The sequence below is a fragment of the Carex rostrata genome, chromosome 11 (assembly GCF_964058835.1).
Source record: "Carex rostrata chromosome 11, lpCarRost1.2, whole genome shotgun sequence".
Classification (NCBI taxonomy): domain Eukaryota; kingdom Viridiplantae; phylum Streptophyta; class Magnoliopsida; order Poales; family Cyperaceae; genus Carex; species Carex rostrata.
Genome location: NC_135928.1, coordinates 10,679,592 through 10,751,680, shown reverse-complemented (window position 1 = coordinate 10,751,680; position 72,089 = coordinate 10,679,592). Strand labels below are relative to the sequence as shown.

Below are 72,089 nucleotides of genomic sequence, written 5' to 3'. Positions count from 1 at the left end.
TGTTGATAGTGTATGAGGTGTATTCTAAGATTTAATTAAAATTAATGATTTAAACATAAGAAAAGATACCGGTATCATCTTATATTTATATATAGCAGGCTCATATCAGCAATTTCATATGTCTAAGGTAAAAATTCTAAAAAATCTGAGTATGTTAATTATTGAATATGAAATTCATGCTTCTTAATTATGTGTGTGTGAGAGAGATTATTAGTGCATGAAAATATGCAGCCGAATTTTAACACTATTTTGTGTAGTGTGCTCAAAACTATTGTTACCAGTTGCCTAGGTGGTGTTTTTCTTTTATATTGTGTTGTACCGTGTGTGAGTTTCTTCTACATCAACTGCTCAAAGAAGTGAAAGCTAGAAAACTTAATTTTTTTGAGAAAAACAACATACCGCCTATTTCATTTTATATTTTTGGGCACTTTAGAAGTTCTAGTCTCCTTTAATTTCTTATGTAAGTAATTAAAGATAGGAACCTGGCCTGTCTCTTTTTATATAAACTCCAGCTGAATAGAAGTTGAAATTGATGGCTTTTATATATAGTAACAAATGTATAAATTCCACTTGTCTTTGACATGATGATTCTATAATATGTAACTTAACCAATGCAAATATTTCATATCTTTTAAATTACAGTCTAATATTACAATGCAAAAAGAATAAAACAGCCAAGCTAGATCCTATGTACTTTCTTCTCTCTTTCCTGAGGCGACATATTTATATTTAAAAAACAAATGGTCACTTTCTAATAATAGCCTCATAAATCTCTCTTTTATGGTGCACACATAAAAGCTATCACTTGAGATTTTTGAAAAGCAAAAAGGCGAAATGGAGCATTGGGCCAAGGCCCACGTTGCATAGAGGCTTTTTGTAGAGCCGTAGGCCTTTTTTCTTAGGCAGAATCATATGAAAAGTTGAACATTATATCATTATATTGTTGAAGTGTAAAGAGGAAGCATGCTGTTTAAATTTATTAATATTTACTTGTAAATACTAGGTGTTATTTTACAAAACATATCTCAACATCTGATTCATTCCAATGCATGGTTTTTCCTTTTCCCTTCTTTTCTTCCATTTTGAAACATAGCACGCCAAAGGACAAAAAATAAAAAAATAAAAAATCATATTGTACAAAAACAAATTAAACAACGTAATATGGTTTACATGCTAATGAGAACTTTGGATTAATTAATTAGTGGGTGGATTTTGTGCCGTTGAAAGAAGCCCACCTGGCCTGTGGTCCTTGTTTTCTTTCTAAGTCTTTTACCTTAAAGGCGCCTTTGTATCATAGAATTTGAGGTTAATTTATTACAATAAATTGGGAGATTTGGGCTGCCAATTTGGGATCCAATTGTGATTAATCTATTCAAAATTAGTACCTTTAACGTGTGGGTCCATGACCATTACGCTGCCAAAGTCGACAGCTGTCTGTTTTTGTGTGGTTTAGAGGGATCTCAAAGTGTATTATATTACAAAAGATTATTTTGGTCTATGAATAGAAAGCTAGTGCATCGTATCATTGTCACATGCTCTGTGAGCTCATCCAGCAACAGGGAAGAATCACAGAATTATCGATCACAGCGCTAGCTGCAAAGCTATATCTAAGCACTTTTTCTTTTTTTTATTGAAGAAAGGTATACCGTATGCACTATGCTATATTATAACGAGAAGGAAATATATACTATATGAAACAAGTTACACTGGACACAAAAAAAATATATATATATATTGATGAGTCAAGAAAGTATATATATGCGAATTAGTAAAGCAAATGCAGTCGTGGCAGCTTTTAATGATCCCACATCATCTTAATTCATTCTAAAATAGATTCAAGTATTATATTTTATAATGAAGTTTGTATCAAGAGTCCCTATCTTTGACGTTCGATAGATCAATTGGAAAAAAAAATTATAGAGCCAAACAAAAACATTTTCTTTCTTTACAGGCTGACATATTTTTTGATATACAATCAAAAATATTTTTCTAAATCTAAAATTTCAATCAAGTGCTTTAGATAATATGCTATTTTTTCATTTAAGAATTGTCTCAACAAAATTTGTATAAGTTTTAATACTTTCAAAAAAAATTCAAAAATTTAATGCGTTTTCATGTGAGGACTATATCTAAACTATACTTTATGTATTCTCAAACAATTAAGTTTAGTCATGCAATACACTATTTCTATAACTAAGTAAACATCCTAACTAGCTTGCAATCTCAATCAATTAAGTTCAATCATGCAAACCCTATTCATGGTTAGGTAAATAAGCTTAGTTATATCCTAAAAATTGTGAAAAAAAAATTGACTCATAAAACCTAAGATACAAGGGTTCAATCCTCTCTCCTAAGCTTAAACCTTGCATTGTCCCCCATTGCAAAGGTAAAATCTTCAAAGAAGATCTCGAACCTGGGTTAGAACTTACAGTTAGAACTGACAGCACATGCCGCCGAAGGATGGACCTTCTTTTGCATTGTAACTCTTGAGGAATTCGCTCGCGTTGTCCATAAAAACTCTATGAAACTCTAAATTCTCAAGCATGCGCTTGATGATTAAGAGTTTTTTCGTGGCTGGGCACTGGTGAGATTGATTTGGTCTTGTAGAAGTACCAGGTTCAAAAATGGCGGTTGATCTTGGCAGCTGGACGGATTGGATTGGTCAAGATCTAGAGGGCCTGCGGGATAGACCGAGGTCGTATATGGCATAGGGTATGCCGTAAGGTTTCCCTCCGCCTAGTTCAGTTGTCTGTCTTCTTGTGGCATAGGGTATGTCGCGTGCGGGGTTATCAATAACGTACAAGTTGCAGGTTCCGAAACTTCACGTGCAAGTGGCTCAGTTGGCTCCCAATCTGTTATGGTTACTGAACATACCAATGTGAGCAATGTTGGTGTTGTAATTGGTACTTCGTATGGCTTGCTTTTGCTATAGATCTTATGCGACGTTCCGATCTATCATCTCTTCTTTCTAATGCGCGTGAAAATTCTGGACGCATGTAACAACTTGGTTCGCTTGTTGGTGATCCTCCTCTCATTCTTCGATAGGTTCACTCTCCAAAGTTTCAGCGTGATCATTAGAAGTGGGATGGATGGAGTCTGAACAAATCAACCCTAATAATCTATCTATAATGCGAATGTAGATTTGGATGTGCTTACTTTCTATATGGTATATGTAGTTGACTTGATTGTTGTCAACCAAGTACTTTAGATTGATGCATGGATCATCATCTATCTCTTCTCCTATTATGTTCACCTTCAAGTGTCTTGCGATAAGGGTGACATACGCGTCGACCATTATGTCAAGGTCTTTACGCTTCTCTTTGGCTACCTTCTTCATGTGGTAAAGAACCCTATGTTGGGCCGCCATTTTGATGATATCCCTTCATTTGCGAAAGAAAGATGGTGTCCCTCTCATCTATCTTAGTGTTGAATTCTCCAGTGGGGAAGATAGAGTTCGTCAAGGGAACCCACTGGGTTCTAACCCTAGTTTTTGAACCGCTGTCAACCCTCGTTAGTCGAAGTGTTAGTACTTACATGCATTATTATTCTCATACAAGGATGCCTGGCTAAACACCTATTGGTATGTGGAGGACATTGGCATATAGTAGACAAAACAATGTATGCAAGGACTTAATAAAAAGCAATTCAAAGTATAAAAGAAAACTCAAATCATAACATAAACAAAACATATTTAAGAATTCAAGTACAACCCTCACCCTGGAGATGAGAAGTTTAGCTTCTCAAAGCCATAGAAAAGTAAAGAAAATAAAATAAAGAGAATATAAAGTACAACCCTCTTAAAGATGGAAGAGCCTTCGCCTCCTTAGATGACGCCTTCTCGCTTGACTCCAATGGCTATCCTTCTCTCTCTAAGTAACTCTCTAACCTAACATAACAATGAGAATTGCTAGCCTATAATTTATGGACTTAACACAATTAACATGCACACCAAATCCTATTACAAGAGGGGTATTTATAGTCTTCCTAAGCGAGTAGATAAGGTTGTGGATAAGGTAGTGGAGATAGTGCATGTATTGGAGGTAGTGGAGATCATGGAGGACATGGGGTCCACCCATGATCTTCTAAAAATAGCATGGCCCTTCAGAAAAGCGTGTTCTTCTAGGAGGATCATCAGCAAAACGAGTTATTCTAGAAGGCTCATTAGAAAGCTCAAATTAAGACAGTCCACGGATCGTACGATATAGACAATGTCGCATATGGCATTAAGGAGGCCGCACGGTTCCTGACTTAGCAGGTTTTCTTGATATTTCGTTGCTTTTGCATGTTGTGCACTTTGTGTGAGGTGTTTCATGCTCCATGTAACATCCCATTTTGACGCTCTATTTAGAAATTGCCTAAATATGACATTTTTTTCTCTGATTTTGCCCTAAAAATGTAACTTTCTCCAAAACCTACCAAAGAAAACCAAAAAAAAAAATTTGCTCTCGTTAGGTTCGGTTCGATTCGGTTCTATTTTTCTTTAAAAACCAAAGAAAATGTTGGTTTAATTATTTTAGTTCGGTTTCAACCCAACCGACCATTTGAACACCCCTACTCACCATAGCCCATCTCTCTCTCTCTCTCTCTCTATATATATATATAGGACTTGGCTACGGTGCTATGGGTTGCATAGAGGCCTCCCGTGCTATGGTTCAATATTCGACTTTTCAAAATCCAAACTGTTCATCTTGTTCTCCATATTAATATGTGTTTGGAGATCAAATTTTACATTTTTTGGAAAAATTTTACTATTTTTTTAGATTTATTGAAAATTGTTGTTTTTCAGACAAATCTGGACCATAAAAAACAGCGATATTCAATAAATCTAAAAAAATAGTAAAAATTTTCAAAAAAATGTAAAATTTGGTCTCCAAACACATTAAAATGGAAAACAATATGAACGGTTCGGATCGACCATTAGGATTTTGAAAAGTTGAATATTGAGCCGTAGCACATGAGGCCTCTATGCAACCCATAGTATATTAGCCAAATCCTATACACACATATATATAGATAGAGGGAGAGAAGTTGGCTAATATCAAATCGATTGTTCCTCAGGTCCTGTGCAACTAAGTCATTATTCAATTTTCAAAGTCCAAAAAGTCGATCCAAACCGTTAGATGTGATCTCTATATTAAAATGTGCTTGGAGACCAAATTTTATATATTTTTGGAATTTTTTACTATTTATTAAGTCATTTTAAAAATCGCTGATCCAATGCTCCAGTCTGGTTTTATTGTTTTGTTAAGTCACCATTGAATCAGCGATTTTCAAAGTGGCTTAATAAATAGTAAAAAAATTCAAAATATACAAAATTTGGTCTCCAAGCACATTTTAATATAAAGACCACATCTAACAGTTTGAATTGACTTTTTAGACTTTAAAAATTGAAAACGACTTAGTTGCACGGAACCTCAAGAACAATCAATTTGATATTAGCCAACCTCTATCTACATATCTATCTATATATATATATATATATATAGAGAGAGAGAGAGAGAGAGTAGAACTAGGGTATTCTTAAGTTCACCAAGCCTCTTGGTGAACTTAAGTCTAAAACCCATTAAATCGGTTCTAAACGACGAATCTGAACTGTTAAAACCCGTCTATCTTACGAGTGATGCATCTACATATAGAAAAATTTAGTTTTAAAATTAATTTTGCATAAAGTCAAGTGGTCAAAAAAGATTCAAAAAATGAATGCATTAAAATTAATTTATCAACCTTCTAATTTTGACCATTTTACTTTATACTAAATTAATTCGAATGTTTAAAATTTTCATATGTAGATGCATCACTCATAAGGCAGGCGGGTTTCAACGGTTCGGATTTATTATTTGAAGCCGATTCAATTTGTTTTAGACTTGAGTTCACCAAGAGACTTGGTGAACTTAAGAACACCCTAGTTCTACTTATATATATATATAGAGGAGGGATTCGATTACACCTTTTTTTGGTGACACTGGATTACACCCTATGTTTACAAAGTCCAAATAGTCGACCCAAATCGTTCAACTTGTTGGATATATTAAAATGTGCTTGCAGATCAAATTTTACATCTTTCTGAATTTTTTTACTATTTATTAAGATGGGTACAAAAATTCAACGATCTGAATATAGCGATTTTGTTAAATACTTAATAAATAGTAAAATAATTTCAAAAAATGTAAAATTTGATCTGCAAGCACATTTTAACATATCCAACAAGTTGAACAGTTTGGATCAATTGTTTGGACTTTGTAAACTTTAAAAATGGAGAGTGTAATTCGGTGTCACCAAAAAATGGTGTAATCGGATCCCTCCTCATATATATATATATATATATATATGGCACGGCTAAATTGTTGCCGGCAGCATTTTAGCCGGAGGTGCTGTCGGGGCTTTTTTTATTTTCTAATGTCCAAACAACAAATTCAAACCGTTAGATGTTTAATCTATATTATAATCTACTTGGAGACCAAATTTTACATTTTTTGGAATTTTTTTACTATTTATTAAGCTAGTTTGAAAACCGCTGATTTCAATGCTGCAAAAATTTACTGAAATCAGCGGTTTTCAAACCAGCTTAATAAATAGTAAAAAAAAATCCAAAAAATGTAAAATTTGGTCTCCAAGTAGATTATAATATAGATTAAATATCTAACGGTTTGGATTTGTTGTTTGGACATCAGAAATTATGATATTGCCCCAGTAGCACCTCTGCTGAAATGCTGCCGACAGCAATTTATATATATATATATATATATATAGAGAGAGAGAGAGAGAGAGAGAGAGAGAGATGGGCTATAGTGCATTGCAATGCATGAACCCCCTTATGCATTGCACTATAATCACGGATTTAAAGTCCAAACGACCGATCCGAACCGTTAGATGTTTAATCCATATTGAAATGTGCTTGGAGACCAAATTTTACATTTTTTGGAATTTTTTTACTATTTATTAAGCATTTTTGAAAATTGCTGTTTTGCTGTGAACAGTAAAAACAGTAAAATTTTCTGGACCATCAGATCAGCGACTTTCAAAATTGCTTAATAAATAGTAAAAAAATTCCAAAAAATGTAAAATTTGGTCCCCAAGCACATATTAATATGAAGAACAAGATGAACGGTTCGGATTGGTCGTTTGGACTTTAAATCCATGATTTATAGTGCAATGCATAAGAGGGTTCATGCATTGCAATGCACCATAGCCCATCTCTCTCTCTCTCTCTCTCTATATATATATATATATATGAGTAAGGTGCGAAGTAAAACACGTTTTTACTTCACGCAATATCTTCATTTTCAAAGTTCAAATAGCCGATCCAAACCGTTAGATGTTTAATCTATATTAAAATATGCTTGGAAACTAAATTTTACATTTTTTGGAATTTTTTTACTATTTATTAAGCCACTTCGAAAATCTGAAAATCTAGTTGAACAGTAAAAACAGTAAAAAATTCTGGACCGCTGGATCGGCGATTTTCAAAGTGGCTTAATAAATAGTAAAAAAATTGCAAAAAATGTAAAATTTGGTCTCCAAGCACATTTCAATATGGAGATCATGTTGAGCGTTCGGATCAACATTTTGAACTTTAAAATCACAAAATATGAGCGTGAAGTAAAATAGTCGCTTTACTTCGCAACTCACCGTAGCCCAACTCATATATATATATATATATATATATATATATATATAACACAATGTATTTTAAACCAATCATTGAGAGCTTAATTACAAGGTTGTTTGAGGGAGCTCACAAATAAAGGTATGCATTGGGGATCTTAATCAAAGAAAGTACTGAGCAAATATACAAATATACAGTAGCTTCTAGAAACAACATGATCATTCCATTCGTTCCTATCTTAAGGAAGTATTAATTTTTTGCAACTTAATGAATCCTTTTTTGCTTTTCTTAGTATTATTAGATTGTCATACTTGATTGTATATGAGTTGCTATCCAGCAACTTCACCTACTCAAATATGAACAAATCTCATCTTCACTAATGCACCTCATCTAAAAGAGTGTGTGTGTATGTATTAATACAATTTTATCTTAATTTCATATTTAGCTGCTGTTGACAACATTTTGTATATCTAAAAATATATCAGTAAGTAAAAAATAAAATGTTCTTGTTAATATGGCTCTATAATTGAGAATCAGTCTTTAATCTACTGATAAAGACAATACTCTCTATGTGAGAGGTTGCATTTTTGAAATCCGGATGATGAAATTTCTTGTAAATATTAAATAGTTAGGTGACTTGACTTCTAACTTTTACTAAAAAATAATATGGCCTTATAATTTCAAACATTAATTTGCAAAGAAATTAATAAAAAGAGGAGGTTTTGCAAAATGACCGCCTATATATTTTCACTTAATTGTGAATCTATATATCGAACCCCAAAGATAGGGACTCTTGGTACAAATCTTCATTATAAAAAAATATACCTTAATCTATTTTAGAATTAATTAGGATGATGTGGGATCATTGAAAGCTGCCACGACTGCATTTGCTTTGCATAGCATTTATATCCTTTTGACTCATCAAATCTTATTTTGTCCAGTGTAACTTGTTTCATATAGTATATATTTCCCTTTTCTTTAATATATATAGGATAGTGCATACCTTCTTCAAATAAAAAATAAAAAAAACTGTGCTTAGATATAACTTTGCAGAGCTGTGTTAATTCTGTGATTCTTCCCTGTTGCTGGATGAGCTCATAGAGCATGTGACAATGATACGATGCACTAAACTTTCTATTCATAGACCAAAATAATCTTTTGCAATATAATACATTTTGAGATCCCTCTAACCACACAAAACAGACAGGTGTCGACTTTGTCAGCGTAATGGTCATGGACCCACACGTTAAAGGTAATAATTTTGAATAGATTAATCACAATTGGATCCCAAATTGGCAACCCAAATCCCCAATTTATTGTAATAAATTAACCTCAAATTCTATGATACAAAGGCGCCTTTAAGGTAAAAGACTTAGAAAGAAAACAAGGACCACAGGCCAGGTGGGCTTCTTTCAACGGCACAAAATCCACCTATTAATTAATTAATCCAAAGTTATCATTAGTGTGTAAAACATATTACGTTGTTTAATTTGTTTTTGTACAACACTGCTGCATATATGAAATGTTTTTTTTTTGTCCTTTGGCATGCTACGTTTCAAAATGAAAGAAAAGAAGGGAAAAGGAAAAACCATGGAAGATGTTGTGAGATTTGTCTTGTGAAATAGCACCTAGTATTTACAAGTAAATATATATTAATAAATTTAAACAACATGCTTCATCTTTACACTTCAACAATGTAATGTTCTACTTCTTATATGATTTTGGAGTCCAGCTAGTATAACATTGGTGTCATATGACATTAATTTCAAAATTGATTGAATAGACTTCAAACGACTAATTCAAACCGTTCAAACCGATTTACTTTATGAGTGATGCATTTACATGCAAATATTTTATATTTTCGAGTTATTTTAGTATCATATTAAATGGTAAAAAAAGTTGAAAAATGAATTTATTAAAATTAACTTTAAAATCCACACATTTGACCACTTGACTTAATATTAAAGAAATTCGAAAAATTATAAATTTTGCTTGAAACGCACAACTAATGAAGCATATCAGTTTGAACAGTTTAGATTCACCGTTTAAAGTCGATTCGATAGATTTTGAAGTTGGTGTTATATAGACTGAAATGACACTGGTGTTATCTAGCCACACTCATGATTCCGGCCGCCTAAGAAAAAAACGGGCTACGGCTCTACAAAAACCTCTATGCAACGTGGACCTTGGCCTAATGCTCCATATATACTGCCTTTTTGTTTTTCAAGATCTCAAGTGATAGCTTTTATGTGCACCATAAAAGAGAGATTTAAGAGACAAGTTAGATCCAAGGCTATTGTTAGTTAGTGTCCATTTGTTTTTGAAATATATATACACGTCGCCTCAGGAAAGAGAGATGAAGAAAGCACATAGGTTCTAGCTTGGCTGTTTTTATTCTTTTTTGCATTATGGTAATCTAAAGATGTAATTTATAAGATATTAAATATTTGCATATTGGTTAAATTATATATTTTAGGATCATGTCTAAGAAAGTGGAATTATATTCAAATTCTATTCATCAGCTGGAGTTTATTTAAGTTATATATCTTTATTTCAAAAAGAAGAAAAAAGTTTAGAACTTCTAAAAGTCCACATAAATTAATAGACCGTATGTTGTTTTTCCAAAAAAAAATATATATAAAATAAAATTCAAGTTCCCTAGTTTTCACTTCTTTTGAGTTGTTGATGTTGATGAAGCTCACACACACTACAACACAAAATAGAAAGAAAAGTACCACTTAGGCAACTGGTATCAATAGTTTTTATGCAGCAATAATAATCACACGCATATAAGACGCATGCATTCCATATTCAATAATAGACTCAGAATTTTAAAGAAATTACCTTTTGAGACATATTAAATTGCTGATATGAGTCTACTAATTATTAATTAATACATATAAGATTATACCAGTATCTTATTATATTTTCTTATTTTTGACTAAATTTTTTTCTATTTTTTTATTTAATTCGTAAATTTTAAAATCTCATAATACACATCCTCATACGCCATCTACATATCTTACCGCATATCGCATCTGCCATTTGTGCGCCATGCAGTAGTGAGCCGCAAAGACTACATTTTAAAACATTGCCTTCAATACTTTCTCAAAAATTGTGTAAGCATTAGATGCTGTAATTTTTGAAAGACACAACCTCAATGATTTTTTTTATCAAAAGCAATTGCTGCTAATTATAAATAAAGTGCATTAAGTCATTAATGGGATATACATAAGAGTTGACGCCCAATCAAGTCAAGGCTGCAAACATGAGTTGAGTTAGGCTCCTTTGTTTTAACCCCCTTAATCGCATCCCTAGCTAGGCTACGCATTAATTTATTGTCAAAGGCGGTTCAAAAATCATAAATCATGCTTTTATCTTTTGAAGGATGTTGACACATAGCTAACAAAAAGGATAATTAAGCCGTGTTTTGCTGGACCAAAAAGAGGAATCGCTATTATTGATAATTTGGATGATATCGGATGAAAGATACTACTTTGTTTTGTAGTAATTGTTTATATATTTTAAGGATTGAAGATTGATCACAGCATATCTGTTCCTCTTTGTTGATAAGCACCACTAAGATTTTATGTTGTCATTTGATCTTAAAATTTTATGTTGCTAAACGATACCTTATCAGGAATTAAGCTTAAGCTGTTCTGAGGATAGAAGATTAGAATGCCTTAATTAACATGCATGCATGACCAGGATATATTCAGTACTACAAGAGGTAAATGCAATTAATTAATTCTCATGTCTACATGGTTTTAATAAAAGTTTTTGGTCTCATCTTGAGAAAATATCTTCTCCAACTGGAACACTCTAGGCCTTGATAAAACATATGACATCACTATCTTTAGAATAATGAACACGCTTAAGGTAAAAAAATTAAGCAGCTAGTGACTAACTAGCTAGGCTTCTGAAGCGTTTCCCTTCCACCACCCAAATAAATTATGTTGTTTTTTTTTTTTGTTAACTATCTGCACTAGGTCTCCACTAAACATCTCCAACTTGAACAATTGTTAGAGCATGCTTCAGAACGCCTTGATTGAAGGAAAGTAAAAGAAGATGAGAAAATACTTGCTGATTGTGAAGTAGATCCTTAAAAGGGAATAAACTCCTGATCAAGAGAGGGAAGGTCATTAAGGTCATTCTAAATATTTCCTACAAAATAAATAAATTAAAATCGCAAGGCTCTTAATGCTGACAAAAAAAAAAATCGGTAAACCCAATTAAACATATACCCAAGTTTAGCAGCCTGATTATGATCATCATCTGGCATGTGGAAGTGAATATCATAGATTTACTTTCTTGATCATTATCATCATCATCAATCATCATATACTGTACGTAGAATCGTAGATATATATCAATTATCATATCATCTTTTGTTGTTTTCAAACTGTTCCTGAAAATAGGCAAAATTAGCTATTCATTGTTGGACTAAATTCCTTGAGCTTATTAAAGTGAATCCAATACATTTGAAATAGAAAAAAAAAATTATATTTATTTTGTTTTTCTGTACGCAAGATCTAATTATTTGTTCCAGTCATTACATTCAGATCAGATAGTTCCCCGGGCCGCATATGTTTTGAAATTCAGTATTATATATATATGCTGATGAATTTAATAATTCTAAATCTTTATCTCATGCTAAAAAATAATAATTAGAATACGGCTACAACCTCAACTATATCGCTATATATTTAATGTTGCCATAGACGAGCTCCAATCTGTGCTCAAGTTATGGAGGAATGTACAAAATGTAAAAGAACTCTTCAGTAAAAAAACTGGAATGATTTGTAGGGCAAAATATAATAAAGAGAAGGAAACAACTCATGACGTTAAAAGAACTGACTAGTGAGTCAAGCAGTTAAGTGAAAATAAACATTTGCCATCTTAAGGAAAGGGAAAAAGATCATTCAAGCAACAAAGATGCAGAGACACGTGCTAGCTTGAGAAAGAGTCAAAAAAGGTCACCTAAGCGGTGAATTTTTAGTCACTAGCTAGCTTGAGAAAAAGTTGGCAAAAAGGTTTTAAACGCATGTCCGTCTCTACAAGCGCAACTTGTGGGGGGATTGTTGAAGATTATGAAAGACTTGGAGACAATAGCTAGAGACCTATGTTGCATGGATGTACGGGTATCGTATCGGAAACAATACGGAATACGGCGATACAGCTATTTTCAACACGATATGGGTATCGGGCGATACGATACGGGTATTGATATACGACAATAAGATACGTATTGGATATGGGTACGGGGCCATATATAAAGTATCGGGGTAACATAGCTAGAGACACTTAGAAGCATATGCTACATGCAATTTATCAAGATTATAATATCAATCACATTAATATCCAATCAATTAGGATCAATCTGTTGGATTAGATTTTGTGTAATAGGAAAGCCTAACATCTTGTAAAATAATTAGAAAATACTATATTAGTTAATTAGCCTATATAAACCCTTTGTAAGTAATGAATGACTAATTAATCAATCAAATCATCTCTCTTTCAGGTCAATCTTAATTTTCTACAATATGTGTAGTAGAAGGTACTGCAACAGTCTACAAAATTTCTTTGCATCCTTGTGTTCAAAAGATAACAATATACTAACAAACCATAGTACTTCAAATTTATTTTTAGTACAAGAAAATTTTATGGAAAGAGGATGAAGTACACAAATTATCAAACCAAACCAGCCCAGATGCTATTCTGACAGTAGATTCTATGCGCCCCTGTAGTTTAATAGTACTATATGCCTCCATTATTTTCTCAAAACGCTTTCTCATGATTACTTGTTAAACTTAATTAACACAGCAAAGGTGAGGAGGTTTTGAATCCCCAATAGCATCAAGCCACATAGGGGTGGAACACACGGTAAGCACAAGCCATTATTTTTCTTTAAAGTTTCACAAAAAGGGTTGGTTGGTGAATAAGTAACAAATATTACAATGCAAATCTGGCAACATGACAATGGCAATTCGGTGATTTTGAGTTGCAAAGGTAGTGGAATTGGCAATGCTTTGAAAGGGACATGTTGTTCATGATGGAAAAGTGTAAGATATATAGTAAAATGTAGGTATATATATAGAGAGAGTGAGATGAAACACACGGACAGCACACATCACTACCAATACATTTCCTGACTTAGGAGACAAGCCTAGTTTAAAACTCAAAGGCTTCTCTCTTTTTGGGAGTTGGTTTCTCTTTGGCATAAAACATGGAGGAGGTGGCATGGAGAAAGGGTCCATGGACTGCTCAAGAAGACAAGCTCCTAGTAGATTATGTGAACCAGCATGGGGAAGGCAGATGGAATTCTGTTGCTAAAATTACAGGTTACTTTTCCCTCTCTCCCTACACACACTCACTCACTCTTTTTGTGAGTGTGTTTAGCAGCGAATTATGCAAATTTCTTGCTTTAATTTTGTTTTTTTAATATTAACTTTAGCAGCTTAATTATAGGATTTTAAAGTTATGTTAGTCTTTCTTAAAAAAAAATAAATAAATAAATTGTGTTATGTTAGTCTTGAATTTAGCAACAATTTGAATTATATGATAGTAAACAGAGTTCTTTCAAGCTCAAAAATAAAATTCCACTTGTATTTTAAATGACTGACTTAAAATTTGAGTTAATTAATTACTATCACACAAAGAGATCTATCTTACCAATATGACACTGTATCTAGAAAGAATTAAAGAATTTAAGTACTTAACTTTGATATTGTACAAATTTTTATAGGCCTGAGGAGAAGTGGAAAGAGCTGCAGGCTGAGATGGGTGAATTATCTAAGACCAGACCTCAAAAGAGGCAAAATAACCCCACAAGAAGAGAGCATCATCATTGAATTACACTCATTGTTTGGCAACAGGTATGTAATAGTATCTCACACATGCTACAATTGACCAAAATCGGAGACTCAAAGTCTTCTTGTACCCACAAAGCAAATCTAGCAAGTTGCCAACTAAAGGTGCGCTTTTTAATCTATCAGGTGGTCAACCATTGCAAGAAGTCTTCCAGGGAGAACAGACAACGAGATAAAGAACTACTGGCGGACACACTTCAAGAAAAGTAAGCCCTCGAAAAGCATTGAACGGGCCCGCGCACAGTTCCTAAGACAACGTGAAGAGAGACTCTACAACCAAGAACTACACTTACATCATCAATTACAACTACAACAGCAGCAGCAGCAGCAACAACAACAGCAGCCGCAACAACAAATGGAAAAGGTCGATGTGAAAGATGTCATGTTGCTGGCAGAGGAGACCACATCGGCTTATAACATTCCAGATATGGAGTTGATGTATTCCTACTTGCCATATGTGCTTCAAGGCAGTGCCAGCTATTCTGCCAATGATGGATTTGTGGAAGAAGACGGAGCGTGGGGCACATTGTGGAACCTCGATGATTGCGACATGGCGTGTCATAGCACCCCTGCAATGCAAGCAACAGAATTTGCTTTATACTAGTACGAAGGGGAATGTAAATCAGTACATGTAATATAGGGGTGGCCTACTGGCCTTGAATGTTTTGTGTTGGTGGATAGACACATATTCTACTTTCCAAAGGGCCTATTAGATATATGTATCTCTTTAAGGGCAGCCATAACAATTGTTCGGCAGTTGGCGCCACAAGCATCTGACATGGTAGATGTAATACTTTGGAGATGGGAACCAAGAGGCTACTAAACAGCGAAATCAATTTATGAGACTTTCATGGGGTCAGGGAAGATAAAGGAAGAGATGCAAATATATGGAACTATAAAATACCAGAGACAGTGAAGATCTTTGCTTTTCTGATGTTAAAAATGTAAAATTCCACAAGATGTTTTACAGGCATAATGTTGGATGCACAATTGGATGTGTTATGTGTCAGACCCTTATTCTGGAGACCAATATACATCTATTATTTGAATGCACATATGTGGTACAATGTATGGCAGGCTATCACAAGAAGAGTAAAGCATCTCCTCATATCGCCGGGACAATGCATGCAGGAAATATGGCACAAATCCCTGGAGTTACAAGCAAATCGGAACTGGAAGCGACTCAGACAGGTACCAATAATCTGTGGATGTTGGTTGATATGGAAGCAGCAGAATGAAACTATATTCAGAGACAAAAGACTGCCGCGCCACTAGTGTTAGTGGATTGGATCTTGCAAGAGTTTCAGATGTGGCGTAAATACTGTTAGCAAACTGTAAAAGTGTTTACCAGTAAATTTTTAAGTATAGCAATAGGCTAGGATAGCTAGTTGGAAATTTTTCTTTTTTCAACAAGTGTAACTTTGGCAGCCTCTGCCGAATTTTCCAAAAATCTTGTCAATTGACAAATCGGTTACTCAAATATAGAAATGTAAAATAACAAATGTTCTAAGCACATGTTCTAAACACAATTCGATCGCAAGCGCACGACCTTACTATGTGATACTACGGTATGTCAAACCACGATAAGGTAGTAGAAATACTGACTTACAAGTTACAAATTGTCAGTAATCTAGATCAATTGAAATGAGTGAATTCTAGAATGGAAATTAAATCTTAGAGAAGAATGTTGAATTATGAGAGTGCAGATTCAATTATGTAAATGCAGCATGAATCTCTAAATACAAGTTGGAAGTTTTAGAATTCATGTTAAATCCTAGTGTGCGACCCTAGTGGATAATGAAATCTAATGAGATAAATATCTAGGATTACCGGTTTATTGTAATATTTTATTATGCTTATGTAGTAATTTTGCTTATATTTGAGTTGTGATAATTGAGTTTTATTATTTAAGGTAAATACTTATAAATTTTCATGGCATCATATTGTATTCAAGTTACAGACAGTTTGATGTCCGGTCGGATTGTTCAATCGGCGTCGAAATTCACACGTTCGGTTTAGATTTATGAATGATCTATTTCTTTTCTTGGACCCTTCAAATTCTTCCTAAAATTTGAATTGTCATTAGTTGTCGTTTAATAAATTCCTTTTTACACAAATTTCTTGCAATTTTATTCTCTGCAATGAATAAACAAGGTAGTAAATAAAAATAACACAAAACATAGAAATTGGAGATGATTTTAGACCTCACCGTACATAAAAAATAATAGAAAATTGACACTTATCAAACTTCTCCGAACTTAAACTTTACTTGTTCGCAATCAAATCAACATACCATGGCCGGTGTCTACATTATCCATTTACCATATATTTCTTGAGAAAAATGTAGAAACATAAAATCTAGAAATTAATTTTGCATAAAGATGAATGTTTTGACAAAAAAAAAAAAATCAAAGGATGTTAAAGATGTATTACGGGTAGTTCTTGTTCATACCATTACATACACAACACTTTTATCCTCGTGGATACTATTATATTCTTATAGCTTTCATCGATCATGATTATATACCGCATTCAAAATGATAAAAATTCAGTTTTATTGACGCTCAACGGTTGACCAAACCATTAACAAATTGCATCAAATATATATTTGATGTGTAATTAACCTAGATTATAGAGAATATATATAGTACCCCACTTTCTTCCAAAAATAGCATATATAGAGAAATTTTTTTAATATTTTTAATTATAATAATCGTGTTATCAATTGTTATAATCGTTCAAATGAATTCTGATGTCAATTTATTTCATCCCTTATAGAGCTTAGTTCCTTTTGTAGAGTTTGTTTTCCTCCGAAGTTGCATCAAACAGTATCACATTCCAAATTATTGCGATATTCTCCGTTTAATGAAGACTTTTAAGTATGATAATTGAGAAAACTAACCAATTTAATTCACTTGTACATACACACAAATGAAAGTCTAGTTAAAGATCTAGCATAGTTAATTTCAATTACTTGGACTTTTTCAATTATTAAAAAATTGGCCTTTGATTCTATGTAAAATGTATTATAAACCAATTAGTATGAGAGCTTAATTACATATATTTGAAGCAAATTCTAATTGAAGGTTTGAAATGGGGATGTTAATAAAAGAAAGTACTAAGCAAATATACAAATAGACAATATCTTCTAGAAACAACATGATTATTCCATTCGTTTCTATCATTGTTTGCAACTTAATGAAATTCCTTCTAGGTTGAGTAGGCAATCTAGAATCTTGTAAGTAATTAGTAGTTTTTGCTGCAACACCTAGAAGTTCTTAATATTGGGTAGGCACAAACTGATGGAATGTTGAAATCTTCTTATTGTTATTATTTAAAAACATATCCACTGATCATGTCGCTGCAACATGTGCTGATGTGCATTTATTAGAATGAAAGATCCGGATAACTAATCTATGTACTGACACAAAACAACGCAAAGTCTAGGCATTGGAAACCATTCCTCAAAGGGAGAAAACTGAGACACCATATTGAATCAAATCATGTAAAACAATCTGTGTTTTGATGTACAACTTCGTAACGGTATCCCCTTATTTCATGCACGCATTAATTTAAGGTACCACAAATTCAGACAAAAGCAGTCATGAGAAAAAAAAAATGGTTTTAGCCCAAAGGCCCATATTAACTCCAATTTCCATCCAATATGGCTTGGTCCAAAATTACTACGTAGCCTGCTAGCGATAAAACCTCTATATATTTAGCTTTAATCAAGAAGAGAACTTCAACATGTTTTTTAAGTAAATGTTAAGGTCAAGTCATTCAACTTATTTAATATCCATAAAAGATTGTCTTTTTTCCGATTTCAAACGCGTAACTTTTCTCAGCGTAACTTTTCTCACAGAGCATTGTTTTGTCACTAGATGAAAGGATAGTTCTCAACTTCAACATGTCTGGAGCTCGTCCCCTGATTTGTTAAAATCTTAGCGGATATTTTGATCAATTGTAGACAGTAAAATAAATGATAGGTAGCGCTTGTATGCTGGCAAAAACAATTACATGCCAAGGAATATGTATTAGAACAGCAAAAACAGCACCTCAGTAAAACCTGGAATCACTGAGACACAGACTGCTTGTTGGTTTCACTACCAAACAAAACGAATAAACTAACTTGCAAGACACAATAACCAACGAAGTAAAATCCAAAGGAAGCATACACAAAAACATGAAATCCAAAACTTGCTAAGTGACATTTGGAATCCAAGAAAATCCAGCACCCAAAATTTTTTCAACCTTAAAAATTACCATCTTCATTGGCAAAGCAATCCATATATACATCACCAAAATCGAAAATTACATAGAAGTAAAAGAACAGCACACTTTGTCCCTTGCAAGTCATATACCATTTACCCCTTACCATCTCAATTCATTTATACCATTTACCCCCCTACCTTCCCATCTATTATTCATCTACCTTACATGAGTATACCCCCACCATCCAAAGTATGCCCTTTCCCTTCCCAGTATACCTTCCAAACCCAAAATCACATAAATTACTACTAACAACAGAAAAAATTAATACTAAGAAAACTACCAAATCTAACTTAAATATATAAATATATCCCCCACCACCACCAACCAATCCCTCAAAAAAGAAAAACCCACAATCCAAAACCAGCTCATTTGCGTTGAGGTCGTTCACTGGCACACCTCACAGGCCTAACAGGTGGGCGCAGGGGACCCAGTGCCGGAGTCTGTGACCGATGTAACATGTCCACCATGGAAGGTGTCTGGTACGACTGAACCAGACTATCGCTGTCAGTGGAATCACCACGTGCAGTTGCTCGCTGCCACGAATGCGAGCTCAATCCGGACAAAACATAAGCTCGACCTGACATCTCATACTGCTTCCTGCTGGCCATTCTTTCCTGCATCTCCTTCAACTCTGCATCCAGACTCAGACAAAGCCGATCCCCGATCTGGCCTGATACTGACTTGGCAAGCCTCAATCTCTCGTCCTCTAGAGTTGTAACTGCCTCAACAAGCGTGCCTTTTTCAGCTGCGGCTCGTGCAAGCGCCATCGCTTCAGCTGCACGGACACGATTTCTCTGACGGTCCACCTCAATTGAGACCGTCTCCAATACAGCATTGTGAGGTCTTTGGATTGATACCTTTGTGGGATCCAGATTTAGGGTTTCCTTGCTTACTGGGTCTTTGTACGAACACCCGACTTGTACCAGCACCATCTCTTCATTGGATGTACGTGGGACTTTTACTGAGATGAGAAAGTCCCTCTCCTCATCCGCATACAAGTCACCTGCCTCAATTGACCCGCTCCGGCCATCACCTGCCAACAAGTTAGCATAACTTCCTGATTTGACTGAGCAGAGAGATACACCAGCATGCACACACTCCACACTAACCCGCATTCGTTGCACCACCACACTAAGGAGCCCACCAATACATTGAGCAAAGGCATCTTGAATTACACCTTCATCTTCAATAAAAGAAAAGGTACCCCCAGAAGCTTCGGCAATAGAATGCAGTGCAGCGGAATCATGGTCCCCACCAAACCCAAATGCATGTACCGGCAAGTACCGGGTAGGTAGGAGCGTTTTGTAGTCAATTCCAACCCGTTTTGTATTTGGTGAAACATTGTATGTATCTTGACCATCAGAGAGAAGTATAATACTGGATACAGGGTTTTTGTACTTCCTATCTTCTATTACCTTTGAACCCATTTTAAGCCCCTCAACGATGTTGGTACCACCACCAGCCGTCAGTGAGTTCACAGCTGTAAGCGCCAGCTGGCGGCCAGAGTCTGACATGCGGCGGAGATGGAAAAGCCGACGAGCTGTGGATGAAAAAGCAATAACTGAGAGACGGTCCAATGGGCCAAGATTTTGTATCACAAAACCCATGGCCCGTTTCAACAGAGCTAGCTTTGTACCGGCCATGCTGCCGCTTATATCAAGTATGGTAACTAAATCAACTGGTGCACGTGGATTTGAGCTGGCACGCGGAGCCCTTATATGCACCAAAATTGAAAAATCATCCAGAGAAGCATATTGAGGGAGTGCGGTGAATTCTGTATACGTTTTTATTTCAACTGATTTTCGTTCTGAAGTAAATTGCAGCTCTTTAGTAGTAGCCAGTAGGTGCTTTTCTACAGCATCATCATCATTGAACAGTCCAGGCTCAGTGGAGGGGCTTCGGCAGGGCCGGATGTTCAGAGAATCTACACGACGTACCATGGTCACGAGGTCATCTGGGTGGGGGCCACGTACAGTAGATTTTGGTGGGTTGAAGTGGAGAGAAGGGATGGTTTTGTGCAAGGGGATTTCTTTCCAGTTTGACCGGCAAATGGGGCAAATGTAGTTACCGTGTTTGACATTGGACGATATGCACTGGAAGTGGAATTCATGTGAGCACTCGGCTGTGAATAGTGCTTGGCCTCGGCCAGGCTTCATTGGACCTAAGCAAATTGTACATGTTCTCTGCAATTAAAAAATAATAATGGTAAGGAACTGTAAGCAGATTAATCTGTATAAACAAGATTCAGGTGTTACCACAAGGATACATGGGTTATGATTACTACTAAAGCTAATTTATTTTCAAATTCTGCTTTGCTTAATCGGCAAATTCAATAGAGTAGGATAAGACAAGTGGGTTTAATGGCAAGCAAAGAATAAGTTCCTAGTCAAGTGCGCATGATAAAAGCATATTATTATCCACATAGTATTTCACAATAAGTTACCACATTTACATGATTCCCCAAAGAACAATACATATTGAAAGGTATAGTGAATGTATACAATATATTAATGATAGTATGAAATTTGCATGCAATGAAAAAGAAAAAGAAAAAGAAAAAAACAGCATTGATTAAAACATGCTTTGACTAATGATAAGGTCTACTCCAGCTAAACTGTACAAAGTACTACTTTATATTTTGACTAATTTACTAGTTAAGGAAGGAAACATTATTACATTAACATCGATAAATTAAAAGATTCCTTTGAGATTTTTCCTTGGAATGATTGCCCGAAATGGTCAAAAGACTGCGAATTTTTATAATAAAATGAAAAAGTAACGAAAACGAAATCACTTCACATGATGCAGAGGTCTGTTGCTGACCTGAGAAGCAACTTTCCCTTTCAATCCCAAACAAAGAATCGGAAATTGTAAAAAAGGGAAAATTGGTCAGAAACGAAAGCAAAAAATAGACACAATGTACTTGAAAATAAAACCAAAAACCAAAAAAATAAAAAAGCAAAATGTCATTAAAAGAGGGGCTATGAAAACGAAAGCATCCCATCTCCTTGTATTCTTCAACTAAAAAGCAGGACCACAGCAATTAGTATTACAGCAACAAAGAAACACTATTTATTATCTGACAAATAGAAATTCGTGGTTTACATACCAACTTTTAAGTTTTAAGGCTAACCAAGTAAAAACTAAAGCCAAGTAGCAATATTTTCTTGCAATCTTCAGCAAAAATTTTACAAAGATGTCAACTTTAACAAATAGAGGCATCCAAAAATACAAATGAATAACAATAGTGAACAGCATTTGACCTTGAAAGATCGAGCTTTGGATTTAGAAATCCGCAGTCCCGACGAAGTAGGAGTTGGAGTGGTGGGGATCAGCGCCCGGTAACCCGAATCCGACGAAGCAGCGGAGAGAGAGGCGTCTGACAGTCTGACGTCAGAAAAACTGTCACCGAAGTCATCGAAGGTGCTCCTGTGAGGGGGATGCGCGCAAAAGCTCAGACCCAGCACCCTCTTGGCTCGCTTCCAAGCGCTCTCCATTACAGCCATTTTTATTGGTTTCTCTCTGTTTTTCAAGTAGACGTTTTGAATTTAGAGGGAGGAGGCAGGAGAGTAGAGCGCCATGAGGGACGAGAGAGAAAGATTTGACTTTTGGGTGTTGAGTTGAGAGTTGAGAGGAGGAGGTGGGAGTGGAGGGGAAATGGGAGGAGAGAGAACGGGGTGGGGGGATGAATAAATGAGGGAAGAGAAATTTTGTTTTGACTTCCGAATATGCCCCTCGGTGCTTTTTCAGATGGAGAGTGGGCCCGTGGGACAAATCTTAGACTAGTGGGCCACCATCCAGTTGGCAGATTTTCCGTGATTTCTTTAAACATTGCATTTAATATACACAAAAAAGTAGGATTCACTTGCACTATTTGCATTTAATATACACAAATCATTAGATGTGATCTTTATATTAACATCTGATTGGAGACCAAATTTTACATTTTATGAATTTGTTTACTATTTATTAAATCACTTTGAAAACCATTGATTCAATGGTGGCTTAATAAAATAGTAAAACCAGAAGTTATCGTTGGATCAGCGATTTTCAAAGTGGCTTGATAAATAGTAAACATATTCAGAAAAATATAAAATTTGGTCTCCAAACATATTTTAATATAAAGATCACATCTAACAGTTTGGAGCGACTTTTTGGACTTTGAAAATTGAAAAACGACTTAGTTGTACAAGATCTCAAAAACAATCGATTTGATATTAGCCAACCTATATATATAGAGGAGGGTTCAAATGCCTCCATTTTTTGTGCCTCCACCATGCCTCCATTTTTTAAAACTCTAATAATTCAAAACTTAAAAATCAAAATAAAACCGTTGGATGTGATCTACATCATTTTATCTATGCACATGTAAAAAATTATGACATTTCAATTTTGTTTTGATTGTCATCAAGAGCTTGTAAAAAATGCACTAATTTGAATGATTTCTAGACGTTGATTTTTGAACTTATTGATTCACATAAAAATAAAATTGAAATGCGATAATTTTTTATGAGCACATAGAGAAAATAACATAGATCACATCTAACGGTTATATTTTGACGTTTAAGTTTTAAATCTTGAGTTATTAAAGTTTTAAAAAATGGAGGCATGATGGAGGCACAAAAAATGGAGGCATTTGAACCCTCCTCATATATATATATATATGTTGTGGCTAATTTGCTGCCGCCTTTTTTTTATTTTGTGATGTCCAAACAACAAATTCCAACCGTTAGATGTTTAATCTATATTATAATCTACTTGGAGACCAAATTTTACATTTTTTGGAATTTTTTTACTATTTATTAAGCTGGTTTGAAAACCGCTGATTTCAATGCTGCAGAAATTTACTGAAAACAACGGTTTTCAAACTAGTTTAATAAATAGTAAAAAAATTCCAAAAAATGTAAAATTTGGTCTCCAAGTAGATTATAATATAGATTAAACATCTAACGGTTTGGATTTGTTGTTTGGATATCACAAAATAAAAATAAAAAGGCGGCAGCACCTCCGGCTAAAATGCTGCCAGCAGCAAATTAGCCAAACCCTTTGACAATAATAAATGAAAATTTAAAATTATTAAAAGTTATTGCAACAGGAGAGGGCTTATCATAACTATACCTCATTATTAAATTTCAATAAAACAAAAAAAAACTATAAGTGGAATAAACAAATTAAATCAAGAGGCGTGAACGGAACCGGTAATGCAAGATTTAGAGGCATGATTTTGTAATTTTTGGCAGGGGAAGTTGGAAGCCAATCTGCTCCTTTTCTTGAGAAAAGGAGGACCCTCCTATTCTCCAATCCGAACCGTTGAAAATCGATCAAACGGCTTCAATTAAAATTTTCTTTTATATCAATATAATCTATTAAAACAAATCAAATGTAATTGAATCCGTTTTATCGATTTTCAACGGTTCGGATTGGAGAATAGGAGGATCCTCCATTTCTCAAGAAAAGGAGTAGAGTTCATTCCGGGGGAAGTTATATCCTAGAAGCAAAACCTGCTTAGAATAAAGAAGATTAGACAGTTGATAAAGAAGTAATTATATTTTTCAAAGTAATTTTCTAGTATTGAGGGTATTTTAGTAATATGAAGAAAAGAGAGGGATTGAAAGGGGGAGTAGGGGACTCGTCCAATCACATTAGCAAGTGCCAACTGCCAAGTGCGCTGAGTGGAGTGAACAGTGGAAGAAAATAGATTATAGATATCTGAAATAGCATTCCTTCATGTCCCCTTTTTGCACCCCCAAAGAGAGCTATTTCAGATGTGTTGTATGGCCGAAATTTTTATTTAAACCCTAATCACAAAAAAAAAAAAAAAAATTCACTCCAGATTCTGAAGAATTCAAAAAATGTCCAGGCTGCCAAGACGTTCTGCAGCCTCAAAGACTTGGGGCTGCCATATGACCCTGCGACTCCATTTTTTTTTTTTTAATTGGCACGCAATGTTCAGCCAGAAGTGGCATAAATATCAAGATTTTTTTCAAGTATGTGCCGCATAATCACTTTGGATGAGAATTGAAATTATTTTAGAAAACAAACAAATGGAGCCGCAGAACTATTTGGAGGCCTCTAGACTGGGGCCCCATAATTATTGGGCGGCCCTCAGTCTTTGAGGCCGCAGAGACATTTGACAAGTTGGATATTTCTCAAATTTCCCAAAATCTGTCATGATTTGGTTTAACTTCTTTATTTTAAGATATAAATAAAATTTTCGGCCTGTATGGGAACTTTTTAGAGTGCGTATCCCCTGAGAAATCTCATATTTTGCGTGACCGACATGCCCGGTGCCTATTCGGGGGTGACGTAGGGGACCAGTACTATTTGAGCTTTGAGATTCGCGCAAAACATATAGCATTGCAATGGTTGAGATTTTCCAAAAAGTCACGCAAAATATGAGAAATCTCAGAGATGCGAATTCAACTTTTTATGGGTTCTTATGACAAATTAGAAGCTGTGTTATAAGTTATAACAGTGTTATTTGAATAGTAAAAATAAATAGTAGTTGAATAGTATTATAAAGGTGTGTTTTATTCCATTTCTGTTGAATAGTATCATCGAACTAGAAGTGTTAGAATAGTATTCTTTTTTTGTAACATTTGAAAAGGTGAAAATGTGTTTGGTAGAAAGTCAACGGGAACAGATAAATAGATTCTGTTCGGCGGATGGAGGGAAAAGAGAATGAAAATGAGATTATAAAATTTTTGAATTGATTTTTACTGTTTATGTAAGAAAATAAAAAAAATTTCTGAGTGAATTTTTTTTCTCACATGAATAATAAAATTTTTATTGTAGCCGAACAAGACATTAGTGGATTATATAACAATAATAATAATGAGGATATATCCTTTTTATTAATCCATTTGTTCAAAAAATAACTATTTAAGGACCTGTTCGACAGACGTATAGGAATGGGTATAGGAACGAGATTGAAAATTTTCTGAACTGATTTTTATTGTTCAAGCGGGAAAAAAAAATTCAGTCTGAGGTCTTGTTCGGCTGCGTTACTCAACTGAATTTTTTTTTCCCACAGGGAACAGTACTTTTCAGTTCAATTCCTGTGCCCATGCCAATTCCTAATTAGAGGCCAAACAGGGTGAATTTTTTTCCCCACATGAACAGTAAAATCCGAACCAGCCCTAACTTTGTTGTTACTATGAAACCTTTGATTCGTATTTGGCAACCGTTTTAAGCTAGAATATTACGCTATTTTACTATTTTGCTGATTTGGCAATTGCCAAAGGTCTTTATTCTCTAAAATTTATGTTCTTGTTTTGTATTTGACTATTTGTTTGAAAAATTATTCTGCAAGAGGTGTCTTTCATATGATATTTAATTTTAAAAGTACGTTCCAAAAATATTTAATTTATTAAAAAAAAAATGTAAGGGGCGAAGAGCAGACAACAATTTCACTTTCTCTACACTCTAAACCAGAGGCGACGGAATCAGTAAAATTTTATCACATCTCTCATTCTCTCCTGTATGTTTACCTCTGATTTTTTTTTTTTTTTTTGTTTTGAAGTAAATCCACGACTCTGATAAGATTGGACTAGAACTAAATTTCATTCCTATTCTTTGCGTACCTCATTCTGAAGCATGTCTTAAATTTTACTGTTCGTGACTCATCCTTTTCGTCACTTGTATAGAATTATGAGTCCGAATCTGCTGTAATCCCGGAAGGGATTACAGGGCTCTAAAATTTCAATATCAACCGTTCAAATATTTTTTGTACAGATCTCGAAAAAAAGTAAGTTTTCATACACAAATTTCAAGAAAGACCAATGGTTCGAATTGGGATTACAGGTCCTGTAATTCCCAAAGAATTACAGCAGATTTATTTTCTGAGAATTACAGCAGATTTATTTTCTGAGAATTACAGCAGATTTATTTTCATAGAATTATACGTAAGATTTTGAACTTCTGATTCGATTCTTAAGAGATAATTGATCCTCTGTTTAATTTTGAAGAATCGTCTGATTATGTGTTGAGTTGGATCGGATTAGGTTGGATTTTGAGTTGTTTAACTTTAAATCGTCTTCAGATATCGAATTAGGTTTGATTCCAATTTGAAATTTTAATATAATCAAAACTAAGTTGAATCGGGTTAGATTTTAAAATCGGATAGCATTTTTATAAAAGTGGGCACCATATGAGATTAGATAGTATTTTTATAGATGAAGCTGATAACAGTACCCGTGCTATAGTATCTGCACTGTATCCGCAGGGGACCACTGAAAATTAAATGTGGAAAAATAATTTTTTGTGGGGATCACAAAAATTTCACAATTCGAATTTTTTTCCTAAAGTATTAATATCTGTATAGAAATATTTATACCTATGTATGAAAGTATTTATAGCTATGAGGTGAACAATTATTTATTGTGCGGGTACTGTAGCGCGAAAATAATAGTACCCGCAGCACTGTATCCGCACTGTACCCGCGGGGGGACCACCGAAAATTAAATGCAGAAAGATAACTTTCTGCAGGGACTACAAAATCTCCACAATTTTAATTTTTTTCATATTATTAATATCTACGCAATTTTTTCTTTCAAATGATATCCATGATAACATACTTTCAAACTCGTCGTTGCACAAGTATTTATACCTATACTTGCAAGTATTTTTACATATAACACTGAAAGTATTAATATCTAAGTATTGAAAGTATTTATACTTATACACTGAAGTATTTATACGTATGAGGTCAATTATTTTTGTTAGAGGAAGGCTAACGCGGGAATGATTGATAAACTCGAAAAGGGATAATCATAACAAGTTATGCATCAAAGTATTAATATTTTATTAAGTGTTAATATCTTATCTTCTCAAATATTTATAACTACGAATGTATACATATCTAAGTATTTTTTACATATGACACTGAAAGTATTAATATCTAAGCATTAAAAGTATTAATATCTAAGTATTAAAAGTATTTATTCCTACGAAGTCAACTATTTTTGTTAGAAAAATGTTGATGCGAGAACGAGTGCAGGGATTGTACAAGGAAAACTATATAATTAGTGGGATACATATCTAAGTATTTTTTACATATGACACTGAAAGTATTAATATCTAAGCATTAAAAGTATTAATATCTAAGTATTAAAAGTATTTATTCCTACGAAGTCAACTATTTTTGTTAGAAAAATGTTGATGCGAGAACGAGTGCAGGGATTGTACAAGGAAAACTATATAATTAGTGGGATACATATCTAAGTATTTTTTACATATGACACTGAAAGTATTAATATCTAAGTACTTAAAATATTTATATCTATGCATTGAAGTATTTATTCCTATGAAGTCAACTATTTTTGTTAGAGAAAGGTTGACGCGAGAACGAGTGCGGGAATTGTAAAAGGAAAACTATATAATTAGTGGGGACCATTGAGAAATGATACTGCTGGGATTTAAGAATCATAATTAGTTAAGACCATAAAATTAGTGGGAACTATAATACATTATTTCTCTAAGTGCGGGTACTGTACAGCGGGTACTAAAATAATTATTCTTTTATAAAAGCTATTATGATCAATATTATTAAAATCGGATCGAACTGAAGGGTCAAACCCGAATAAAAAAATCCAATTGATTTTTCTAAAAATAAAAATTGAACTAGTCCCCAAAAATCCAACTGCATGCTATTTTTGTCTCCGAGTTTTTATGAAAAATTTAAATAACATTTATCGCATCATAGCAGAACGGTTAAAATAATGACGCTATTGTCATATTGCGCCACTATAGTACTAATAGTGTCATAGCTTTTATGGTCCGAAAACGCTATAGCGCTATTTATAACTCTGGTTTTTATTGCCTCGTGTTATTCTAAATAAATATATTAAAATAGACAGGTCATTAAGAGAAAAAAATAGTAGACAAAATATCATGCATTAAATATATTCTTTAATTTCATAATTTAAAAACATTGACCATTAAAATCATCTATAATTTTAAAAGAAGAATATTTTGTTCGCTATTTTTTATAAAAAAAAAAGATCTAATAAAAAGGGAAACAAAAATAGATAATGTCAGCGCAGCATTTAACGAGGATTAGTTGCTGGAAACAGCTGTGCCTTTAAATAAGTCGTAGGCCTACGACTAATGTTGTGTCCAACCCTACTTTTCAAAATCAGCTTAGCATGCCCGGTCTAAGAAATATAATCAGAAGACTATCCCTACTTTGCGCAGCCTATGTGATTCCATGTAGCCACAGTTGTGTAACAGACTAGCAGGTATGCATCTGAAACCGAGCTGATCATTGTCTAACATGGAACCAGATCATCTGCCTTCTGTGCGCAGAAAATTCATGCTCCTAAAATCACTGACACGTAAATTCAGAGTGAATTTTGATATTTAAATATTGAATACAGTTCTGTCTCAAAATTTATTCCGGACTCATGTGTTAGTGACTTTAGAGGTAAGAGATTTGGTTTCGTCTAACATACCTTGTAAACATGAGACCGAATCTGCTGTTCACATGGGGCCAGGAATTTCCTACCCCATGTGTCCCTGACAAGTGAGATCCAACGAGTTTAAGCATTTAAATATTGGAATATAATTTTGATTACAAGTAGATTGATATTTTAAGGGTGCTAAGATTTGTTGCCCACATGGAGCAGGAATTTCCTACCCCATGTGTCACTGATACTCGGACCCGGAACAAAATTATATTACAATATTTAAATGCTTAAACCTATCGGATCTCACTTGTGAGTTGTGAGTGATACATGGGGCATGAAATTTATGCCTCCATGTGGGCAACTAGTCTTAACACCCTTAAAATATTAATATACTTGTAATCAAAATTTTAGACTCAAAATGTTCGTTATCATAAGGAATATATGAATTCAAATTCAGTTAACAAAATAAAAGTATACGGATCAAAATTCTGAAACGGAAAGCATTTGGGACATATTTGATTGTGACGGGATTGTATGGGATGAAATTTTATAGATACATAAATTCACAAATTAATATATAAGAATCAATACTCATGATTATGTACGAAAATGCATTAAAATAAATGTTCTGTTGTATCGTGATAATAGTTTATAAGAAACTGTATATTTTTTTTAAATTGTTATAAATATTAACCTTTTCATTTATAGTATTACTTATTTTCTGATAAATTACTGAGTCTAATAATTAACATGTAATAAAATTAGGAAAATAGAAAATAAAATCGTAAGAAGTAAAAATTGGCAGGTGATGGTGAAAAAATAAGTTATAATTCAATACAATAAAAAGTAAAACAAAATTTGCTTGTCAAAAATAATTTATAGGTAAAACGACATAAAAAAAAATCAAACAAATGCATTAACCTGAAGATGATTTTTTTTTAATAAAATGCAAATGAAGAACGAATAAGAGATGCCATGCGAGAAAAAAATTAAATTCAATCTCAGATTATTTAACCGTACAAATATGTACAAATTTAATTTTTCTTATATTTTTCCTTAATGTTTTTTTTTATCTATCAAATATAAAGAAAAATATTTGTCATATAACTTCCATCCATTTGAATTCTCACAAGTTTCATTATTTATTGGTCATCCGAACAAATTTAGAATATGAATCCTGATACACAGTAATATAAATAGAATAGTCATCATAGGAATAGCTGTTCTGTGCTCTGAAGCTACGTCTATCTGTCTGTCTACGTGCTTCTTTGTTTCTAATTAATGTTACATTAATTAGCACAGGAGCAGATATACAGCTACTACTATTGTACTATACTACTCAGCCCTATGACTGCAATGAAAAGCTGCATATGATATGATGAGGGATGAGATGACCTTGCAAATAATCAAAGAAAATCTAGAAAATTTTGAAACAAAATAAATTTCAGATATAATTAAGAACTCGTTGATGGGTGGGTGCTAGCTATTTAAATCGCTACACCCGAGGTAGTGCTGTAAACTTATTTGAATTGTTTTAGACTTTTAGTTCATTTAAAGTATCGAAATTTTTATTAATACCATTAAACAAAAATCACTAGAATTAGAGAATTTGAAAAATACCAGGGTATCTAATTCAATATGGGTCTCCATTATTTGGGGGGGGGGGGGGGGGGGGGAATCCGTATCCTCTCAGGTATTGCACAGATATTGCAGAGGATCACTTACTTTACGGTTTGAGATTAAATCTCAATCAGCTTGTGTAGGGGCTGTATTTTTGGGCTTTGAGATTCGTGCCAAGTTAAAAAGTACGGTTCAGATCTAGTAATTGTAAAAGATTCCCTTATCAGGTATTGGAGAGGATGTGAATTCGGGGGGGGGGGGGGGGGGGGGGGGCAGATTGAACTAGAGACTCCCAAAAAACCTAAATATCAGTTTCATGAATCATAATCATGATTAAACTATTATAATCATAATTATTAAATAGTTTCATGCATATTGAACTGGGGTGCATATTAAATAGTTTCATGAATCATAATCATGATTAAACTTACAAAACTAACTTTTTACTTTCTTCTGTTTAATTTTACTTTTTTTTGCAACATTTTACTAATTTTTTTGGGACAAAATTAATCATTGAACCTTTGATTTATTTGAAGAAAAATTATTTGATGCGGTAGCATCCCTGTGAATTTATATTTTTAAATGAAATTAATTATTTAATGTTCGAGATTTTTAGTGATGACTATAATTTTTGTTTCTTGCGTTTGAATATTAAAACCTTAGTCTTGAATCGAGGATTTCTAATTCTGTTTTTGGTGGGATTTTTGTTCAAATGGTTTTAGACAAAGTCTCATCTAAAGTCATACTTAAACCGTCCGATTTGTATTAAAATTTGTACAAACATTTAGATTAAAAGAGTTATTTAAATTTATTTATGTCAGACTATCTCAATGCAAATTAAACGTGAGTTTGGCTAGTATAACATCAGTGTCATTTCAACCTATATAACACCAACTCTAAAACCTATTAAATCGACTTCAAACAGTGAATCCAAACCGTTCAAACCGATCTACTTCATTAATTGTGCGTTTACATGCAAAATTTATAACTTTTCGAATTTATTTAGTATTAAGTCAAGCGGTCAAATATGTGAGTTTTAAGTTAATTTTAATACATTCAATTTTTCAATATTTTTACCGCTTGATTTGATAATAAAATAACTCGAAAATATAAAAATTTTGTATGTAAATGCATCACTCATAATGTAAATCAGTTTGAACGGTTTGGATTAATCGTTCGAAGTCGATTTGATAGGTTTTAGAATTGGTGTTATATAGGCTAAAATGACAATGATGTTATATTAGCCAAATTCATTAAACATTTAAACTTAGCTTTGAAAGACACTTTTTCAAAAGCTCTTTAGATAAAATCCAATCCCTTATGTATTCTGAAATAGTACGTCTTTTTTTTCAGTGTCATCCAACTGGCTCCTTACTAAAAGTAACATTAGACACAATCATTAGCAAAGTTAGACACAACAACTGATAAAATATACATATTTAATACCTCCTTAATTACCCGTACGTTTGGGGCTTCGTAACATTTCCTTAGTTGCGATTTCTTTTATAAAATATTTATTTTTCTATGATGCGTTTCACAGCGGCGGGACGAGGGGTTTTTTTCATAAACCATAATTAATAAAATGAATTTTACGGAACTAACATGATTGGTTTTTTTTTTTCAAAAACCATAAAGACCGTGGGAACCCCACGGTCTCAAAATTTTTTTTTTTTTTTTTTTTTTTAAAAACAGCATTTTTTTTCCAGACCGTGGGTTCCCACGGTCTCCATTTTTTTTTTTTTTTTTTATAAAACAGAATTTTTTTAAATTTTTTATTTTTTTATTAAAATATTAGAAATATTAAATATATTTCTTTGAAAATAGATGAAATACAATATAATTTGATTTATTAGAGAGACTGCAATAAATAACCCGGATCAATATTTTTCAGATCGGATTTTTCGCGGCTGTAAGAAAAATTAATATATTTCTTTATGTGTTATTAGAAAAAAATAAAAATGCTTCGATTCTGAGTTATTGATTCCGGTTCAAAAGTCACTTCTAGGTAATCCAGAAAATATTGTGATCCTTCTAGTACATTTAATTTATGAAAAGTTGTATCTATTTTTGAAAAAAATAAAAACTTTTAAGTTATTTAATGATTGTTATTCAAAAAGAATTCTCAAAATAGATATAACTTTTTATAAATTAAATGTCCTAGAAGGATCACAATATTTTCTGGATTACCTAGAAGTGACTTTTGAACCGGGATCAATAACTCAGAATCGAAGCATTTTTATTTTTTTTCTAATAACACATAAAAAAATATATTAATTTTTCTTACAGCCGTGAAAAATCCGATCTGAAAAATATTGATCCGGGTTATTTATTGCAGTCTTTCTAATAAATCAAATTATATTGTATTTCATCTATTTTCAAAGAAATATATTTAACATTTCTAATATTTTAATAAAAAAATAAAAAATTTAAAAAAATTCTGTTTTATAAAAAAAAAAAAAAATTGAGACCGTGAGAATCCCACGGTCTTTATGGTTTTTGAAAAAAAAAAACCAATCATGTTGGTTCCGTAAAATTCCTTTTATTAATTATGGTTTATGAAAAAAATCCCGGGACGAGTACGTAACCTCTGAGATATCTCAACTTTTGCGTGCCCGACGTGTCCGGTGCCTATTCGGAGGTGATGTAGGGGGTTCGTATTACGTGTGCTTTGAGATTCGTGCAGAACGTATTTAAACGGTCGTAATTTTCCATAAAGTCACGCAAAGTTTGAGATATCTCAGAGCATACGAATTCCAGTTTTTGACCTTGAAAGGAAACACACGTGATTGTATTAAAAAGAAGAGAAGAACTCCAGTTTGAGTAACAAGGTTCACTTTTGAACGGTAGCGCCGTAGCCACCAGCCACCAACCCACCACTAAGGGCTGCAAACAAATCAAACCAAATCAAATTTATCCTTAATTTGAATTTGATTTCAACCAAACTAGTTTAATTTGTTTCATAACGAACTTCAATCAAACGTGTTAATTGTAAAAAAAGAAGCTAAAATTGAATTACGAACTACGAGTATTTTTAGTAGCCCTACCCACCAGCATCATTTTCCGTTTATATTTATTTTGGAGTTGGACCAAAATCCTTTTATCTACCATTTAAATTTTTTGAAATCCTCGGCAGTCATGTATTTTTTATTATTTCAAACATAAATAATCTGTTTGATGAAATTTAATTTGACAATAATCAAATCCAAAAAATTAAATGTCAATATTTCAAAAAAAAAAAATCTATGTCAAAGCAGCCGCAAATGCGTATCCTCTACATTAACTCAAAAGGGAATCTTTTGAGTTAATGAATCTCAACTGTGTAAATTTAAACAGAGTCAATCAGTTTCTATCCATAACATAGGGAGCCTTTTAATATTAGTGTAGATCTAATTTGCTAGAATCTTAAAACAGATCGAATGGTCGAGAACTCGAGATACATTAACTCAAAAGATTTCCTTTGGAGTTAATGCATAGGATGCGAATTCTACAGCCGCCACCCGAAATTTTTATTAATACCATTATCTCAAAAAAAAAAAGCCCCACGTATTATAGGGAATTCGGAAAATATCAGAACATCTACTTCAATCTGCAGCTCCATTATTGGAAGGTCGCAGATTAAATTGGAGGCTCCCCAAAACTAAAAAATGCACTGTAATATGGTGATATTTAGGTTTTTAGAGGGTCTTCTATTCAATCTGAGGCTCCAAGAATGGAGCCTCAGATTGAATAGAAAGCCTTGATATTTTTCGAATTTTCCAATTTCAGTTTTTTTTTTTTTTGAAATGGTATTAATAAAAATTTCGTCCTGCGCACTAACCACGGTTGACACACATACAATGCCTGTGCACCAGGTCAAATGATAGAAATCGTGCTCGCAATATATAATTGTATATTGTACCTGCTCAGCTATTATTCACTATGATATGATTATATTCTTATTCGTATTTATTAAATGAAACTGAGTATTGATGTAGATGTTAAGCGTATCTGCGGGCGTAGATACATAGGCAAATTTAATATATGTCAAAATTCAAGGTTATATTCGTATACTGTTGTAAATAATGATACGAGCCAAATATTTTTCATATTTGTTAAAAAATCTCTAGAAACAAATACCTCGCCAATTTCTGCTGAACTATATACGGATCATCCCATCCAACAATTTAAATTTGAGAATTATTTTGATTTTAAGTGAAATTAAAACGATCTCATAACTATTTTCATAACTGTTTTACACAAGAAAATCGATAAGGATCCATCCAGTGTATTTTTATTTCTTTTCCTTCCATTACAATGATAAATTTCTTTTTGAAAAACAATCATTAAATAAATTAAAGTTTTTATTTTTTTTGAAAAATAGATACAACTTTTCATAAATTAAATGTCCTAGAAATATCACAATATTTTCTAGATTACCTAGAAGTGACTTTTGAACCGGGATCAATAACTCAGAATCTAAACATTTTTATTTTTTTTCCAATAACACATAAAGAAATATATTAATTTTTCTTACAGCCGCGAAAAATCCGGCCTGAAAAATATTGATCCGGGTTATTTGTTGCAATCTTTCTAATAAATCAAATTATATTGTATTCCATGTATTTTCAAAGAAATATATTCAACATTTCTAATATTTTAATACAAAAAATAAAAAAAATTAGAAATTTATGTTTTTTTAAAAAAAAAAAAAAATTCCGGTTAGTGATTAACCGGTTAAAAAAAAAAAAAAAAAAAACTAACTTTCCGGTTAGTGGTTAACCGGTTTTATTTCTTGAGTTCGGTGAACCACTAACTGGACATTTATCCCAAATCCGGTTATTGGATAACCGGTTTGGGTAAATTTCGAATTTCACTCACAATTGGGTTATTTTTTTTAATTTTATTTATTTTTTGGATATAAATAAAAAAATCGGAAGAGTAGAACTAGGGTGTTCTTAAGCTCCCCAATTATTTGGCGAGCTTAACTTCAAATTCTATCGAAATAGTACAAATAATAAATTTAAACCGTTAAAATCAATCTACTTTACGAGAATTAAGTTTACATGTCAAATCGATAAATTTTCAAATTAATTTAGCATAAAATCAAACTATCAAAAAAAAAATTCATAAGTTAATTTAATACTTTCATTTCTCATATTTTTTTTATCAATTAATTTTGTACTAAATTATTTTTAAAATAAATTACAGCATTTAGAATTTTTATTGCGTGACTATCATATGCTGTATAAATTTGACATGTAAACACAACCTACGGATTAGATTAGTTTTCACAAATTATATTTGTCTTTTAAGTTAATCTGAATTCTCATCCTCTAAGATATCTCACCGCACGAATGACTTTTTGGAAAATCCCAACCACTGAAATACGTACTGCACGAATCTCAAAACACAAACAATACTGGCCCCTGCGCTAACCCTGAATAGGCACTGTACACATCAATCGTGCAAAAGTTGAGATATCTCAAATGATACGCTCTCGTTAATCTGATAGACTTTGTAGTTAAACTCACCAACATATTTAGTAAGCTCAAGAAGGGAAATAAATCTGCAACCGTTCAAACTTTTCTATATGCAAATATCAAGGAAATAAGTTTTTCATGTACGAATTTCAATGAAAATTAATAGTTGGGATCAGAATAAATGTGATTTTCGATACAAAATCTAATAAAATCAGAATAAATGTGAGTCCTGCTAGTATAGCATCCCTATCATATGACAGTATGACACTAATTTTAAAATTGATTAAATAAACTTCAAATGACTAATTCAAACCGTTCAAACTGATTTACTTTATGAGTGATGCATTTACACTAAATTTTTTTTATTTTCGAGTTATTTTAGTATTAAATCAAGTAGTAAAAATGTTGAAAAATTAATGTATTAAAATTAATTTTAAAACTCATACATTTGACCACTTAACTTGATACTACATAACTTTGAAAAATTATAAATTTTGCATGTAAACGCACAACTAATGGAGTAAATCAATTTGAACGGTTTAAATTAATCATTTAAAGTCGATTCGATAGATTTCAAAGTTAGTGTTATATAAGCTATACTAGCCAAACTCCAGAATTACAACATATTTATTTCCCTCAAGAAAACCTAGTTCTACAAAGCAAAGAATTTAAAATGCATCATGTTAAATCTGTCCATTCATACTTTTATACAATACGTGATGCACGTAGTACGTACACATGACATGATACTGCAATTGTGTTGTGTACCAAACAAAACATGGCACAAAAATGACGATGCAAGTCAGAAGTCAGAACCTTGCCCACTACTTCCAAAAGTACCAACCAATTAATTTAATTCTACATGATGCCCGGGCCCATCTTGTCAGTAGCTTGCCTTGCCATCGTCAATTCACATCTCTCACTCAGATCATCTCTCCCAGTAAATGTAATGCGTTTTAATTGCTGCTCTCAGCTCTGAGATCTCTGAGTCCGTGTTCCCCCAGCTACCTGATGTGCAATTGAGAAAACATGGACGCTCCAGATTCATTCCACCAAGGTCAAACTTAATCTGATAGCTGTTGAGGTTGTAGGGGGTCTGCTTTGGGATTTGTGTCAAGTGAAATGAACAGTTCAGATTCACCACTTGCACCTCAAGTACCTGGGGTGATACAGATTCCTCAGCTCTGCTTCTGCCTCTGTCCGGCTTCAATTAATTCCTACCCTCCACAATGCTAAAGTGGATCGGTATGAATTGAATGAGCAGAGCTAGACTTTCAAACTATGGTGGTCAAATGTAAATAGAGGTCAATTATATATAATTTTCATCCTAAGAATAATGATCAATTTTACGTATTTGTGACATTTTACTATAAATAATATGGAAAGTTATATATAAATACAATTCTTTTTTGAAAAAATGGGGGTCAATTATATGGAAAATCATATGTAAATACAATATTTTTTTGAAAAAATGATGGTCAATTATATAAATTTTACGTATTTGTGATATTTTACTATAAATTATATGAAAAATATATATAAATACAATTTGTTTTTTTTTTGAAAAAATGGGAGTCAATTGACTCTCATTCATTAAACCTACATCCGCCTCTGAATCGAATGAATAATATATATATAATTCTGAGAATGATCGGATGAACTGAGAATAGTTACAATAACAAAATAGTTGGAATTAGCATTATTCTCAGTTTGTTATTAACTTATTATATGTTTGATTATGCTATTTTAATTTTGAATAGCTAGAATAGCATGTAAAAAAGTAATTTTTTTTTTTACAAAAAGTAAAACTTGATTATTTTAATAAGACAAACGGTGAACTAACTATTCTCAAATTAATTGCATCCAAACATTAGAATTTCAAACTTATATCTCTATTGGAATTTCAATGTACACTGAGGATCTCTATTGGAATTTCAAACTTATGTCTCTTTGGTTGAGCATGTTATATCTCGCCATTAGATTTAAAGGTTAGTTTTTTCGAATAAATAACATTTATACTAGTAATTATATTTTCTCAAGATTTGTACCATTAAAATTTCTCTCTAAAAAGAATCGAAAGCAGTTTGATGGGCATTGAACATGTGCTACTATTTTTCGTCAAAAGGTAAATGAAATATTGATGGTTTGAAGACAATTGACGGTCCATCCCGTTTTACCTTTGTCATCGGCTAGAAGACAAGACCGATGCCTTTAATATTTTTGTCAATGGTAACAAGTGCAAACCGATGGTGCTTAATGTTTTTTCTCATCGGCAACAAAATCAAACGATGCTATTTGACTTTGATTGCTATCGGTAGAAGGGTATAAACCGATAGTAATCTGACTTTCAATTTAAGCTGCTGCCGTAGCTTTTGGAGATTAAACTGTGGTATTTTGTTTTTGCTATCGGAGAAAATATCAAGCCGATAATGTTGTCTTGTTTGATTAAAAAGCATCAGCCGCAATTTTTGTAGGTGAGCCATTTCGTGATTTTTGAGAAGCTGCTGTCTGTTGCCTCTTTATTAAGTCGTGTATAGTTTGTTGTCTTTTTTCTTTTTTTTTGAAAATTACAAGAGAGTGTGTGATAGAGTGTCATTGAGAATTTTAATTTTTTGAACTTGTAAGACTCTTTAATTTAGTTAATTTGTGTCGTGTACTTCTGTGATTTTTTTTTTCCGAAAGAGTTTTCACGTAAAATCTTGTGTATTATCTAATTTCTTGTGCTTGCTTACTTATTGTCTTGATTTCTTGTGTGATCCTTTATTTTTCTTCATCTTTTAATTTTACCCAACAAACATAATCTAAATTTTTATTAATATCATTTTAAAAAAAATCACTGAAATTATAGAATTCGAAAAATTCCAGGGTTTTCAATTCAATTTGCGGCCTCATTCTTGAGGAGCTTCAGATTGAATTGGTGATCTCCCAAAAATCTAAATATTAGTATATTACAGTGCAATTTTAGATTTTTTGAATGCCTCTCCAATTCAATCTGCACATTCAAGAATGACGCCGCAGATTGAATTGAAGGCCCTGGTATTTTTTGAATTTCTCATAATTTGTGGGTTTTTTTTAACAGTAGTATTAATAAAAATTTCGAGAAAGATAAGATGGAGCATTACAGGGCCTTAAAGTTGTTGCATTTTATCTGTATATTAGATGATAACGGTGGTGATTTTTGACCTTATGAATAAAAAAAAAAATGTGTGGCTCTAAGGGGCTAATTCAAAGTTCAGTAGTCAAATACAAATTTGTGACGAAGTTGGGGGATCATTGAACAAGAATCTATCATGTTTGAAATGTGAAGATTTGAAGTCAAATTAGAGATTTACTTTGACGATTAAAATTTAAAATTTAATTAGGAACATCTAAAAGTCTGCATTTGGTTCTGTAAAATCTGTTCTTTAACTTTTTTTTTTTTCCATACAATGGTAAAGTCAAAGGAGCAGAGATATATTTTTATTTATTTTGAGGTCCATATCATAAAATTTCAAATTATATACATTCTCACAGTTTGAATTTGGCATCTTTACAGTATGATAATAAAAATTGAAGACACTTAAATATACGAATTTATAAATTATTATTGAACATTTTTTTTTCAAAAATTAACGTTATTAATTAGAATATATGCTAAGACGAGATATATATTAAAATTTAAATGTACATTAAAATTATCTTAATAACAAAATCTTAAATAGGCTTTCCGCTTCCAAAAAAAAAAAAATACATTGGAAAATTAAAAGCCGTTATAAAATTTAGCGGGTTGCGTTCAATACTTTAATTGTGGAACAGTTTGAATATATATTAATTTAATAATTTGAACATGTCCACCCGACCAATAAAAATTTTTGAACTTGAGCAGATAGATGATGAAGTATGGTGGCGAATGGTGATGCGCATGCATGTAAGCATGTGGGGCAGATCCTTTTCTTGATTACGTTTGATGCACGTGCGACCGAGCTCAGGAAATTCACCGAGTTGAAGAATTGGAGAGAGAAAAAGAGAGAGATAGAGTCAAACACCGCTGGTCATGATCACAACCATTATTTTGTTGGCCAGAGCATGTCTAAAAGAGTTATCAATTGGGGGAAAAAAGTTAATGAAATCACAACCGTACAATTAGTGGTAAAAATATATATATATATATATGGAGGGAATCAAATCTCCCCGAAATTTTTAAATATACCATATCTAAAAAAAAAAAAAAAACAAATAACAACGTTTTCTGAAAAATTTGAATTTTGATACGGTCGCATCCCCTAGATGCGAACCCCTTTTCTGGGGCCGCATTTAGAGGATGTGGACCATTAATGAGAGCCACATCCTCTAGTTGCGGCCTAACTTTTTTTTTTTCTTCTCCTTCAACTGCGGCAACACTTCAATTCAAACCAAAAAAACTTCCAAATTTTTTGACTATATATACCCATGTTTAACTTTCAGTAACAGAGAGAAGGAAAAGGCAAAAGAAAAAGATAAAAAAAAAGAGAGGCCGCATCTAGGAGATGCAGATTCCATTTATGGTCTGCATCTCCTAGACACGCAGTCCCCATAAAAGGGGTCTGCATTTAGAGGATGCGACCACGATATTTTTCGAATTTTCAGGATTTCATAGTTATTTAGTTTTTTTTTTTTTTGGATTATGATACTTTTAAAAATTTCGGCAAATCTCCTACCTACATACAAGGTCAATCCATCTATTCATTCATGATCTGACGGTCACAATTAAAGTATGGTTGTATCTAGGGGTGGCAACGAATCGAACCGAACCAAACTTACCCTAGGTTTGAGTTTGGTTTGAATTAATTTCGAACCGAACCTGGTTTGGTTCGTTTCAATTCAAACTCATTTCGAATTGAATTAAACTCGAATCAAACCCGAATCGAAGCATGAACTACGAATTTTTTTGCCAGCCCTAGTTGTATCTCTTTAAAATCCAATACTTTTCATATTTTAATTGCGACCGTTAAAATTATGGATGGATGGACAAACTATATTGATAGGATTTTCATGCTCAAGAGATTTAGTTCTAATATAGAGACCAATAAAAACTCTTTTGATTGAATAGTAGCTAATTCAACATTTTCTTGAATTAGTAAAATAGTCCTGATAAATTTCATAAAAGACAAACAAATAATAGTCTATATTTGCTAATTCAAACACACCCAAACGGAGAATAGTAATTCGGAATAGTGCTAACTCGGAGTAGTGACTATTCTTCACCCATTCAAACGCATCCTACAATCTCTTTATAAGAGGTCATGGGTTCGAAACCTAAATAATAATAATAATTTGTTGTAATAACTAAACTATTAAATAGTTTGATGGTTTTTCTCTAATCTTTATTCAAAAAAATAATATAAAAAAAAATGATAACCGTGCCTTCAGTTTGGATTAAAAAGGCAAACAATAAACAACTAAAAAGGACGTAAAGTAGCACAAAGATTGATAACTTTAAAATGATATTCCATTACCCATAAATCTTGCAGACCTTTTGATGCCTCCATACTTTTATCAATCCCTCATGTGTAATTCTAATTAATTTATAAAAGAGAAAACATGCAACTTCCAAGCTATTTCACTAATGTACTGTTGCCTCCATAATGTGCTCAGTAGTAATTAACATAAAAGAAATGCTGTTCCCCTTCCAAGACATGGCTTAATTATATTCAGCATGTATCAAGTATTATCTAATCACATGTTCACATTTAAATGTAAAATTCAAGCTAGCTGACTCAAGTAATCAACCAATCAAACAAAATATTGTGGATCATTAAAATTCCTGATAAGAAAAACGGAAAATATATATATATATATATATATATATTTGGTTATTTGCTTCTCATGAAATCAATGTAATAGAATGTGGTCTATGCAGCCGCATATGCGTATTCGTTTGTAATCCGCATAAAAATATGTATGTGGTAAATATATGTGGTTACGCATATGTAGCCGCATATTTGGTCGTGTATTACTACCGCATATATTCGGCTGCATATTATTATCGCATATTTAGCCGCATATTACCGCATATTTGTTTGTATGATACCGAATAGGCGAATATTACCGCATATTGCTGCATATTACTGCATATTTGTTTATATATATATATGAAGGGTCCGGCTAATTTGCTGCCGGCAGCATTTTAGCCGGAGGTGCTGCCACTGTTTTTTCTATTTTTTGATGTTCAAACAACAAATTTAAACCGTTAGATGTTTAATCTATATTATAATCTACTTGGAGACCAAATTTTATGTTTTTTGGAATTTTTTTACTATTTATTAAGCTGGTTTGAAAACCGTTGATTTCAGTAAATTTCTGCAGCATTGAAATCAGCGGTTTTCAAAACAGCTTAATAAATAATACAAAAATTCCAAAAAATGTAAAATTTGGTCTCCAAGTAGATTATAATATAGATTAAACATCTAACGGTTTAGATTTGTTGTTTGAACATCAAAAAATAAAAAAAAACAGTGGCAGCACCTCCGGCTAAAATGCTGCTGGCAGCAAATTAGCCGGACCCATATATGAATTCTCATTTTAAAATCTGCATATATAAGTCCACATAGAAATTCGTATATGTGGTCGCATACTGCATATGCATAGAAGTTGCATTTAATAACGAGTTAGGCTAATATGACACTAGTGTTATATCAAACTAAATAACACCACATCTTAAACCCTTAGATCTGCTTTAAGATTCGTACTATCCGCTTTTACTGTTCAAGCACTTCATTTTGTACGAATCTTAAAGCAGATCTAAGGATTTAAGATGTGGTGTTATTTAGTTTGATATAACACTAGTGTCATATTAGCCTAACTCTTTAATAACATTGCATGAGATTAAGATTGGCTCAGCCTTGTCTGCATTACAGCACAGTTCTTTAGTTTGAACATGTCCGTAATGGCAAAAGCAACTCAGAGCATTGCATAAAATTTATCTAGCCTGGCCAAGTCACTAGCATATAATTGCTCCTCCAGACAAATTAAATTAGTTTTCTACAGTACCAAGAAGTCAAAGAGTGCAAATGTCAGTGACCCGCCACACCGAAAGCAACTCATTTCCTCCGCAGAAGATCAGAACTCCAGAGAGGAGGTGTGATTGATTCAAAAGCTGAGCAATGTAGCAATGATAGAAGCCGATAGCCGTGGGCCAAAGTTTGCCGAGCCTTATGCAGCCCCCTTATGGAGAGGAATCTGTGTAAAGTTATCTTTGTATAAAGCTCCCAACACCTTTTTATGTAAATCCTGATCTCCTATTCTCCTTTCTATGGTGCTATCTGTATGGCAGATCATTGTGGAAGGTTTTGTTTGTGTCGTATGTAACTCACTATACGGATTGTAGTGGGAAGAGCGTGACAAGAGATGAGGTCTGAGATTGTTGTTGACTTCATCTATAAAGCCTGACAAGCTCTCAATCAGTGGAGGGGCTTTAGAATGGGCGTTCTTCCAACATTGCCAAGGAAATTTACCGGAAATTTTGAAATAAGCAACTTTTATGAGTTTGACGCATCCAGCTTGTTCCAATTTCGAGATGCTAAAGGTTACTGGTAGATAATATTTGTTGAATTTTTTTTTTTTTTTTTAAAATCTGCCTGGGGAAGAATCGTCCTTTCAAAAGAAAAATAAATGGTATGGTCTCCATGATCTGTAATGATCATGAATTCAACTTGGATGTTTATGTTCGTGTCAATTATTGGCAAGGTTTTAAATAACACACTATAATGTTCTCGGACCATAAAAGCTATGGCGCTATCGATGCTATAGCGGCGCTATTTGGACATAGCATTGTTTTTTTAGCTGGTCTGCTATGACGTGATAAACGCTATTTAAACCTTTGATTATCAGTATAACAGTAACGAGCTTCTCATGATATTGGTGTTAATTACTAGCACAGCATGAACATAGATTCTACGACTAAAGATTAGATATTATATGCTTAGATGGACTATTATATGAAGATGCTTGTTATATCTTAGTAAACTATAATGCTAACATCAGCATCTCAACATTGGAACGAATTATCTATGGCAAGATTGAACTAAAGAAAGCCTAAAAAAAGGGTGTAAGCTGAGAATCACAACATGTTCTCTGTTTGGAACTAGTGATTGCATTGCGATTGTTAACCAGAGAAATTAAGCTCTCACTAGCATGATATGATGGTAGGGAACAAGGCATCTTGGTAGCAATGCGCTCTTCAAGAAAAGGGGATTGTGGTGTTAGTGATAAAAAAGACGATACTGTCCTTGGATCCTTATCCCATGCTCCCCCTCGTGGAGAAGGGAATATCGCTTTCTTCCTCCCAATAAAAAGGTTTTGCAACTTTTTTGCCTTTAAAAAGGAGTGTCTTTATGGGAATCTCATTTTTATAATTAGCATTATTAGTACTACACTGAACTAAAATACGCAGGTTAACCTATTCCCAATTAATTTAATGCTCGCACAGGCATGCATGTCATAAAAAATGCATGACATACAAACAAAACTTTTCTTTAGGTTGCTTTTCCAATTCACTTGTAAACTCAAGTTGCAACTAGTGTATGGAGCTTATTATATGGTTTTTACTAATGATTGGTTTGGGTTGGGTCCAGTCCAGATAAGGTGTGCATTGGGCTTGTCTTAGCTCTGTTAAAAAATTCGGTAAGGCCATGCTTAATGAGAGGAAACATCACAAAATAAACAGCACACTAGACTAATGACAACAAGTATACAACACAAGTTGCAACAAACTATGAATAGGGGAGGAAAATTTAAAATTATACCTAACAAAATTTACTTCCTCTTAATGTCACAATAGGATAATAAAACCTTAACAGTATCTGCTATAATTATCAAAATTGCAAAAATTGCACAGCCCCTAAATACAACTAACAAAACAAATTACAAAAAGGGACACAAACACTCCCAAGTTATTACACAGCAGAGATGCGCTGGCTCTCGCAACCAGGGCAATTGTGCAAGCTCTCATGAATATAAATATCACAATCGAGGCAAAAATGTTGGTTGCATTTTGGACAGGACACACGTAGAATCGGCTGAACCCCTACAGAAAAGAAATCATTTTTATTTATGTTCCATCAAAGAATTAAAATGGATCAAGCTTATATGATCTTTCTGGAAAATGGAAGGTATAGAGGAGATAAATGATATTACTATCCTCAAAGATTGAGAAAATATGTTCACATACCATCTCATAACAGTACATGCTAGTTCGATATTAAGCCCGTAATTTAACTGATATGATGCATGCAGACTCAATGACCAATACTAGATATAGTTATCTACTAACCTCAGGTCACCTAAAAAAAAAAATATGCAACCAAAAGAAAATAGAATTGGACCAGTCAACTAGTAATGCATAAAAAACAGAGATGGCAATACTGAAGATCAAAGGGAAATGGCTTCTAATTCAAGCTGAAAACAGAAGTCGTTATAAAAGCGACACATTATAAATTTAATAGTAAAGAAAAAAAGCTCTACCTTGGCCAATAAGGCTAAGCTGACACCCGAAGCAAGCAGTAGGCAACCTCTGACCTGGCCTGCCTTGAGGTGGCACCTCATCAAATGGTGCAACAGGGAAGAGGTGATGGTATGACCGTGCCAGATGAGGTGAAGAGACAAGAGTCAACCCGCATGTGCGGCATTCAGTGGGAAGCTCACACACACGTACTTTACATCTTGGACATGTGTAACCACCACCGACTTTGGCTTCTTTATGGCAGGAGCAGATAGACACCACCCCTTCTGCACCTCTCTGTGGGAAACCCATTTTTATCAAATTCGAAGCTGCATATTCTGCTATCGCTGGGGGTGGCGGTGCATGCTCAAGTAACAATTCTTTAAAATGAGACTACAGTAAAATATATTTAATAAGATGAAATTGGTATTAACATATATGGTTGCAAAAATGTACATAATAAGTAAACAAAAACTTGAATACATTTGAATCTATAAATGATGCTTCAAACAACACTTTGTATTATCACCTCACTTTATTTCTTGTCATTCAGCTATAAAAAAATTATAAGCAAAACATGATCATGCTGGTATTGGTGGAAAGTACCGGTCTACACCTCAATTTTAATCACCCTATACGAGACTGGAATTCTTCTATATGAAGCATTGTGGCAATGCCACTGGCACTAAAAACTATCCCCTGCAAGCACGTTAATTGTTGGCATTCTTAGTATATTGCACGTATAGTAGCTAAAGTAAAGTAAAAAGGCATGTGCAGTTAATATAACCAAGGGATGATCAGCTGGTTATAAGTTGCATACAGCAAACCTTATTCAATGCCACAGTATACGTACAGCAAACCTCAGGATTATCTTAAGCAATAAAAGAACAGTAAAAAAACAAGACGTACCTCATTCAATGCCACAGTATACGTGCCACCTGTTTCTTCACACAAGTGCTTACAAATAAAAACCTCAGCCGAAAGGCCAATAACCGAGCACCTAATCTTCGCCTTTTTACACCTCTGAACAGTCTCCATAATATCTCCTGGGTCACATGTGTTAAGGGCTGAGTACAAGATCAGCACCTCTCTGTGCCCATAAGATGGTACCTGGCTCAGGTATCCATGTACGAGTTCAAGTGCATTTTGTAAAGACGCCTCACCAGAGCATTCGAGCTTTCCCATCAGGGCCTTTATTTGGGCCTCTGGGCTGCCGCCTATGTCTGTCAGCCGATGGGCCAGACCGTCTTTTATACTTATTAAGCCAACATGGCTTAAGGGGTTCTGGTCAAAGAATTCCCGGATAAAGGCCTCGGCCTGTTTTGCAACCACTGCCATGCGGCTGGGCCTATAGTCTTGCTCTGATGCTGCCTACAGTTGTTTTCAAACAATTATGGATTAATATTGTATTAAGGCAAGTGGACAGTAATGTAATTGTAGTTCTGGCATGGTTTTTTATAAACCTACTATGTCTATCAAAATCAAACTTCGTTCTGTAAAGTTCATACTTAAACCGTACTTCTGGTACTTACAAATTCGATTAGCTTGTCAATTGGTTTGGGCATTTGTTAAACTTAACAAACTGCAAGTGTGAAATACAATCTTTGATCTTTCTCAAGTTAACTGACGAATGTAAAAACATCTTTCTCAAGTTAAACTGGCCATATGCCACATTACCATTGATTTTCACTTAACCGGGACAGAGAAACAGCAATCAACAGAACTATTTGTAATATAATAAAAAAAAAACATTAGCTTGGGAACAAACCCGAGAGAGATCAATCACAACGTAAAGATATCTGATAAGCCCCTTTTGAATCCGCGAAACGACGGAGCCACCAGCAGATGATCGGAGAAGCAGGCGCTTTCTGTACTGAGCGTGAACGAGAGTTTTAGTGTCGATTGGTCGGAGAAGACCAGACTCATCCTCTTGCAAATCTTCCCACGATCGCTCGTCTGCGTAGGCGCGCTCCCAAGCGTCAGCCCCCTTCGCCTCATTGTCCTCCTCTTCTTCGTCATCTTCATCGTGCCTTTTCTTCTCCTTGGAGGACTTTCCGGCGCTGGAGGAGGCGCCGCTTGGTTGGAAACCTACTCCAACGCCGTACATGAGAAAAGTGAGAGAGAATGCGAGGGGAGGAGGGGAGACTGACTCCAGTCAAATCTAACGGGGCCGAGCCGAAGCCTGATGTGTCCCGTTCGGTTTGGACCCAAAGGGGGCAACGAGCTGAATAGCTCGTGGTTCACCAAACAGAGCCGAGTTGGTTCTCTTAGAGCTCGTGAGGGCGTTGGGCGAGACACCGGGTGTGAGGCCGTGACTGGGGCAAGGCGCGCTACACGGAGACAGCGGGTCAGATGCGGGGGAGATGGGGGCGGGGAGCGTGCGCGCGCGAGAGGAAGGGGGTGGGGAGACTGGGACTCGGGACGGGCTTTTTCTAAATCCTAAACCTCTGAACGGATGCAGGCCTAGGCCCAATTCGTTAATTGACCTATTTGACTGGGCCGAGCTAGGCCCAGCTTGAAGTTATAAAATATTCTATTCGACCCGACCCCTTCCTCCGAATTTGGATCTCCTAAAGTAACTCAATTTTTTAGTTAAGATCATGACTGTCAGATTCGAATCAAACCGTTAGATTAAAGGGGCTCCGTGCGCTCCACCTCGGACCGGATTGGCACAGATTCGAATCGGACGGTCCTGATCTAAACTACAAATATTGCCTTACTTTAGGGAATCGACTTCCGACTGATGCCGCCCAAAACCTAAATGCTACAAAAATCCTTTCAAAAAATTTCGGGTTTACATTCCACACTCCTTTTGCCCCGCTTGACCCGTTCCAAACGGAAGCACCGCAGGCGGCAGCACGATGCAAACGGAGGAACTGGAGGAGAGAAGGCACCGCGAGCAAATGGAGGCAGAGAGAACCAGCGAGGTCGAGGCGGTTTTCGGATCGATCGGGCTCAACCCCAGGCTCTTTCTAAACGATGTTCTGAACAGCGTCGATGACCTCACTGACAGCGCCTTCGAATGCTTCCTCCAGTTCGTTCCTCCTCTTCTCCTCTGTGTTTATACAAATTTCAATTTGGTTCTTACTGGCTAATTTCAGCAGAAATGTAGTTCCGTCTTGGAATTGAGAAGATACGCATTGTTTCTTACCCTTAATTTTTACTCAGGAAAGCACCGGAGTTGATTAGTATTGTAGGAGATGAGAAGGCTCAAGCATTATACAAGGTAAGAGCTTTCTGAAAGTTTCACCATGGCCTGCTCTTTTCCATCTTTTTCTTTGGGAAATGAATCGTTACACTATAAATTTTTTTTTTCATCTTTCAATCTTTCCTCCAGGGTACTAAGTCAATTCAAAACTTGATAAATGCTGCTAAGGCTAAGGGATTTGGATGTTGGGAGAGGCTATGCCTCAAGCAAGTGTTTGCAGTTCCTGAAGGAATGTCATTATCTGAAAATGTGAGTAGCGGATCCTTAAATCAAATTCTTTGACTTGTCAAAGGAACCTGGTGCCAACTGGCTATGTTTTGTGTCGATCAATTGGTTATTAGGTTAATACAATGCTTACAGATTGAATTTACTTTTCCTTATTTGTTTTCCAGAATGATTCCTCTAAAAATTTGGCTATTGAAGTAGAACTATCTGATATGGAGCTTGACAGTGAGTTAGAGTCATTGAGAAAAGAGCTTGTGGCTGTAAGTCACCTAATTTTAATCTAAACTGTTTTTCTTTCTCTTGGATTTCCTTTAACAAGTTAAGTTCAACAAAACAGAAAATGCCATAACATAAAGGGTATTTACAAATACTGCTGTGATATACATGAAAAATTGCAGAAGGACTCGACATTATAGGAAATTGTTAAAGAATTCCCTGTTCTTAGTGAAAACTTTCGCTTAACTGAGCTAACTGTAATTAAATTCATCAACAAGATCATGATGAATTAATGTCCAATCTGCACCAATACTATTCCTTGCCTTCAAGCTTCAGATTCGGATTTATTATTTTGTATATATTAGTGCATAAATTGCTTAATTTCTTATCATAATTAATACAATGTTATTTTTAATAAAAAAGAACAAAGGGATTCTTTTCTAAATTTAGTAATGGTGTAGCTTTTGGATTGAATCATAACTGAGCTTGTGGTAGTTACGTGATGATCCAGTATGGTCTGCATGCAAACTTCCATTTTTACCTTTTATTGTCTTTTTTCATGGCCAGGCTCAAAAGGAACATGAACAACTCCATAGTGAGATCACTTTATTGGAGAAAGGCTCTAATTTTCGCACTAAATTTGACACTTCGGTTGCTGAGACACTGGGTGTATATGAAGATAATTCTGTACAGGAATCCTTTCGAGGTAACCATGGAATTCAATTGGAACATGATTACCTCAACCAGTAAAGTCATGTGATTTAGAGGTATGTACTGTCTCAACATGTAACTCTGATATACAATTTTTTCATCTGTAGATATTCTCGAAGCAATACCAGAACTTCATAAGAAATTGTCAGACATGAGAAGTAAGAGCCTTACAAGTGTGCACCATCCACTATTTTCTGGCTCCTATGTCAATACAGTTCCAGCTTCTAATGACGGTAATATTCTCACCCTTTATTGGCTGATTTGCAGCATTTTTTAAGAGCAGAGACTAGCATGCATTTTTATTTGTACATGCTCCAGAAAAAACCTCATTAGAGTGCACATAAAGAAGAATATCTGTACGATATTGCATCTTAGTGCCGACTGGTATCTTTTAGGCGATGTTTTTTAGGACATAGTTTCTTTTTTGTCTGGTTTATGTTGGTGTTCCCTTGGAAACAGCACATGGCTTCATTGGGTTGTTAAAATACAGTACCATATATTGTCAGAAACATTTCTGTATTTGGTCTTGGCTTGTAATGCAACAAGCACGCAATCACATAATATTGTCTAAGCGCAAAATTGTGTGATTTAGTTGATCAGAAAATCTTTTGGTTTGCTATTTCTAGATTTCTCAGGTAGGCTTGAGGATGTCAGAGATGTTATTAATATTCTGAGGGCAAAAAAAGCCTACTGATTGCTGCATTACATAGATAAATTCTGTTGTTGATTTGAAATCTCGCTTATTAGTGTCAATTTAGAGTCTTTAACAGAATTGTAGTAGATTATGTATTATATTTAGGTGTTCTGATTGTTGGTCATGTTTAATTTTCTTTTCATTCCTGTTTCAATACTGATGTTTATTTACTTATAAAGCTATTGTTCTTGCAAAGAACATCCTCTGAAAACAATGTTTGCTCTATTCTATTTGTTTTTCCAAAGAGGAAGAATTGGTTTTTAGGATTGTTAATGTTTAGGAGCTCAGACTAAGAGGAAACAAATAGAAAACATAGTTGAGTTTTGAATTGTTCCTGTCAAATGTTAACTACAGATGTGAAGTTATTGGATCAGTTGGCGTGTATCAGACACCAAAATGGTCTAAATCAGTCTAATGCTCATTGGAACCACTGTTCCTGATTGAGATGGTGAGGCTTTTTTTCATCACAGATTGTACATGAGCAATTCAGATTTCTCAGGTAGGCTTGAGGGTCCTGTTGGTGTTTACTCTTTGAGCTCTTTTGGACTTAGCCATTCTGACTGTCCTGAGTTTCAGTACCTTACTGTTAAAATATTATTATTTGGCATTCTTTACCTCAAGTTTATGCATATTCCTGCATCTATATGAATATATATGCTAAATCACTCCAAATAACCCTACCAGTTAGATAAAGATTTATATTGTAAAAGATATTTGGTGTTTCTTTTAATAAAAGGAACAGGCGGTAAGGTGGTATATCTTTTTTGTCAAAGAAAAAATGTTCCGGATATATACTATTCTAAATTTTCTTTTGAACTTACAAATTAAACAACTAATTTAGAGAAAAATTTGATTCAATCTTACTTCTAGTTGCTGATGGTTATGGAACTGTCTTCCTTAGTTGCTAGTTGTTGCATTTCTTTGTGATACATGTTCATTTGTCATGGAATTACAAAGAATAAGATTTGATGGGATAGAAACTCATTCAAAAGTTTGGAATGAAGTGAATCCGGTAAATATTGAATACGTTTTATCCGGTGGGAATATCCACTTTTGTAAAAACAAAAAAAGACTTGTTAAGTTTGGAATGAAGCAAATTAACGAAGCAAATTAACAAAGCAAATGGCAGTGCCAGATCTTTCAACAGATACTAGGATTTCATTCTACCCATTCTGCTTGTATATTTACAATATGAAAACAACTCCAGGTTATAAAAACACAAGGTAATTATTTACTTCTTATATTTTACCTTCAATGTTTTCAAGCTCGCGCTTTTTAAACACTGAAAACCTATTGTTAACTATTTTGTATGAATAAACAAATAAATAAAAACAAAATACATCAATGGAATTAAACCAAACTCACTATAAAATGTTCCGAGACTTTTCTCAACTGTTCTTATCACAATGCACAAAATTAAAGCAATCAGAACAAAGGAAAACACTAAATCATTTAATTTAACCGTCATTCCATTTTTTTCAAATCTCAAAATGTAGGTTTCCATCCTGTTCACCAGATTTCTATAAAGATATGTTACAAATTTCGTGTAATTAGCCAATTGAACAATTCAGCCAAGATAAATAATTTAAAACCAGTACTATTTTAATCATAAATGCTATCCTGCTTGTCTCAAAAATCAAATAAACAAACACGACGAAGAACATACATCAACATAGTTCTATGTTCTAACATGTTCATATGAAATAGAAATGGGAGAGAAAAAAAACCCAGCAAATCTCCAACTAACTAGAAAGATAATACTCAAAAGTCATATTATAACGGTAGAGACTAGAGAGTCATTCCACAGTTCTCAAAATACATTTTCAAGCTAGTTCAGTGTAGGCATAAACCAACCAGCCTGTCTTTCCCATATGTTGCCGAGCCAGCGCGGTGCTAAAATCTTTTCAGTTTTGTTTAATCCTATGTCAAACCTGCCTATCACATGTTCGCTAATGCATTTAGGCTTTTTACCAGTTTTGATGAAATAGATGCAGTTACCTTTAAATCCACCAAATTCACTGGCCTTCAAGCTGAACCCACTTTTCTGGTCCACAAACAACATCAGGTCCCCAATTCCACTCAATTTGGTCCAATGTGGATTCTGGGGATAATTCTCGAGCCGGTACACCTGAAACGCACACTTCGTCACATCAATCAGAAGAAAGGGAAAAATAAGTGTTGTGGAGGGTTCCACAAGCAGCAAACCATCATCAGTTGCAATGAGGTATCCTCTATAAAAATGTTTGATAGGACACGGTAAGTGAGATAACACAACTTTACTGGCTTCATCAATAACCATAATCCTTGTCCTGCCGACTCGACCACTAAGCTCGGCGACGAAGAACTTGTGATCGTAGAATGCAACTGTCCTTTGAAAGGGAAATCTTATCTCAGTCCAATTGTTCTTCTCAGAGTGCCAGGAGCACAAAATATAATGTCGATCCTGTAAATAAACCACAGCAGGTTCATCATTTCGTGCTAAGTTACGCTCCAGACAAATGGGTTCCACATTGTCCACGGGAACATCCAACGGAAGGAACTGTTCTTCCCAGGAAAGAGGGTTCAGAAATGACAGACACTTTTGGGAACTTCGATTACGTTCATAAATCAACACGTGGCCATCTGATGGTCCTTTGATTTGAGCACCCGGGACCTCAAAGCTGTGAGTTTTACGAGTGTTAATGGAATAAAATCTGAAAGTGAAGTCCAACGTGCCTTTACCATAGGGCCAATCAATAAGCCATGGGAATTGCACAGGAGGGTCAGAGAGACGGGTGGCTGAGCGCCACCTCTTGCAAACGGCACGAAAGCAAATGAAGCTGGAGATGTCACACAGCCTTTTGGAGATGATGCGGAGCATATCAGGATTTAACTCTGACCAATTCACCGGGGAACTCTTCTTGTTGGGAATCATTACGAAAATAGACCTAATTCACTCAGTTGAATGTCTGAACAAAAACAATTACATAAACAATTATTAAAAATCAAATGACTTCAGAGTCCATTACAGAAAATGAATTTGGTTTATTTTCTTGTACACAACAGCTATTATTGTAATTTAAGCAATTTGCTTTCTTCGGTGAACATATATTTTTTTCATTTCTTGATGGTGATTAGTGCTTGGGGATTATGTATGAAGTGATTAGGACTCGAACAACACTTAGTATATCTTAATTTGTGAAGGGGGTTAAAAAGTAGGGGGAATTACATGTATACCACTCAAAAACTATGAATTTTGTATTCTCCCCTCTAAATTCTGTAATTACATATTTGCCATTATAAATTGAAAGAACTCACATATTTACCCAATTAAAAAAAAACCGAGACTAATTGTGTCTAATATTATATAAAATATAATTAATAACTTAATTACTTCTCTTTGCTCTCTAGAGTTTCATGTGTGTTGTTCTTCTATCTCTAGAGATGTGCATGAGTGCTCACTATTATAGGTTCAGCTTTTGCTTGTAATTAACTGATGGAAGAATGTTTCTCTGGTTTGTAATATACGCCTAAGGGCTATTTCTCAAGAAAAAAACAAAAAAACAAATTGATATATGTACCAGTATGGTGTGAATCATAGTAATTGGATAGTTATTTAACAAAAATCAATACAAGAGAATGCATAGGAGATTGGTACAGTGGAATCATACCAATCTGAATGTTCAATAAAAGTCTTTATTAATCTATTCTTTGATTCAAACAGGTGCATAAGCTATTGAAAGCCTGAATCAGATTCGGTGTACAGGAGAACGAGTCTAACGAGAGAGAGAGAGAGAGAGAGAGAGGGAGTGCTAAGTTAATCCTTGATTAATTATAGTTTTTAGAATATAAAATATAACTAATCTGAGTTTTGGATATATTTTATATAAATTAAAATTATATTGGATAAATATGTGAGTTATTTGAATTTGGAATGGTAAATACGTAATTAATACATAATTTCATAGTTTTTGGATGATATACATGTAATTCCCCCAAAATAAGTGGTTTCTAGCCAAATATATATACCAGCTTAAATTTGTGAAGACCAGTAAATACTCTAATTTAAAAGGGTATAAAAGAATAAAGTAGGAAAGGAGTTGAACATTCAACACCAAATCAGGTCGGAGAAGGTTATATCATATGCACAACATAAAAGCATAAATGGTGCAAGCAAAAATAAATCGAAAGAACCACTAACCAACGCCAGCACACTACAACTTATTCGTGGAAGCAACTCCATTTCGCTTCATACCAGTTTGCTTTTAGCATTGTTTTGGTCTCCCGCGTTGTTAGGGTTTTTCACAAGAACGAGAAAGCGCGCGCCTTTGGTATTGCGTCTTCTGTTGGGGAGGGGAGCGAACCGGTTTAAATGGATGAGAATCCGCCATTATCCCGGTTTAATAGCTAGTGACGGAAATAAATCTGCTGGGATTCCAAAGAATCGCAGGACCCTGCGATTCGACATCCACCTCTTTATTTGTTTTGAGATTCGTGAAGAGAAAACAACTATCTTGAGATTCGTGTATTCCAAAAAATAATTGATAAGATCTGAAATCACAGGACTGATTCTTTGGAATCGCAGCAGATTTATTTCCGCTAGTGATGGGCTGAATCTAAAGATTTTTTATTTATAGAAATAATATATACTATAAGGTAATGATCCGGTTTTTTTATTTTTATCCAAAAATATTATTATTTTAATTAAAATATCCAACTTTTCGCCGGAATTTTAAAAATACCCAACCCGTGGAATTTTTCCACGGGTTGAAATTTGAATTCCCACCGTGGAAAAATTCCACGGGCCAGACCCAATTTTTTTTTTTTTTTTTTTTTTAAACAGAAATTTGTATTTATTTTTTATTTTTTGTATTGAAATATTAGAAATATTGGATATATTTCTTTGAAAATAGATGGAATACAATATAATTTGATTTATTAGAAAGACTGCAACAAATAACCCGGATCAATATTTTTCAGATCAGATTTTTCGCGGCTGTAAGAAAAATTAATATATTTCTTTATGTGTTATTGGAAAAAAATAAAAATGCTTAGATTCCGAGTTATTGATCCCGGTTCAAAAGTCACTTCTATGTAATTTAGAAAATATTATGATCTTTCTAGTACATTTAATTTATTAAAAGTTTTATCTATTTTGAGAATTATTTTTGAATAATAATCATTAAATAAATTAAAGTTTTTGTTTTTTTTTCAAAATAGATATAACTTTTAATAAATTAAATGTACTAGAAAGATCATAATATTTTCTAGATTACATAGAAGTGACTTTTGAACCGAGATCAATAACTCGGAATCTAAGCATTTTTATTTTTTTCCAATAACACATAAAGAAATATATTAATTTTTCTTACAGCCGCGAAAAATCCGATCTGAAAAATATTGATCCGGGTTATTTGTTGCAGTCTTTCTAATAAATCAAATTATATTGTATTCCATCTATTTTCAAAGAAATATATCCAATATTTCTAATATTTCAATACAAAAAATAAAAAATAAATACAAATTTCTGTTTTTAAAAAAAAAAAAAAAAAAAAGTCTGGCCCGTAGATATAACTTTTGAATAATAATAATTAAATAAATTAAAGTTTTTGTTTTTTTTTTTAAAATAGATATAATTTTTAATAAATTAAATGTACTAGAAAGATCATAATATTTTCTAGATTACATAGAAGTGACTTTTGAACCGGGATCAATAACTCGGAATCTAAGCATTTTTATTTTTTTCCAATAACACATAAAGAAATATATTAATTTTTCTTACAGCCGCGAAAAATCTGATCTGAAAAATATTGATCCGGGTTATTTGTTGCAGTCTTTCTAATAAATCAAATTATATTGTATTCCATCTATTTTCAAAAAAATATATCCAATATTTCTAATATTTCAATACAAAAAATAAAAAATAAATACAAATTTCTGTTTTAAAAAAAAAAAAAAAAAAAAAAAATGGGTCTGGCCCGTGGAATTTTTCCACGGTGGGAATTCAAATTTCAACCCGTGGAAAAATTCCACGGGTTGGGTATTTTTAAAATTCCGGCGAAAAGCTGGGTATTTTAATTAAAATAATAATATTTTTGGGTAAAAATAAAAAAATCGGGGTAATGATGGGTGAATTATATGGAAATTTAGAAATTTTATTCCGATTTCTTTAGGAATTATACCCATATCATATTAAAATTCCACTATAAATTTTATTCCTAAAGTAAAATCTTTAAAATTGTCTAAAAATAATGAAAAAAAATCAATTCTATTTATAAAATCAAAATATTAAGTGACTTCATTTATTATCCTATATTATTTTTAAAATATTTTTAATAAATAATTGTTATGCACTTCTGCTGAATTCATATGATCATATCTTCGGGGGCTGATTCAATTTTTTCGTCAGGGGAGGCAAGAAAATTTTGAATCGGATTTAAATAGCTAATTGAATTTAAATCTATCAACTAATTGGATACTCGATAAAAAACAATGTTGTGACTTATACTTTTCAATGCTCTGACTTGTTATTTATGATGCTTTAACTTATAATTCTAATTACCAATCATAATTAAAGAAATTTTATTTTAATTTTAACTTGAATTTCAAATCAAATATCCAGAGGGAAGCAAAAATATTTCGATCGAAACTGATAGATCTCTACTAAAACTCAAAATCCAGGGGGTGTGCCTCCCCTGAGGCCATGTGGATCCGCCCCTGCATATCCTATGAGAAGGTTTAGATCCGGATTGGCAGTGTGAGTGAAATGAATTAAGGAAATGCCTTTATTCATGTAGATTTTGATCAGACGGTCCAAATTTAAACAAAATTTTCTTTTACATGAATTTTTTTTCATGTAATTTAAGAGCAACAGTGTAAACTTTTTGATTAGATATATAATTAAGAGCAACAGTGCAAAAATTGTTGTTGTGTTAATTTTGTACACTCGTGCCTATAAATACTAATTTTGAAAGTTAATTGGTTGTATAAATAATTATTCATGCATAAAATTAAGGTGAAATAATTACTTAAAATTTCAAATGGAATTATAGAAACAAATTGTAAAATTGTATTTGGGATGAAATTCATAACCAAATTGATTTCTTTTGTACGTCCGTTCATTTTCTATCCGGAGTTAATAGACTATTTTTATTAGAAAGTGAAATGGTGAAATATTATTCTTCCATAAAATCGATTAAGCTAATTAATTTCACTACGTATTATACTTTCTTTTAATACGATTGTAATACTTCTCAATTAAAACCTAACTTTTAGTTTTCCTCTTTTCTATTATTTTATTATTTGCCGAGTAAGTTCATAGTTAATGAATAAACGGTGGTGCACAATATAGCATTTTCTATATTTAATATCAACACAAAAAAATTTATATGTTTCTTTGCGAAGGTAATATTTCCGATTTTTTTGTCGCAGTATTTGTAGTAAATTCAATTTTATAATATTTCATCTATTTTACACGATTTTAAAACATACGTTTTGTCATTTTCTTATGAATGTTAAATTTAGATGTAGTGCTTTAAAATGTGGCTGCATGAACCATATACGCTTGTCATATAGCGCTGCATGTATATATAAGATCGAGCATGCATCTCATATTCAATAATATTTTATTAATAAAAAAATTAATAGTTTAATCGAATTGATGATATATCTAAGATTATATTAATATATGCTTTTGTATTTTTTTTTTTTATCTAAAGAATTATATTATTTTTGTTAGTTTTGAATTTTTTTTTTTTAATAAATGCACATCCGCATACACCAACATTTTCATGTGCATTAATATTAGGATGCAAGTCCCAATTATTTTAAATTGGAAATTAACCCCATTCATGAGCTCATTATGCATGAGCTGATCATAGGATAAGGACACAAGCTTCAAAAACCTCTGATTATATAACAAAGGCATGTCTACAACAATTGATGATGTAATGAGACTTCTCAGCTTCTCCCAAATGGAAAACAAAAGGCCATGTTACCATGCAAAAGCTAAAACAGACACTATATAGCATAGAAACTGATACAAGATTAGTACCAAAAGATTATGAAAACAACAAGTCATTACACGTCGCTATCATCGCCACCAAAACCAAAAAAAAAAGGATCCAACAAGAAAAGAAAAGCAAAAGCCCTAACAAACAAATTCCACAACTTCCTTCAGTCTACTTGTTAACACAATATTACATTAGCACAAACTAGGCACAATCCAGTCACCACATGGCCTAGTACAGGCCACCACTTCAGTTCTATTTTTGCCCAAGTCACATCTCCCGACATAAGACCTACTATGATGGCCAATCTTATTGTTTGATCTCAGGAAATAGATGCAGTTCCCTTTGAATCCATCAAAGTCAGAAGCAGACAGACAGAAGCCATTATCAGAGCCAATGAAGATCATTAAATCGCAGATGTCGCTCAACTCAATCCAATGGGGCTTTTCATCTTCATCTTCATCTTCAAGCCGATAAACCTTAAAACAACATTTCTCCACACGCTTCCCACCATATAATGAAAAGAGGTGATTAACTCCCAGCAGTCAACCTGGTGTCACAATCAGGTCGTCAAAATACACACCAGCTGGAGATAATATATCTGATAATACAGCTCCGGTGGAAATATCGACTATGTGTGTCTTATGATCATAGAGGTATAGCCTTTCCTTGTAGTATGCCCTGGCCCTACCAAAGGGCACCTCAACTGCGTTCCATTTTTTCTTCTCAGAATCCCAGTAACCAACATTAGGTTTGACTTCTAGCCCCCCATATAGATGATTGCATCACCAACTTTCAAAAAAAAAAAATTACTCTTTCAAAAACGATAAATTCAAATTATTAAAAACAGTATATATATACTTGATGTATTTACATATTATATATATAAATTTTTAAATTACTTTAGTATAAATTATATTAATTAAATTTATTCGAAAATTTATATGTTTAATATATAACGCATAACTCGTGAAGATGTTCGATTTCAATAAATTAAATACATTTTAAAGTCAATTAAATAAATTTTAAAATTAAATTCATCAAAAAACTTGATGAGCTTCAAAATCCTTCTCATACTAAGCTATAGTCTTGTTTGATCGAATATATTTGTACTAGCCAGTGGGATTGGTAGAAATGACCACTTTTTTTTTCTTTTAAAAATGCCTCATTTATATGCACATTTTTTTTTCTAGATGTCTCTCGTAGGAACTACGATACATCTGCAATTTTTTACTTTTTAACCTTGTACGAAACATATTTCAATTTTTCGATTATATATATAAATGCATTATTTTAGAAATAAAAATAAAATTAGCAATTCACATTTCTTGTTTGGAATTTAAATTGTTAATGAAAAAAAAAAATATATATATAGTATGGCAATTGAATCTCTATTTTTTTTCTATTTAAGAATCCTGGTACAATCAAGTACTTTTTAGATGCTATTCTCGATAATTGAATATGTGTCTCTCCGAAAAGAGATGATGGCTCGTGTCACTAAGCCTACGATTTTAATTGAATTTCTACTTTCATGTAACTTTTGTGATATTGTACAACTGAAATATTTTTATTTACATAATAACACAAGTTGTATTCCGGGTGGCATGATCCTCAGGTATGTATTTGGAAAAGTTTTATTTAATTTCTACTTACAGGGACGGCCCTACAGCTAATCATAGAGATGTTTTAGTCATTCTTATAATTTTAAAATTTTAATTATGTATATTAAAATTTGAATTGAATTTTATTTTTTAAACATTTTTATAAGATTCAGTCTTTCACATAAAATACTAACGGTGGTTAGAATTTCGCTATGTAATCTATCATTATGATTAACTTGAATTCAAATTTCATCTACTGGACATTGTGCATTTTAAGTTCTAGATTTAAGGTTTCCGACTCCGTCCGTCTTGTGAAAAGAAAACTGATACCAATAGACTATATTTGGCATCGATCAATTGGTTAATAGGTTAATACAATACGAGTCTGCATCGTCTGCATTAACTCAAAAGAGCATCTTTTGAGTTAACGCATCTCGGGCGTCTGATTTTAAACAAAGTCAATCCGACCACAACCTATAATTCAGGGGCTCTTTAATATTAGTGTGGATCTAGTCCGCATGGATATTAAAGCAAATTGGATGATCCAGATGCATTAACTAAATTTTTTTTTTTTTTAGTTAATGCAGAGGATACAAATTCGATACAATGTTTATAGATTGAATTTACTTTTCCTTATTTGTTTCCCAGAACGATTTCTCTACAAATTTAGCTATTGAAAATTTGAAATAGAATATCTGACATAAGGATCACAGTGAGTCCTTGAGAAAAGATCTTGCGGCTGTAAGTCATCTACTTTTAATCTAAATTATTATTTTTGCTTTTGAATTTCAATTAACAAGTCAAGTTGAACATAACACAAAATGTTGTAAGATCTTTTGAAATTTACATATAGTCCTATGATATACATGAAAAATCGCAAAAAAGGACTTTACATTGTATGAACTTGTTAAACTTTTCCTTGTTCTTAGTGAGAGTTTCGCTTAACTGAGCTAACTGTAATTAATTAAATTCATCAACAAGATAATGATAATACTTATGCACTATGTAATGGTCAACCGTAGGCATATTAAAAATCAGATTTCAAATTTTGAGTCTTGGCACATTACTGTGCAGGGGCAGACTCAAGAGTTTTGTCAGGGGAGCAAAAAAAATATCAAATCAAGTTTAAATAGCTAATTGGATTTAAATCCATCAACTAATTAGGTACTCGATAAAAAATAATACTTTAACTTATACTTTCCAATACTTTGATTTATAATTTATGATTTTGTAATCTATAATTCTAATTACCAATCATAATTAAAAAAAAATATTTTCATTTTAACCCTAAATTTAATCCGAATTATAAATTAAACATTTAGAGGGGGACAAAAAAAATTTCAGGGAAAACAAAGTCGATAGGAACATATAAACTTGAGAACGGTCTACTTCATTATAATGTGTATGGGAAGGATTTTAAAGCTTCAAAATTTATTAGATTGATTTTAAACAATGAATGTAATCTATTGAAATTGATTTGTTTCACGAGTTATGCGTTTATATATTAAACATATAAACTTTCAAATAAATTTAGTATATTAATTCGAAAATTTATATAAAAAATAGAACACATTATAATGAAGTAAATTATTTTCAATAATTTAAATTTATCATTTAAAATCAATTCAATAAATTTTAAAATTAAACTATCTAAGAAACTTGGCGAGCTCAATAACACCTAGTTATCCTCACTATGTAGATCCGATCTTGGCAATTACCCAAACCCGGTCTACGTGGTCCATGTCCACAACCCAAATTCTTGTACCGCGGTAAAATAAAACCCCTAATCCCCTTCCCGCGAAAAGGCCATAAAACCCTAGTAACCAAAATTGAGGTATGTTTTGCTGATCTCTCGTATATTTTGTTCATCATGCTTCGTACTTGGAATTTGCACAGGTAAACCACACACTAAAGGAAAAAAAATTGTGTTTTGATGAATCTTCCTGGCCTTCTGGTTTTGGGTCGTTTATGCATCATAAAATAAGTGAAGTTCACAATTTCTATGCTATTGAGTTCGATTCTGCTTCCTTAGTGAAACATTTGGATATGGTCTTGAATTCCTTTATGGGATTATGTACTATATCCATCTTGCTACCATCGATCGGTTCATTCTTTACTTTCTTTTTTTATAATAACCATCTGTTTTTCAGCATCAGGGCTGTAAATGAATCAAACCGAATCGAACTTAACCTTGTTCAAGTTCGAGTTCGAACCAATTTCGAACCAAACTTGTTCGAAAATTGGTTCGAACCAAACTGGTTCGAAAATGAAGGTTTCGAATTGAAGAAAAGAGTTTGAGTTTGATTTGGTGCAATTCGAATCAGTTTCGAACCAAACTGGTTTGAAATTGAAGCAGGATTTATAACTAAAAAGAAGAGTTTCGAATCAAGTCAGACTCAGTTTGAGTTCGATTCGTTTCAGAACTGGGTTTGATTCGTTTCAGAACCGAGCTGGTTTGATTCGTTTCAAACCGATTTTTTTTCCGAATCGAACTCAATCGAATCACAAGCTACGAGCTTTTTTGTACACCCCTATTCAGCATAGTCATCTGTATGTTAAAAAATGTCTATTTTGTGTATGCATATCTGACCAGTCACCATAGCTTACTGAAGTATACTGGAAAATCCTAGTCGGGTGCATAGTGTTTTGGGATCATTATTTGTTAACATTTCTCGTGGATTCATTAAACAATATAGAGATGTTAATAAACAAGATGTGCTTCTATTCATTGACAATATCTTCCGTTTCATCCAACCAGTTTGTGTGCCACATTATGACATTTTTTCCTTACTAATTCATATTTCAAAATTTTATAACAAATCTGATGAATTGTTGATTCTTCTATGTTACTAGCAATGCTTTTGTTTTGAAAATTAGGAAATTTAGATTTTGTTGGGCACAAGGTCAAGAGATGAAGATATTAACACAAGGAATGAATGACAACAAGATTTTTTATTGTTCGACAACTTGATTTTATACAAAATAACTCTAATTTTACAATTTTAACAAATGCATTTCTCTTGACATATTGACAAGTAAAAAGTAAGAAGTCAGTGGTTCAAGATATCTAATCTAGAATTTAATAAAAGGTGCATCATGATGTGGCACAATAAAAATATTGTGATTTAATGCCCTCCTGTTTTTCATTCTGAACTCAAAGTTAAGCATCCTGGCATGAACCTGTATATCATGGAATAAAATTCACCCCCAAAGTATATCAGAACCAGAACAATACCAGAATGCTGACATAACGGTTTTGCTTCTTAGTCTATATGATGGTGGGACTAACCCAGTAAGCAGTATACAATCCACATCTTATTCTCTTTTTGATTTGCGCTAACATTGCAAGTGTTTCTCTTTGTGATATTGTTACCAGGAATTCGTTCTAGGCCCCAAACATTAGCAGCAATAATTTATATAAAATCGAAGTCACAATGAATCCTTGCAAGAAAAAATCACTGGTTAACTGGGCAGAGCTGGACACCAATATACTCCGCTTCATCTGTATAAAGCTTGCGCTAATCTTTGATTTCATCCGTTTCCGTGCTGTGTGCAAGCAGTGGCGATCAGCCATCACTCCATCAGACCTCCCCCTTCAATTCCCTCTTCTCATTGAAAACCACGGGGGCAGGCGTGACTCTGAGCTATATGTGTTCTCCCTACAAACCCACAAAATTTATACCCTCGATGTCCCTCAAGTCCGTGGTAAGTACTTAACTGGACCATCACATGGTTACCTATTGGCATGTAGATCTGGCAAAACCCCATCTCCTTCTCTCTTGAATCCATTCACTGGTTCTCAGTTACACCTCCGTTTCACAAAATTTAATTTCTTCAGTCCTATTTATCTTGGCCCCAACCCGACCAAAAAAGTTGGTGACGCAATCATCTATATGGGGGGACCAGAAGTCAAACCTAACGGTGATGGCAGCCATTATGTTGGTTACTGGGATTCTGAGAAGAAGAAATGGACCGCAGTTGAGGTGCCTTATTGTAGGGCCAGGGCATACTACAAGGGAAGGTTATACCTCTATCATCATAAGACACACGTAATCGATATTTCCACCGGAGCTGTATTATCAGATATACTATCCCCAGCTGGTGTGTATTTTGCCGACTTTATTGTGACACCTGGTGGACTGCTGGGAGTTGATCACCTCTTTCCCTTATATGGAGGTGGGGAGCGTGTGGAGAAATGTTGTTTTAAGGTTTATCGGCTTGAAGATGAAGATGAAGATGAAAAGCCCCATTGGATTGAGTTGAGCGACATCGGTGATTTAATGATCTTCATCGGCTCTAATAATGGCTTCTGTCTGTCTGCTTCTGACTTTGATGGATTCAAAGGGAACTGCATCTATTTCGTGAGATCAAACAATAAGACTGACCGTCATAGTAGGTCTTATGTCGTGAGATATGACTTGGGCGAAAACAGATCTGAAGTGGTGGCTTGTACTGGGTCAGGTAATGTATGGATTGTGCCTAGTTTGTGCTAATGTAATATTGCGTTAACAAGTAGACTGAAGGAAGTTGTGGAATTTGTTAGTTTGGGCTTTTGTTTTTCATTTCTTGTTAGATCCTTTTTTGTTTGGTTTTGGTGGCAATGTCAGTGACACGGAATGACTTGCTGTTTTAGCTTGTATCAGTTGCTATGCTATATAGTGTCTGTTTTAGCTTTTGCATGATAACATGGCCTTTTGTTTTCCATTTGGGAGAAGCTGAGAAGCCCCATTGCATCATCAACTGTTGTAGACATGCCTTTGTTATATAATCAGAGGTGTTTGAAACTTGTGTCCTTATCCTATGATCAGCTCATGCATAATGAGTTAATTGAGGTTCCAAATTTAAATAAACTGAAAGTTTTTTATTATGTCAGAACAGGGTTTTTGATAATTGGGACTTGCATCCTTGTATTAATGCACATAAAAATGTTGGTGTATGTGTTTTTCATCCTCTCGTTAGCATTTGAGCCTTGGAATGTTCTGTTAATCTTTAGATACAGTAGGTGGCGGTTTTATATTTTTTATATTAAAAATATGTAAACGCATAACTCGTGAAACAAATCGATTCAAAAGATTAAATTTGTTGTTTAAAATCAATCTAATAAATTTTGAAGCTTCAAAATCCTTCTCACACTAAGCTATTTTATATTGTTAATATTTTAATATTTTTTCTAAAGAAAGAAAGATAGAGGAGCTGCTGTAAAAATCGATTTTAACATAGAATATTTTTATTTGATTTTTTATATGTTTAATAATGTAAACACAACTCGTGAAACAAATCAATTTCAATATATTAAATTCATTATTTAAAATTAATCTAATAAATTTTGAAGCTTCAAAATTCTTCTCATACTAAGCTATTTTAATATTTTTCTAAAGAAAGAAAGAAAGAGGAGCTAGCTGCTATACAAATCTATTTTAACATTTTAATATTTTTATTCGATTGTATATGTTTAATATGTAAATACATAACTCGTGAAATAAATCGATTTCAATAGATTAAATTCATTGTTTAATAGGTTAATACAATGTGTACAGATTGAATTTACTTTTCCTTATTTGTTTCCAGAACGATTTCTCTACAAATTTAGCTATTGAAATAGAATATCTGACACGAGGTTCACAGTGAGTCCTTGAGAAAAAATCTTGCCGCAGTAAGTCACCTACTTTTATTCTAAATTATTATTTTTGCTTTTGGATTTCAATTAACAAGTCAAGTTGAACATAACAGAAAATGCTGTAAGATATTTTGGAATTTACATATAGTCCTATGAGATACATGAAAAATCGCAAAAAAGGACTTTACATTGTATGAACTTGTTAAAAATTTTCCTTGTTCTTAGTGAGAGTTTCGCTTAACTGAGCTAACTGTAATTAATTAAAATCATCAACAAGATAATGATGAATGTCCAATATGGTCGACATGCCTTATGAATGTCGAATCTGTACCAATCCTTTTCCTTGCATTCAAGCCTCAGATTCAATAGAATGAAGGTCTTTGGGTGGTTGATGAAATTGAATACAATACTCATGCTAGATAATTTAATCAAGAGAGGTTGGATTATGCCCAATAGGTGTGTTATATGTAAAAGGCAAGCCGAGACGGTACATCACATGTTTAATCAATGTAGCTTTTTTAAGGCACTATATGAAGAGGTAGCAGCTACAACAGATTACAACAACAGCGCCGATCGGTTACTGGTAAACCACACAGATGTTATCATGGATACCAGTCACAGTAAAAAGTTGAGAGAAATTCTGCTGATTACGCAATCTGTACTATGGAGGGAGAGAGAGACAAGAATATTCCGAGATTTGAACAAAGAGGTGCAGCAACTGGCACAAGAAGTCGCAGACCAGTTGATGTATACGGAGATGAAGGAATTCAAGTAACAGGGCACCAGGACACCAGTTTTAAGCTACATGTCTTTTTTTACAATTTTACCCAATTTTTGTGTTTAATTTCCTTTTCATGTTTTACTTCAAAAATTTACACGGGCTCAACTGTTTGAGCTCTTTTTCTTATTTCAAATGGTGGTTACCATTCTCTTATAACTGAGCCTTGATATCAATACAAATGGGGGATCGACCCACTTTTTTATTCAAAAAAAAGAGCCTCAGATTCAGATATATTATTTTGTATAAATTAATGCATAATTTGCTTAATTTCTTAGCATAACATTCTGTATGCTGACCTAATTCAGTAAAGATATGAACTTTTCTGAATTCAGTAATGGTGGAGCTTTTGGATTGAATCATAACAGAGCTTTTGGTAGACGTGTTGATCCAGTATGGTCGACGTGCAAACTTCCATTTTTACCTTTTATTTCATTTTCTAGTGGCCAGGCTCAAAAGGCACATGAAAAACTTCGTACTGAGATAACTTTATTGGAGACAAGCTCTAATTTTCACACCAAATTTGACACATCAGTTTCCGAGACAGTGTGTGTATATAAAGACAATTCTGTACAGGAATCCTTTCGAGGTAACCTTGGAATTCAAATTGGAACCTGATTACCTCAACCAGTAAAGTCATGTGATTTAGAAGCACTGTCTTGCTTTTTAGATCACACATAAATCTGATATACAATTCTTTCATCTGTATATATTCCAAAAGCAATACCAGAACTCCATCAGAAATTGTCAGACATGAGAACTAAGAGCAGTACAAATGCGTACCATCTGCTATTTTCTGGGTCCTATGTTGATACAGTTCCTTCTTCTACTGAAGGTAATATATTCACCTTTTTTTGGCTGATTTGCAACATTTTATAAGAGGATAGACTAGCATGCATTTTGTATTTGTATATGCTCCACAAAAAACCTCATTACAGTGCACATAAAGAAGAATTCCTGCACGAAATTGCATCTTAGTGTAGACTGGTATCTTTTAGGTGGTGTTTTGGTGTTTTGTTCATATTTTGGTGCTTTGCTGGTGAATTAGGACAGTTTCTTTTTGTTTAGTTTACGTTGGGGTTCACTTTGAAACAACACCCGGCTTCATTAGGGGGTTACAATACAGTACCATATATTGTCAGAATCATTTTTGTGTTTGGTCCCTGCTTGTAATGCAAGTCAAGCAGGCAATAGGATAATACTGTCTAAGTAACCATGAGTCCGTATCTGTCAGGTACTGAACTGAGTCTCAAAACGGACCCTCTTATATCTAAATAGATACCATATTACTTCTGGCTCGCTACACGTATAGCCGAGCCAGAAGTAATACAGTACCTATATTTTAGATATAAGAGGGTCTGTTTTGAGATTTGTGCCAGATTAAAACCAGTCTCACTGTACTCATTCAGGTATTGCACTGGATCTGAATATAGTAACCATACCAGTTGGATAAAGATTTATATTGTAAAAGTTATTGCTATTCCGGTATATTCTATTCTAAATTTCTTTTGAATTTGGACAAATTAAACAATTAATTTAGACATTAGATTCAATACTGGTTTCAACTTTGACAGATATATTATATTCTATTGTAATGTTCTTCTTAACATGAAACAAAAAATTAAAACATTACCTATTTTAGAAATTTTTTTTTTTCCAATTTTGTATGAATAGGCAAATAAATAAAAAGCAAAACCAATCAATTGAATTAAATCAAACTTAAAAGCAAACCGTCATCAGTTGCAATGAGTACCACAACTCATTATTTAAATTTGTGAGAAGACATAAGTGAGGTATAAAAAATATTGCTAGGACGCAATAAGTGAGGTAACACAACTCATTATTTAAATTTGAAAGACCCTTTTTTGATATAATAAAATTTTTCCGTTTATTTAAATTTGAAAGCCTATTTAACTCATTATTCATGAACTTACAGAATAGTAAGTTCCAAACACTTCTGATTAAATAACAAAGGTATGACTACAACAATTGATGCAATGAGATTTCTACCAAATGCAAAAGCAAACATGATATAGCATAGCAACTGGTACAAGATTAGTACCAAAAGATAATGAAAACAAGTCATTCCATGTAGCTATCATCGCCACCAAAACAAAGGATCTAAAAAGAAGAAAAACAAAAGCCCTAACCGACAAGTTCCACAACTTCCTTTAGTATATTTGTTAACGCAATATTACATTAGCACAAACTAGGCACAATCCAGTCACCACATGACCTAGTACAGGCCACCACTTCAGATATGTTTTCACCCAAGTCATATCTCACGACATAACACCTACTATGATGGTCAGTCTTATTGTTTGATCTCAGGAAATAGATGCAGTTCCCTTTGAATCCATCAAAGTCAGAAGCAGACAGACAGAAGCAATTATTAGAGCCGATGAAGATCATTAAATCACCGATGTCACTCAATTCAATCCAACGGGGCTTTTCATCTTCATCTTCAAGACGATATACCTTAAAACAACATTTCTCCACAGGCTGCCCACCTCCATATAAGGGAAAGAGGCGATCAACTCCCAGCAGTCCAGCTGGTGTCACAATCAAGTCGGCAAAATACACACCAGCTGGAGATAGTATATCTGATAATAGAGCTCCGGTGGACATATCGACTATGTGTGTCTTATGATCATAGAGATATAACCTTTCCTTGTAGTATGCCCTGGCCCTACCATAAGGCACCTCAACTGCGTTCCATTTCTTCTTCTTAGAATCCCAGTAACCAATATTAGGTTTGACTTCTAGCCCCCCCATATAGATGATTGCATCACCAACTTTTTTGGTCGGGTTGGGGCCTAGATTAATAGGACTGAAGAAATTAAATTTTGTGAAATGGAGGTGTAACTGAGAACCGGTGAACGGATTCAAGAGAGAAGGAGATGGGGTTTTGCTAGATCTATATGCCAGTAGGTAACCATGTGATGGTCCAGTTAAGTACTTGCCACGGACTTGAGGGACATCGAGGGTATAAATTTTGTGGGTTTGTAGGGAGAACACATCTAGCTGAGAGTCAAGCCTGCCCCTGTGGTTTTCAATGAGAAGAGGGAATTGAAGGGGGAGGTCTGATGGAGTGATGGCTGATCGCCACTGCTTGCACACTGCACGGAAATTGATGAAATCAAAGATTAGCGCAAGCTTTATACAGATGATGCGCAGTATATTGGTGTCCAGCTCTGTCCAGTCAACCAGTGATTTTTCCTTGCTAGGATTCATTGTGACTTCGATTTTATATAAATAATTGCTGCTAATGTTTGGGGCCTAGAACGAATTCCTGGTAACAATATCACAAAGAGAAACACTTGCAACATTAGCGCGAATCAAAAAGAGAATAAGATGTGGATTGTATGCTGTTTACTGGGTTAGTCCCACCATCATATAGACTAAGAAGCAAAACCGTTTTGTCAGCATTCTGGTTCTGATATACTTTGGGGATGATCTTTCTTCCATGATATACGGGTTCATGCCAGGATGCTTAACTTTGAGTTCAGAACGAGGAACAGGAGGGCATTAAATCACAATATTTTTATTGTGCCACATCATGATGCACCTGTTTTAATTTCTAGATTAGATATCTTGAACCACTGACTTTTCACTTGTCAATATGTCCAGAAAAAATGGTGATAGATCAGCCCACAGGAGATGCACCAGCTACAGCGACTCCATAGCTTGATGATGCAGTGCAGAATCTTGTTTTGCTCTAGTAGTGTTAATAGCCTCAGCCCTTTAATAAGTGGCTTAGATATAACAACTCTTACTTGTTTTTGGTGTTTGTCATATGTTATGCTTATGTTGATGTATGAACTGGATTATCTTACTTCTTTTGCGCTTGGTAGTTGGTCCAGGTTACTGGCAACTTAAAAACCAAGCATTATGTTTTGTATTTAACTCAATTTTAGTATTGAAATGGGCTTTTTGCCTCTTTTTTTTTTTAAAAAAAAAAAAATATGTCCAGAAAAATGAATTTATTAAAATTGTAAAATTAGAGTTCATTGAACAATAAAAAATTTATTGTCATTCATTCCTTGTGTTAATATCTTCATCTCTTGACCTTGTGCCAAACAAATTCTAAATTTCCTAATTTTCAAAACAAAAGCATTGCTGGTGACAAAGAACAAGAATCAACGATTCATCAGATTTGTTATAAAATTTTGAAATATGAATTAGTAAGAAAAAAAATGTCATAATGTGACACACAAACTCTTGTTTAATAACATAACATCCCGAATTTTTTATTAATATCCAAATTTAATATTAAATTTCAAAAAATAACCGGATCAGTAACGTTTTTCGAAATCTACCCTTTCCGGAAATTTTTTTTCCGGAAACGGTAGCTACTTCCGGAAAATTTTTTTCCGGAAATAGGCTAAATCCGGAAAAATTTTATCCGGAAATAGGACCTTTTTTTTTTTTTTTTTTTTTAGGAAATTTTTTTTTTCGAAATTTTTTTTTATAGGAATTTTTTTTTTCAGTTTTTATTTATAATTTATTTATTTTTTGTATTTAAGTATTACAAATATTTAATATAGTTTTTAAAAAAATAGATGAAATACTATATAATTTGATTTATTCGAATGACTACTACAAATAATCCGGATCAACATTTTTCATGCCGGATTTTTTACGGCCGTAAAAAAAAATAATATAATATAAAATATGCATATGTATATGTATATATAATATAATATATGTATATGTATATATAATATAATATATGTATATATATGTATATATAATATAATATATGTATATATATGTATATATAATATAATATATGTATATATATGTATATATAATATTTTTTATACCTCATATTTTTTATACGAGGCACTAAACGAGGGTTCCAATACCTCATATTTTTTATACCTCATCATACCTCATATTTTATATCTTCATTTTCATATATATACATATATTATATTATATATACATATATATACATATATTATATTATATTATATATACATATACATATGCATATATTATATTATATTATTTTTTTTACGGCCGTAAAAAATCCGGCATGAAAAATGTTGATCCGGATTATTTGTAGCAGTCCTTCGAATAAATCAAATTATATAGTATTCCATCTATTTTTTAAAAAACTATATTAAATATTTGTAATACTTAAATACAAAAAATAAATAAATTATAAATAAAAACTGAAAAAAAAATTCCTATAAAAAAAATTTTCGGAAAAAAAAATTTCCTAAAAAAAAAAAAAAAAAAAAATCCTATTTCCGGATAAAATTTTTCCGGATTTAGCCTATTTCCGGAAATTTTTTTTCCGGAAGTAGCTACCGTTTCCGGAAATTTTTTTTTCGGAAAGAATAGATTTTGAAAA

General features: G+C 33.4%; 6 protein-coding genes across 7 annotated transcripts; 2 read left to right on the top strand and 4 right to left on the bottom strand.

The window, feature by feature from the left end:
- The first annotated feature begins 13,709 nt into the window (after positions 1–13,709).
- Positions 13,710–15,292, top strand: LOC144562082 (uncharacterized). Its single transcript, XM_078311220.1, has 3 exons — positions 13,710–13,947; positions 14,352–14,481; positions 14,602–15,292. The coding sequence occupies exons 1-3, from the start codon at positions 13,833–13,835 to the stop codon at positions 15,077–15,079; spliced, it is 723 nt and encodes a 240-aa protein (XP_078167346.1). The 5' UTR covers positions 13,710–13,832; the 3' UTR covers positions 15,080–15,292.
- Positions 15,293–18,686: 3,394 nt separating this feature from the next.
- On the bottom strand, positions 18,687–22,406 carry LOC144561749 (E3 ubiquitin-protein ligase WAV3-like). 2 transcript variants are annotated; one of them, XM_078310838.1, is made up of 2 exons: positions 22,011–22,406; positions 18,687–20,930 (listed from the first exon to the last, which is right to left on the bottom strand). In XM_078310838.1, exons 1-2 carry the CDS (start codon positions 22,251–22,253, stop codon positions 19,113–19,115), a joined length of 2,061 nt encoding a protein of 686 aa, XP_078166964.1. In that variant the 5' UTR covers positions 22,254–22,406; the 3' UTR covers positions 18,687–19,112. The 2 variants fall into 2 exon arrangements, with proteins under 2 accessions (XP_078166964.1, XP_078166965.1); XM_078310839.1 differs by lacking the exon at positions 22,011–22,406 and adding an exon at positions 21,571–21,646.
- A 22,564-nt stretch (positions 22,407–44,970) lies between these two features.
- On the bottom strand, positions 44,971–48,097 carry GTF2H2 (general transcription factor II H2). Its single transcript, XM_078311359.1, has 4 exons — positions 47,458–48,097; positions 46,599–47,060; positions 45,713–46,082; positions 44,971–45,275 (listed from the first exon to the last, which is right to left on the bottom strand). The coding sequence occupies exons 1-4, from the start codon at positions 47,794–47,796 to the stop codon at positions 45,145–45,147; spliced, it is 1,302 nt and encodes a 433-aa protein (XP_078167485.1). The 5' UTR covers positions 47,797–48,097; the 3' UTR covers positions 44,971–45,144.
- Positions 48,098–48,481: 384 nt separating this feature from the next.
- On the top strand, positions 48,482–50,948 carry MIS12 (minichromosome instability 12 (mis12)-like protein). Its single transcript, XM_078311357.1, has 7 exons — positions 48,482–48,723; positions 48,858–48,915; positions 49,027–49,146; positions 49,290–49,382; positions 49,906–50,044; positions 50,157–50,282; positions 50,676–50,948. Exons 1-7 carry the CDS (start codon positions 48,551–48,553, stop codon positions 50,741–50,743), a joined length of 777 nt encoding a protein of 258 aa, XP_078167483.1. The 5' UTR covers positions 48,482–48,550; the 3' UTR covers positions 50,744–50,948.
- A 1,374-nt stretch (positions 50,949–52,322) lies between these two features.
- Positions 52,323–55,070, bottom strand: LOC144561950 (putative F-box/kelch-repeat protein At5g24040). The gene is made up of 2 exons (XM_078311056.1): positions 54,924–55,070; positions 52,323–53,691 (listed from the first exon to the last, which is right to left on the bottom strand). Exon 2 carries the CDS (start codon positions 53,655–53,657, stop codon positions 52,572–52,574), a length of 1,086 nt encoding a protein of 361 aa, XP_078167182.1. The 5' UTR covers positions 53,658–53,691; positions 54,924–55,070; the 3' UTR covers positions 52,323–52,571.
- A 13,856-nt stretch (positions 55,071–68,926) lies between these two features.
- Positions 68,927–69,502, bottom strand: LOC144561422 (putative F-box protein At2g16290). The gene has a single exon (XM_078310385.1). It carries the CDS (start codon positions 69,500–69,502, stop codon positions 68,927–68,929), a length of 576 nt encoding a protein of 191 aa, XP_078166511.1.
- Between the last annotated feature and the right edge of the window lie 2,587 nt (positions 69,503–72,089).

What these genes read in the sequence shown, in the direction of transcription:
- GTF2H2 (XM_078311359.1), bottom strand. Translation starts at nt 47,796, where the DNA reads ATGTACGGCGTTGGAGTAGGTTTCCAACCAAGCGGCGCCTCCTCCAGC. An exon ending in TTGTGATTGATCTCTCTCGG is followed by an intron (nt 47,061 to 47,457) that starts GTTTGTTCCCAA and finishes AAACAACTGTAG; the next exon opens with GCAGCATCAGAGCAAGACTA. An exon ending in GCTTAGCCTTATTGGCCAAG is followed by an intron (nt 45,276 to 45,712) that starts GTAGAGCTTTTT and finishes TCTTTTCTGTAG; the next exon opens with GGGTTCAGCCGATTCTACGT.
- LOC144561422 (XM_078310385.1), bottom strand. Translation starts at nt 69,502, where the DNA reads ATGGGGGGGCTAGAAGTCAAACCTAATATTGGTTACTGGGATTCTAAG.
- LOC144561950 (XM_078311056.1), bottom strand. Translation starts at nt 53,657, where the DNA reads ATGATTCCCAACAAGAAGAGTTCCCCGGTGAATTGGTCAGAGTTAAAT.
- MIS12 (XM_078311357.1), top strand. Translation starts at nt 48,551, where the DNA reads ATGCAAACGGAGGAACTGGAGGAGAGAAGGCACCGCGAGCAAATGGAG. An exon ending in TGTACAGGAATCCTTTCGAG is followed by an intron (nt 50,045 to 50,156) that starts GTAACCATGGAA and finishes TTTCATCTGTAG; the next exon opens with ATATTCTCGAAGCAATACCA. An exon ending in AGTTCCAGCTTCTAATGACG is followed by an intron (nt 50,283 to 50,675) that starts GTAATATTCTCA and finishes TGCTATTTCTAG; the next exon opens with ATTTCTCAGGTAGGCTTGAG.
- LOC144562082 (XM_078311220.1), top strand. Translation starts at nt 13,833, where the DNA reads ATGGAGGAGGTGGCATGGAGAAAGGGTCCATGGACTGCTCAAGAAGAC. An exon ending in TTCTGTTGCTAAAATTACAG is followed by an intron (nt 13,948 to 14,351) that starts GTTACTTTTCCC and finishes AAATTTTTATAG; the next exon opens with GCCTGAGGAGAAGTGGAAAG. An exon ending in CACTCATTGTTTGGCAACAG is followed by an intron (nt 14,482 to 14,601) that starts GTATGTAATAGT and finishes TTAATCTATCAG; the next exon opens with GTGGTCAACCATTGCAAGAA.
- LOC144561749 (XM_078310838.1), bottom strand. Translation starts at nt 22,253, where the DNA reads ATGGCTGTAATGGAGAGCGCTTGGAAGCGAGCCAAGAGGGTGCTGGGT. An exon ending in CCAAAGCTCGATCTTTCAAG is followed by an intron (nt 20,931 to 22,010) that starts GTCAAATGCTGT and finishes TTTTAATTGCAG; the next exon opens with AGAACATGTACAATTTGCTT.